Source organism: Candoia aspera, chromosome 4 (genome assembly GCF_035149785.1).
Source record: "Candoia aspera isolate rCanAsp1 chromosome 4, rCanAsp1.hap2, whole genome shotgun sequence".
NCBI classification, from domain to species: domain Eukaryota; kingdom Metazoa; phylum Chordata; class Lepidosauria; order Squamata; family Boidae; genus Candoia; species Candoia aspera.
In genome coordinates, this window is record NC_086156.1 from 89,111,874 (window position 1) to 89,183,962 (window position 72,089).

General features: G+C 39.8%; 4 protein-coding genes and 3 pseudogenes across 4 annotated transcripts; 5 read left to right on the forward strand and 2 right to left on the reverse strand.

Annotated features, from left to right (window-relative positions):
* Positions 1-5,399: 5,399 nt before the first annotated feature.
* LOC134496417 (olfactory receptor 10A7-like) lies at positions 5,400-6,359 on the reverse strand. The gene has a single exon (XM_063302146.1). The coding sequence runs from the start codon at positions 6,357-6,359 to the stop codon at positions 5,400-5,402; it is 960 nt and encodes a 319-aa protein (XP_063158216.1).
* Positions 6,360-14,919: 8,560 nt separating this feature from the next.
* On the reverse strand, positions 14,920-16,765 carry LOC134496418 (olfactory receptor 10A4-like). Its single transcript, XM_063302147.1, has 2 exons — positions 16,747-16,765; positions 14,920-15,863 (listed from the first exon to the last, which is right to left on the reverse strand). The coding sequence occupies exons 1-2, from the start codon at positions 16,763-16,765 to the stop codon at positions 14,920-14,922; spliced, it is 963 nt and encodes a 320-aa protein (XP_063158217.1).
* An 11,976-nt stretch (positions 16,766-28,741) lies between these two features.
* LOC134497284 (olfactory receptor 14J1-like) lies at positions 28,742-31,883 on the forward strand (the record flags this gene model as incomplete). The annotated part of the gene is made up of 2 exons (XM_063302950.1): positions 28,742-29,640; positions 31,841-31,883. Coding segments are annotated over exons 1-2 (942 nt in total), but the record flags the coding sequence as incomplete, so codon positions are not given.
* A 3,625-nt stretch (positions 31,884-35,508) lies between these two features.
* Positions 35,509-36,396, forward strand: LOC134496419 (olfactory receptor 14I1-like; annotated as a pseudogene).
* Positions 36,397-41,581: 5,185 nt separating this feature from the next.
* Positions 41,582-42,496, forward strand: LOC134497285 (olfactory receptor 14A16-like). Its single transcript, XM_063302951.1, has one exon. The coding sequence runs from the start codon at positions 41,582-41,584 to the stop codon at positions 42,494-42,496; it is 915 nt and encodes a 304-aa protein (XP_063159021.1).
* A 14,726-nt stretch (positions 42,497-57,222) lies between these two features.
* On the forward strand, positions 57,223-58,137 carry LOC134497286 (olfactory receptor 14A16-like; annotated as a pseudogene).
* Positions 58,138-71,965: 13,828 nt separating this feature from the next.
* LOC134497288 (olfactory receptor 14A16-like) overlaps positions 71,966-72,089 on the forward strand; it is a 927-nt pseudogene continuing 803 nt past the window's right edge.

Genomic DNA, 72,089 nt, shown 5'->3' on the forward strand with positions numbered 1-72,089 from the left:
TATGTCCAAGGAGCATAAATTTCCAGATTTCTAAGTCTGCAAGTATTGCACTGTTAATCACAGGAATTGCAAACCTGCAAAATTAAATGAATAACAACCTTCAAGATACAGTTTGGCAGGAATGAATTTATGAAACATGTTTAGGCCAACATGGGGCACAGGTTCTCTACAAAATAATTAGAAACTCCGAAAATATTAAACATGCCACAGTAGGCAAGGTTGGATATACATTATGAATACCATTTTCTTTTATTAATCTCCAGAAAACTCTCTTTCTAATCTTATTCCTTTGATATGAAAGTATGGCACCTTATTTGGTATCTTGGATAGTCTGAGGTTGATTCATACTTTAGAAGATTTTTCTATTTCAATCCCTGATATTATTTCATTGGTTGTATTCACTGGCAATTCTGGGACTTATAAATGCAATATATGAAATACACTACATTGAACAAAATTTATCTAGAAGTTCCACAATTCAGTGCATTCTATGAATTAATTGCTTACAAAATGTAGGTACATATGGATTATTACATTGAAATATTGTCATCTTTTATTGAACCTGTTTTGTAAAATGTTATATACATGCATATACACACACATTATACACACACACAGACAGAGTATATATACTAAATATACACACCCACATTTATAGACATTTATATACATCTGTATATCAAATCACATAGTTAGTTATACAGAAGGACACTGAGATTGATTGGGAGAGGGGGGGGCGGTGATAGGTTGCAATTTGTGGAGTCAATTGCATATGCCAGTTTTTCTGACACAAATCCTTCCTTCCTTCCTTCCTTCCTTCCTTCCTTCCTTCCTTCCTTCCTTCCTTCCTTCCTTCCTTCCTTCCTTCCTTCCTTCCTTTATCCCTGTTCTGTTTAATTAAAATAATAAAAGCAAAACTTTAAAGGCATTTTTTACTTCTGTTCCTGGACAATTCTAGATTTAAATGCAATCTTTGAAATGAATTTATTTATTTATTTGATTTGATTTCTATAGCCACCCATCTCAACAAGTGACTCTAAGCAGCTTACAACAATAAAACCATAAAACAATTAAAACAATTATAATTTAAAAAGTTAAAGTATAAAATAAATACAGAATAAATATATATTGGTGCCATGTGACCAATGCATAGATATTAATACAGCCAAGAGACGGGACCATCCACACGCTCGAGGCCCCAGGCCCGGGCACAAAGCCAGCTCTTTACGGCCTTATGAAAGGCCAACCGGGTCGGGGACACCCTAATTTCTGGAGGGAGGATGTTCCAGAGGGCAGGGGCTACAGAGGAGAAGGCACGCCTTCTAGTTCCCGCCAGCCGACACTCCCTGGCTGACGGGACCCGCAGCATCTAGTAGGTTTACTAGATTGAATTGGACGGGCAGAAACAACTGGGAGAAGGCGGTCCCTTAGGTGACCTGGCCCCAAGCCATGAAGGGCTTTAAAGGTGACAACCAGCACCTTGAATTGCACCCAGAAGCACACTGGCAACCAATGCAGCTCATGTAGCAGTGGTGTTACATGTGCCGAGGAGCCAACACTATTTACTATCTGTGCAGCTGCATTCTGTACCAGTTGAAGCTTCCGAATGCTCTTCAAGGGCAGCCCCATGTAGAGCGCATTACAGTAGTCCAGATAGGAGGTCACGAGGGCATGAGTGACTGTGAGCAAAGCCTCTCGGTCTAGGAATGGGCACAGCTGGCGCACAACCCGAAGGTGTGCAAAGGCCCTCCTAGCCACGGCTGCCACCTGCTCTTCAAGCAGGAGCCATGAGTCTATGAGGACCCCCAGATTGTGCACCAGGTCTGTCTGGGGCAGTGCAACCCCATCCAAGACCAGAGGTGGAAAAACCTTAGCACCAGGAGGCCCACAAACCCAAAGCCACCCAGTCTTGCTTGGGTTGAGTCGAAGCCCATTGCACCCCATCCAGGCCCTCACAGCCTCCAGGCACTGGGTCAGGACATCCACGACATCACTCAGGCAGTCTGGGGTAGAGATATACAGCTGAGTATCATCAGCATATTGATGGTATCTTACCCCAAACTGTCAGATCATGTCCCCCAATGGTCTCATGTAGATGTTAAATAGGAGAGGGGAGAGAACCAAGCCCTGAGGCACCCCACAAAATAGGGGGCACAGGCTGGACATTTTCCCCCCTATCAACACCGACTGGAACCAATCCCAGAGGAAGGAGGAGAACCAGCACAATACTATGCCGCCCACCCCCAACTCCCGAAGCCTGTCCAGAAGGATACCATGATCGATGGTATTGAAGGCCGCTGAGAGGTCAAGAAGAGCAAGGATGGCCGCACTGCCCCCGTCCCACTCCTGCCAGAGGTCATCTAAGAGTGCGATCAATGCCGTCTCAGTCCTGTAACCTGGCCTGAACCCTGACTGAAAATGGTCCAGATAATCCACTTCATCTAGGGTCCTCTGCAGCTGCCATGCGACCACTCTCTCCACAACCTTCCCCAAAAAGGGGAGGTTGGAGACTGGACAAAAACTTTCCAGTCTGGTTGGGTCAAGCAATGGCCCCTTGAGAAGAGGATGCACCACTGCCTCCTTAAGAGCCGGTGGGAGCACCCCCTCTCTCAAAGAGGAATTAACCAATGCCCAGACCCAATAACGTGCCTCCTCCTGGCCAGCCTTGACCAACCAGGAAGGGCATGGATCTAATACAGAGGTGGACGAACTAGTAGCTGTGAGGGCCCTGTCCACTTCCTCAGGTGCAACTGGATCAAACTCAGCACAGATAACCATGCCAGACATTGCCCCCGTATCCTCCACTGGCCCCGCCTTAAAGCTGGAGTCCAATGTAGAGCGAATGTGAGTGACTTTATCTGCTAGATGCGCAGCATATTACTCACAGCTACCCTGCAGGTGAAGCTCAGTATTATTCCCTCCAAGGAGGGACTGAGTCACCCAAAATAGGGCTGCCGGATGGCTATCTGCAGATGCAATAAAAGCGGAGAAATAACCATGTTTCACTGCCCTTACCACCACAAAGTAGGCTCTAATAGTGGCTCTAGCTTGTGTTCGGTCATCTTCGCTCCCTGTCTTCCGCCAGTGGTGCTCCAGGCATCTCTTAGCCCTCTTAAGCCTCCTCAGCTCCTCCGTGAACCATGGGGAGCTGCAGGAGCCATGGGCATGGAGAGACCACTCAGGCACAATCTCATCATTCCACACAGCCACCAAGGCCTCAGTCGGACCATGCAGCAGACTTCCCGGAACAACCTCGAGCTCCCTCTGAAACCCAATTGGGTCCATCAGTTGCCTGGGGCGGGCCAATCTAATCGGCCCAGTCTCCCTGCAGAGGGGGGTGGCGCCAGAGAACTGGAGGCTCACCAGGCAGTGATCTGACCATGACAGGGGAGAAACCAAGATCTCCCCCAATTTCAGAGCACTCTGCCACTGCTCCAACAGAAAAACCAGGTCAGGCGAATGACCACCATTATGCGTCAGGCCCTGGATTACTTGGGACAGGCCCTAGGAATTTAGCCATTTTGCCTGTCATAAAAGCTTCAACATATAGAAGATTTTGTTAATTGGTTTGAAAAGCAAATAGATCTTCACAACCTTTGCATAAGAACTAGATCTTAAAGGAGGTAGCCTTTTTTGTTTTTTCAGTGAAGTCCATTTTAATTAAAAAAACTAGATGAAACACTGCCTGAATGTTTTACTCATGTCTTCCATTTATAAAATGACTATACTATACTATTCTCTCTCTCTCTATACACACACACACACACACATATACACATACATATATATATACATACACTGTGTGTGTGTGTATCTTTAAACATGTATTCTAATAGTTTCTTCAAATATTACATGTCAGATTCTTGAATCAATTGTGTAGCTAATTCCAAGGGATTCATTACGCACTGGCTAGATATGACCATGCTTCTGAAAGGTGCACAAATAAACAGTGCACACACAAAGCACAACAATAGAGCCAATGTCCTACAGTGCTTAGAGGTTGGCCTAGCCTCCATCACAAATTTCTTGCTTACAGTGATGAGTTGTAGAAGATGGTGCAGTAGCTCGAGACCTGAAGGAAAGATGTGGGTGGAATATATGTAAATCCAACAAACAAAAAATTAAAGATGATATGAAAGTGACAAAGAAGAAGGAGGAGGAGAAGGAGAAGGAGAAGGAGAAGGAGAAGGAGAAATCTTTACAGAAAGTTTGAACTATTCTGGCTCTGCACACTTGAAGGTTCAGAACTAGTACAAATACAGCATCTCTTTGCTAGTCAACTTCTTAAAGTCTTCTACAAGAACCTGAAGAAAGAGTGCAACTACTTTGAGAAGCTGAATAATTAAAGATAATGCAACTCTTAAAGCAGTGCATAGGTCTGTTGTTCATGCTTATAGCATTTATAAGGGTTTGATTACAAAAGTTTCCACACCAGAACTGAGAAACTGTAGTTTCCTCAGTGCCATTCCAATAGACAAATGTATCCAAATCTCAGTCCCTTTTGTGTGTTTAGATATGACTCTAACACATTTAATTCATGCTTGATTTCTAGGAATTAATTGGAAACCATGTAACACTGTCTAATAAAACTATTATAAAATCACCAACACAATAACTAGCTCTGCAAAAAAAAAAAAAAAATCCAGAATTATTTCTGGTGAAAAATCATTCTGTTTATTGTCTTCATCACTATCTGCTTAATCACCACATTGACTTCTCTGTTTCTTGAGCTGTAGATAATGGCATTCAGCATAGGCATGATGGTAGTGTATATCAGAGCCGACACCTTGTTGCTATCACCATCTTTAATAGATTTGGGATGTAGATAATTTAAGCTACTACTGCCATAGAACAAAACAACAACCAGATTCTAAAGGAATTTGACATTCTGTTTTAGCTGAGACGTCAATGGAATTTGGGAGAGCTGAAAATCAGTTTCTAAATAAAAAGGAATAAGGTATAAAAATGCTTTGATACAATCTTTGATACAAAGCTTTGATACAAGGTGAGATATTCATCATGTCCCCCCATTTCCTTTTAACCCATGCATGAAGTGAATGAATGAATGAAGTCATAATGTGTCTTTTTTTCCCTGAGAATGTGTGGTATCAATGGCATATGTAATTTTTCCTAATGCTAATTTTGTACTACAGCCAATATTGTCACAGAAAAATCCCATGAATTCAATCTATTAGATAAATACACCATTCCCCCCTGTCCCAGTAGATGATTGCATTAAATTTCATCAAACTGTCATTTTCTAGATATGAATTTAATACATTCCAATAATGCTAGAATTCTGCAAATTATGTGGAAATCATATAAAACTTTTTATTGGTAATTCTATAGATATTACCAGTATAATAATTCATAATATGTAAAAAAAAAACCCTACCACATTATTTCTGATGGAAAAATATTCTGTTAGTTTTCTTGGTCATCATTCTTTTAATTGCCTCATTGACTTCCTTGTTTCTTAAGCTGTAGATAAGGGGGTTCAACATGGGCGTGATGGTAGTGTATATCAAAGCCAAGACTTTGTTGTTGTCCTCTGCATTAGTAGACTTGGGCTGCAAATAAATCAAGCTACCACTCCCATAGTACAAACTCACAACAATGAGATGAGAAGAGCAGGTAGAGAAGGCCTTTTGACGGCCTTCAGCTGATGTCATCTTTAAGATGCTGGAAATAATGAGCAAGTATGATACAAAAATAAGGAAAAAAGGAGTAAAAATTACAAGAGTGGTGGCAGTAAACAGCTGCATTTCATAGATAGAGGTGTCAGTGCATGAAAGTTTAATTAGGGGTGGAATATCACAGAAAAAATAATTAATGTGATGTGGTCCACAAAATGGTAAGGTGAAGATCCAAACTGTTTGGAGCATAGACACCAGGTTGCCAGCAAAGCATGACAAAACTGTCAGTGAAATGCAAACAGTTTTATTCATGATGATCACATATCTCAGTGGTTTGCATATGGCCACATAGCGGTCATAGGCCATAACTGCTAAAAGGAAGCATTCTGAAGCTCCCCAAAAGAGTAAGAAGAACATTTGTGTGGCACAACCAACATAGGTAATTCCCTTGTCCTTTGAAAGAAAATCTACCAGCATTCTGGGAAGAGTAACTGAAGAGTAGCAGATATCCAGAAAGGACAAAACTTGGAGAAAGAAATACATTGGTGCCTGAAGTGATGGGTCTACCATAATGAGGATGAAAATGAGCATATTCCCTGCCATAATCATTGTGTAAATGAACAGAAAAACAATGAACAGTGGCACTTTCAGGTCAGGGTGATTGGCTAAACCCAGGAGGACAAATCCATTTTCTTCTGTAACATTCATTGGCCTTGCTGGCATTTTTTGTTTCTATTGAAATAAATAATAATAATAATAATAATAATAATAATAATAATAATAATAATAATAATAATAATAATACATTGATAATTTTACATGCTTTTCTAAAAGAAATAGTTCTAATAAATTAATATCTACAACATTCCCCTAAATTTAGCTCCAGCCTGAATTGACAGTACTCTATTTAGACATAAGTTTCATTAAGTTGAATAAAGCTTATTTCCAGGTAAATGGATAGGGTTGCATATTTCATTTGTTATATTAGTTCCTGTTGATCTTAACCAAGAAACTTACTGTAAATGTGTTCTAAAGGCTGTGGATACATCAATGTTTAGCATCAAAAAAGAGTTTGGAATGAGGTCTTCACAACATTGTGGGTTAGAACTAAGATGGGTCCAGGTACTGTTTGGATTTGTACAAAATGCTTAATCAAATGCTACTGGTTCCATCTATCTGTGGTTTACTTCATTAAATGAAATGAGCTTCCTAAATATCTGGGTTGGTTTACTTTCATAGAGTAAAATGTGATGCATTTAAGGTATAAAGTCTTTAAAGATAAAGAAAGAAACAGTTTAAAAGGTTGTAGAAACTGTCCCAGGAAAATAAGTGATTTGTATGAACCAAATTTCAGAAATCCCAACTTTAATCTTCTCTGATAAATTATTCTTCTGAACTGTGCCTTCTGGGTATGTATTTGAGGTTCAGAAAAGCGGGACACACTTGTCTACATGAGGCATGGCAGCTTGACAAGTGAAAGTTGAATGTGCCATTTTTGATTCCTCTGAGACCAATGGCTTAGAAATGTGAAGGCAATTACTATAGCTATCACTCAGACCAAGCTAGCTTTTTAAAATATTAGGTTTATATATTATGCAGTTACCTAGAAACCACTTTGCATGACCTTAATGTGTTTGAATACTAGTTGAGGTTCAGTCTTATTCTGAGTGGTGTAGGCAGAAGCCTCACTAGTATCAATGGGTCTTACTTCAAGGAAATAAGAGCTGTCCTGTTAGTGAGCTTTCAGAAGAGGCTATGGACACATCCCTGTTTAGCTCTGAAAAACACTTTGGAATAAGATCTTCACAAATAATGCCATTTGTAAATTGAGTTAGTGTTTACAAAGTAGTTATGGAAGAGATCCTGATACCTTTAAGGAATTAATGTTACTATAATGGATACACAATTTTCTCAGCACCATCACTGCAATTTTGATACTGCCCTGATGCTTTAATTGTTATATTCAAGCAGCCTCATGCAAAATCATTAATATATGTTGTTTAAACAAAGTAGGTTATTTCTTATGTGGAGTGGGATGATTTTTTGTTTAACTTTTCTTAAACAATATGAACAAAATCTCCACAAGACTAAATGAATTTAACTTCCATGAGCTTCAGCTATAGATTTCTGAGGGTTTATTAAAGCTTTCCACTGATATCATTAGGACTTCCAAGTGCCTGATATTCTACCACAGAAAAACGTGCTATATTTTAGCTGACGTTTTAAATAAACTTCAACCAAACAATGAGGGTGTCACAGTAGGATCAACTGATCTTTCTCCTATCTTTGATTAAATTAATGTGTAAAGTTTCACTTACCAGCAAAAGGAAAGAAAGTAATCACCAGTGAAATTGAAATACATAATTGAAATAATCAGGACAGCAAAATAGCAAAGCCAAATGCCTTTTCAGTCTTATCATTCACAGGCCATGGAAAGATGTACAAATGGGGAAGGGAAAGAATTGTCTTTGTTCTATTGTGTTTCCACTGAAATAGAGCACAAAGACTGAAGCAGGAATTAAAGCTCTTTCCACTTCCACTTAGAAGTGTCCATTGACTCTGATCCCCAGCCTATCAGGTGGGCAGGCTGATCTCAGAGGCATTTTTCTGATTACTTCAAACCCCACCAGACCAGAACCATGTTGGAGCATTTTCTTTTTACAGAACGCAACAAACTAATCCATGAACTTTTGCTTAAGTGTTAAAGTGCATCTTTTAACTATTTGACTTATACAAATGCCAAGTCATAATAGTAATAAATTATAACCAGAGATGCATATATACTCATCACATCATTCCCTTTTGGGGTAAGCAATGTTATGCAAAGGAAGGGAACTTTTTTTTTGGCACACTTCTGACCAACTCTCACTTCCACAAAAGAGTTGATAGAAGTATGATTTTATGCACAGGCATTTTCATGTTTTTTATATTCCCCATAAAAGTCCACATAATTCCCATTATATACCATCATATACATGTCTTACAAATTCCAATATATTTCCCCAACTATTTCCATCTTTTGGAAACATCATATGTCAGTATGCATATTCACCTAGTTTTTCAGTACTTACACGTTACCTGAAATAATGGACTTACTTTTCATGTCAAACACAACTCTCTTGGTCTTTGACATGTTAATTTTTGAATCCCTACTCTGTGTTGCATCATACAACCTGCCTAATAATTCTGCAAATCATTTGGTTCTCAGCCAGCAACAGAGCATCATCTGAACACAGTACAAAATAGTACGTGCATTTCCAACAGAAAGACCTGTAATGGCTCCAGTAGCATTTTGTATTTAATTCCATGATTTTCCACAGTTATCATATTTATCAATAAGCCTACAAGTCAACATAGTGAATAGTTATTTATTTGTTTATTTAGCAAATTTATATGGCTGCCCATCTCACTGGATGTCACTCTGGGCAACATACTACTAACTAACAATTAAAACAATGTCACAACTATTAAAACACTTAAAATAAACATAAAATTAAATAAAAAGCAAGAATGTGGGAGAATAACAACCATCTAGGCACAATAAAACCATCTCCCAGGTTCCCCATGGGATCCCCAAAGTTTTTGTAAAAACCACATTTTCAGGACTTAAAAGGCTAAAAAGGATGTAGCTAACCTCACCTCAGGAGGAATGGTGTTCCAGAGGGTAGGAGCCACAGCAGAAAAGGCACATCATCTGGGTCTCATTAGATGGAACTCTTTAGCAGATGGGACCTGCAACATACCGCTCCTGCTGGACCTGATGGGATGGGTAGATGTGATCAGGAAGAGGCTGTCCCTCAAATAACCTGGACACATGCCATATAGGGATTTAAAGGTCAAAAACAGCACCTTGAATTGCATCCAGAAGCAGACCAGCAGCCAGTGAAGCTCATGGAACAGAGATGCAACGTGTGCCAGCCTAGAGGCATAGATAACTGTCCAAACAGCTTCACTCTGCACTAGCCTCCAGATACTTTTCAAGGACAGGCCCATGTGAAGCGCATTACAGTAATCCACTCTGGAGATGACCAGGGCATGAGTGACTGTGAGTAGAGCCTCATGGTCCAGGAAAGGGCACAACTGGCACTCAATATGAAGCTGTGCAAAGGCCCTCCTAGCCAAAACTGCCACCTGCTCCTTGAGCAGGAGTCGTGAGTCTGAAGGACCCCAAATTGGGCACTAGGGCTATCTGGGGTAGTGGAACCCCATCTAGTACCAAAGATGGTAAATTCCCAAATCCAGAAAGCCCCAAAACCCAGAGCCACTCAGTCTTGCCAGGGCTCAATTGAAGCTTGTTGTTCCCCATCCAGATCCCCACAGCCTCCTGGCACTGGGATAGGACATCAGCAGTATCACTTAAATTACCAGGGACAGTGATGTATAATTAGGTATAATCAGCATTCTGATACCTCACCCTATGATGACAAATGATCTCACCCAGAAGCTTCATGTAGATCTTAAATAGGAGTGGGGAAAGTCCAAACCCTGAGGCACTCCACATACTGTAGTAGTGGCCATAGGTGGGACCTCTCACTCCCAATCAACACGAACTGGTACCATTCCATCAGAAGGAAGAGAACCAGCCCAATATAATACCCAATATTCCATAATTCAATGTTTTTGTCCTGTTCAGACTATGCGGCAGCCAGACAGGGTTATTATCAAAAACAACTCTATATTGAGACAACTATTTACAAATATAAGTCCTTGTGATTAATGAGGTAGGCTGATTCCAATCAAGACCACACAGGCAACAATGGGAGCACAGGTGAGGTGGCAGGAGGAGGCTTTGGCAGAACTGCTAGGCAGGATTTGCTAACTGAAGCTGTGGAACTAGAAGAATCTAGAGCATGTGGCAAGACTGGAACTGGAGGCAAGTGTCCACGATATGAAACACCACCCGAACTGGGAAAATATGTGGAGGCTAGGCTAGACCGAACTGGAATCACTGGGCAAGCCTTGGCTCTGAAGGCAAGGCTGGACAGAACTGGATATTCCAGGCTAGACTGGGTACTGGAAGCAAGAACGTAATGGGCTGGAGACTCAAAACAAGGCTGAGAACTCGAAACAAGTCTGGACTGGACTGGAGATCCTGGGCTAGGCTGGAAGCTTGGCCCATGACTGGGCCAGACTGGCAACTTTGGACTAGACTGAGAGCTGGGAACACAACTGATCTGGACTACAGATCCTGGGCAGGACTGAGAACCTGGAGCTCAACAAGACAGGCCTGAAGTTCCTGAACAAGACTGGGCACCTAAGGCACGACTAGGCTGGACTGGAGATCCTGGGCAAGGCTGGAAGCTGGAAGCATGAGGAAACTGGACTGGAGATCCAAGGCGATGCTGGAGCTTGGAGCATGACAAAACTGGACTGGAGATTCTGGGCAAGGCTGTGAGCTAGAAGCAAGGCTGGGAATGCACTTGGAATGCACCGAATGGTGACAGCGAGGTCCAGAACTGGATGTGAGGCTAAGGTTACCAGAATTGGCTGGGAAAGGATCCTCTGTGACAGCATGTGCATGATGCAGGTCCAACACGATTGGAAATAGAGGCACTGATTCCCCTCCAGCTACAGATGAGGTTTCTGACACAGGTAAGGATCTGCGAGTTTGAAGGATCAGTTGTCTCTGGCAGCTTGGTCTTCGTGCATCTGCCTTTTATGCCAATCCCTTCTGTGCCTTTTCTCTCCAGCAGCCAATCAGGCTGCTTTCTGATTTGCACACTTTTCTGCACACCTTCCCTGCACGCTGATTGGAGGGTTCAAATCCCCTTCCAAAGACTGGCCAATCAGCATCTGTAACTGCTCCCGCACTGCTGACTCACTTCTGGGTTTCACTTTCCCAGTTTCTGCCTGGTACGTTTCTGTTTTCCCTTCTGACTCAGAAAGAGTTTCATTTTCTGAGTCAGAAGCTGGCTGAAACCTCACAGGTTTTGGTTTGTTTGTTTGTTTTATAATATCCTTAACCTTTTTTTTTTTTTTGCAAAATCATGTTGTATAAATATTTTTTTCTCATTCATAATTTATTTCACCAAATAAATTCCCCAAGTCTCCTTTTTCATACATCTTAATAATATAAACCACAAATTTCTGTGGCACTCTATTCAAAGCAGCTTCAAAATTCTCTTTCCTTGCACTCTATTCATTCTGAAGATAATTTATATTTCATTCCCCATCCCCCCAGGGCTTTGCTGACACAATTTTTTTTTTTCCCTTGGTATCCTATGTAGCCTCCAAGGATGCTCTTTCCTAGGTCAGAACCTCCCTCCTTCCCCAAGAATCAATTATTCTGGAGTGCAGCAGTGCCAAAATAAATAATAGGATAAAATAAAATAATATTAAATAAATAAATAAATGCTATGCCTGGCAACATGTCTGGGTTTTCTGGGTTGACTTCTGTAAACATTTTCTTTATTTATTCTTTTACTGGAGGCTAGGGTTGTGAAAGGTAATATACCAAGTATAATTTATATTTCCAGCAATATTTTTGGACTTATCTTAGACCAAAAGGCATTCTGAGAACTTCCCTTCCCTTCAGTGAGCTGTATTGTGCCCCAGTATTTAAGCCTTAGCCTCATTCTTAGAACTTTCTTGTTCAGTCCCACATTTGATCAATCCAAAGTTCTTCATATATTGTTACATTCCATTCAAACTAATCCAGCCTCACATTATCATCTTTAACCTCTGTTCTTCTTCCCAAAATCATATTAACAAAATAGGACAATAGGTTACATATCCCTCTATTTTTTTTCTCTGTATTTTCAATATAATTAATTTAATACTCAATCTTTTCTTAACATTCTTTGAGGCATCCAGTTAAAAAAAAATCACACACACCCCTCAGCATTTGTAGATATTGGGTACTTGATGAAATATTACCAAAACAAAAAAAGTAATGGCTCCTGGACCAATGTGAAAAATATAGGAATTGCTGAAGAACTATGCCTGTCTTTGACTAGGTATGATGGAATCTGGCCAAATTTCTTCTAAATAAAATAAAGTCAAAGAAGGAGAAAGTGGGGGTCCTCAGAAAGCAGGAGTTGGCCAGTTAAGTAGCAGGTAAGGACCTTTCTGGATGAGAGGAATCCTCCCCAAATTAAGAACAACTTTTTTTTATTGATTCCCATGAATGTTTGTAATTAAAATAAAACAAATCCAAGTGTAAGCACTGGCACATTCAAGTATCCATACAGTACAATGACAGTGGAGAGGCCAAGCTCTTTTTACTGTTTTAATGAAGCAAAATGACCAGTACAAGGAAAAAGCTGTGAATGGAGAATTCCTGCTCAAGCCTACATTTAAAACTACATTCACTTAATTACTTTTTACCCCTCTTCCCACTACAGTATGTCACCCCCCTTCCCAATCCAGGTGGTGTCTCTGTTGTATCTCCTTTCCCTGGCCTTGAGGTGTTAACACCAAAAATCTCTAGTCATAATAATGCAGTTCACAATCCAACCCAGCCCCCTTCCCATCTGGCAACATGGAGTCTATTACCACTGATAGGAAACTAGTGCAAGATGGTCTGATAAGGGATTCTGTGAACCTTTTGATAGGAGGGATCTGACACCAAGTTCCCATTTCAATGTGGCTCATTTCTGGGGTGAAATTATTTTGAAGGTGCAAGATACAAAGAAGGAGAGTTGTTTTTTTCTTCACATTCCTGATCTCACTGCAGGGGAAGATTGAAGACAATGTTTGACATCCAAATGTAATAGAACTAATTCAGTTTCAGTCTTTGAGAACCAGTATGATAAACTAGTTAGGGTTTGATCAGCATTTAATCCACTGCAAGCCATTAAAATTCACTTGGTCACTTTGGGTCAGTCACTCTTTATCAGGCCCATCTACCTCACAGGGTGGTGGCCGTGAAGAAAAAAAAAATGGAGGACTCATGGAAACTATCTTGAGTTCTTGGAGAAAAGAAGGGGATATAAGTTGAACAAATAAATGATAAAATATTTCAATGATTGCTTAAAAAATGCATATATTCACTGGATTCAAAAACAAATGGAAAGAAAAGAAATATAATACAGAGTTACAAAGAAAGTGAAAAAAGAAAGAAAAAGAAAGAAAAAACAATGAAAAGAACATATAGGGCATGTATTCGTGTTTACATATTCATTCATACAAGTTCCATTTTCACATTTCAGTAAACAGTAGACATACTTCAATATAATCATTATTCATATTGGTAGGCAATAGTATTAATTTTGTACAAGGACAAGTTGCTGAGTCCCTATATATTTATCTTTCCAACACAGAAGGATAAGTATTTTACTTCTAAGGATGACACAGACCAGCCACCTTCTGTCCAAATATCAGTTTCCATGTGATAGGAATATAATACAGTAAACAAACAAAAATGGGTACAATTGAACCTCTTTCTCAAATGAATCAAGATGTGCAATAACTTCCTTCGCATATACAGTATGGGACCCTGTTTAAATGAAGCATTCCTCTCAGATTCTACGTGATAATTTATTCACATTTTTTTCTAAATAAACCCAGTGAAGTCCAATAAACCCAAAACACTTTTTTGTTGAACAAAACATAATCTAAGATCAAATGAAGATTTTGATATTGATGGTAACACTTTCTCTCATTATCAAGGCAAAACAGGAGACTTTAATTCTTCATTCCGTTCAACAATTAAAGTTTGCATATCAAATTAATTCAAGACCATCAAAAACAGGGGCGGAATTTATTTATTTATTTATTTATTTTTGTATCATAAACTTTAATAATCCGTTGAAGTAGATTAGGTGTTTCTGAGTCTGAAAATGCTACAAATCCAAACTGGAATGTCAATAGTGGTTGTAATTGTAGATGCTGCACCTGAACCACACTAGGCAATTAACATTTATAAATTAAAATGGAAAATGTTAAAAATTCATAATTTCAATCTACTAATTAATCCAAAGTATAAATCTCTTCTAACATCCATTTTTTAATATATAACAGGGAGTTTTTTTATTAAAGTACTATCAAAATCTGGATTACTCCATAGCATCAAAGTAGCATGAGAAAAAAGACAAGAAAGTTTGTGACAATGTAACACCAAGAAGGACTAGTTTACTTTATTTTCATCCGGATGCAGTCCAACTAGCTAAAAAAGTAGTGTGTGATCATTCTTAATGGGTCCAAAAAGGAAAATTTCAAGTAAGATGAATAGTCCAAAATGTGGAACTCACCTGCACAATGAAGAGGTTTGGGACTGCATTCCTAGCCCACATTCTCAGAGGTAAGCCCCATCAAGTAAAAATGTTACATTGCTGAATGTCTTTTAAATGCAGAGTAAAAATCTTTTTTTCCAAAATCTACCTAATAGCTTCTTTAGTGCTTCTTTGACATCCTTATTTCTCAGGGTGTATATTAAGGGGTTGAGTAATGAAGGGAGGACTGTGTATAACAGGGAAAATAATTTACTAGGGTTTTTCTTTCCTTCAGTTTCTGGCATCAAGTATACAACTGTTATTGTCCCATAGAAAAAAGTGACAACAATCAGGTGAGAAGAACAGGTAGAAAAGGCCTTTTGTCTCCCAGTTCTAGAAGGAATTCTCAAAATGGTCTTCAGTATAAATATGTAAGACATAAAGGTCAAAATAAAAGGAGGAAAAGTGAATATATAAGCCAGGACTGAAATGGCATATTTTGCAAGGGTTGTATCACTGCAAGACAGTTTTATTAATGGCAAGGATTCACAAAAGAAATGATCAATTTCACTGGGGCCACAGAATGAAAGCTGTAACAATAGGACCAAGTATACAGATGTAAACACAGTACCATTGATCCAAGAGAAGGCAGCGAGCCGGATGCAGCATGCAATTCTCATTGCAGTTGCATAATGCAGCGGTTTACATATGGCTAAAAATCGATCATAAGACATCACAGAGAGGAGGCAGCATTCTGTGCTACCCAGGGAAGCAAAGAAATAGAACTGTGTAATACATCCTTTGAAAGAGATGGATTTTTCCCCTGTTAAGAGACTGTCCAGCATCTTAGGCAAGATTGTAGAGCTGTACATCATTTCCAGACAGGACAAATTCCCTAGGAAGAAGTACATGGGAGTATGCAAATGCTGATCAGCCAAAATCAGAAGAACAGTGAGAAAATTGGTCATCATGGTAAAAATGTAAAGTATTAAAAATAATATAAATAGGAACATCTGCATACCATGAAGCTCTCCAAATCCCAGAAGGATGAAATGGGTGATGATAGTCTGGTTACCTTGCATTGTATTTCACATTAGATGTATATAGGTCCAAAAAGTCAATTTACACATTTGTGGTAGAAAACAGCAGTAAAATTTGAAATTCTGAAGTATCCATCATAGTGTCACTCTACAGGTAATCAAGAAGCTAAGGTCATGCTGCACAAAAAATATCAACTTCCGTTGAAAACTACATGTTAAAAAAAAGTCTTATTTTACAAATTGCACACATTTAGTATTGTATTACTAAAATACACTTCAACATGTGAAAATTGTGGGTTAGAACTAAGATGGGTCCAGGTACTCTTTGGATCTGTACAAAATGCTTAATCAAATGCTACTGGTTCCATCTATCTGTGGTTTACTTCATAAAATCTCCAGAAGACTAAGTGAATTTAACTTCCTTGAGCTTCAGCTATGGATCTCTAGGGGTTTATTAAAGCTTTCCACTGATATCATTAGGACTTCCAAGTGCCTGATATTCTACCACAGAAGAACATGCTATATTTTAGCTGACATTTTAAATAAAGTTCAGCTTCCAGAAATGAGGGTGTCACAGTAGGATCAACTGATCTTTCTCCTATCTTTGATTAAATTAATGTGTAAAGGTTCACTTACCAGCAAAAAGAAAGAAAGTAATCACCAGTGAAATTGAAATACATAATTGAAATAATCAAGATAGCAAAATAGCAAAGCCAAATGCCTTTTCATTCACAGGCCATGGACAGATGTAAAAATGGGGAAGAAAAGAATTGTCTTTCTCCTATTGTGTTTCCATTGAAATAGAGCACAAAGACTAAAGTAGGAATTAAACCTCTTTCCTCTTATGATTGGAAGTGTCAGTTGACTCACATCCCCAGCCTCTCAGGTCTCAGAGGCATTTTTCTCATTACTTCAAACCCCACCAGACCAGAACCATGTTGGAGCATTTTCTTTTTACAGAATGCAACAACCTAATCCATTAACTTTTGCTTAAGTGTTAAAGTGTTTTCTTTAACTATTTAACTGATACAAATGCCAAGTTCTAAAAGTAATACATTATAACCAGAGATGTAGTCATACTCATCACAATATTCTCTTTTGGGGTAAGCAATGTTATGCAAAGCATGGCAACTGTTTTTGCACTCTTCTGACATAACCGTATCTCACTTCCAGAAGGAAGTTTGTTTATTTATTCATGTATTTATTTATTTAATTGATTTTTATCCCACCTTTATTATGTTTATAAATAACTCAAGGTGGCAAACATATCAACTATTCCTTCCTCCTCCTATTTTCCCCACAACAACGACCCTGTGAGGTGAGTTGGGCTGAGAGAGAGTGACTGGCCCAAGATCGCCCAGCCGGCTTTTATGTCCAAGGCAGGACTGGAACTCACAGACTCCTTGTTTCTAGCTCAGCACCTTAACCAAAGTTGACACAATTATGATTTTCTGCACAGGCATTTTTACTTCTTTTGATATTCTTCTCCATAACAGGCCACATAATTCCTTTTATTTTTTAGATTTTTTAAAATCCCCCCTTTATTATTTTTTATAAATAATTCAAGGTGGGGCACATACCTAATAATCCTTCCTCCTCTTATGTTCCCCACAGTAACAATGATGTGAGGTGTGTTCAGCTGAGAGACAGCAACTGGGCCATAGTTGCCCAGCCAGGTTTCATGCCTAAGGCAGAACTAGAACTCACAGTCTCCTGGATTCTAGCCTGGCGCCTTAACCACTAGACCAAACTGGCTCCCCATGATCTACCAGCACGTACACGTCTTACAAATTTACAAACTCTTCATAGTATTTAGCCTCCAAGCTCTTTACCAACATTGGTGCTTTTCTTTGTGTTCTATTTCCTCAGCATCCTTTTGGTATTGTGGCAACCAGAACTGAACACAGTATTCCAGGTGTGGTCTGACCAGTGCAGCATAGAGAAGTACTATCACTTCCTGTGATCTTGACACTTATTTATCTATCTATCTATCTATCTATCTATCTATCTATCTATCTATCTATTTATTTATTTATTTATTTATTTTATTATTCAAATTTTGAGGGACTCTGAGGGTTTACAATAAAATTTAAACCACAACAATAACATTAAAATCCAATAAATAAACAATTTACCAATATAACATAGAATGTAGATAAATAAAAAATCCAAGTGGCTCTAAGATGCGAATTTGGTGGGAGGGGCTCTAAGGTACAAGCCACTCACAATATGGCTACCCACCTTCCCACCCCAAGCGAGATGGCAGAGCCAAGTCTTCAGGGCCTTCCTAAAGGTCAGGAGTGATGGGGCCTGCCTCACCTCCGGGCGCAAGTTCCAAAGGGCGGGGGCCACTGCAGAGAAGGCCCTCTTCCTAGACCCCACCAGATGAAATTCTCTTACAGACGGGGTCCGTAACATGCTCTCTCTGCATGATCATGTGGGGTGGGCTGATGTTATGGGGATGAGACGGTCCCTCAGGTAACCTGGCCCATGTCAGCTAGGGCTTTAAAGGTGATAACCAACATCTTGGATTGGACCGGGAAGCAAACTGGCACCCAGTGCAGCTTTCACAGCAAAGGTGTTATATGCGCCAATCTAGGGGCACCAAGAAGAGCCCGCTTGGCTGCATTCTGGACCAGCTGAAGCTTCCGGATACTCTTCCAGGGTAGCCCCATATAAAGTGCATTACAGTAGTCTATATGAGATATTTGACTACTAATCAATTAAATGATTTCACCATTTATGCATTACTTGAAATAATTGAATTATTTTTCCCTGCCAAACATAACTTTTTTGGTTTTTATATGTTACCTCTTTTTGCATCATACAGCCTGCCTAATAATTGCTGCAGTTCTTTTGGTTCTCAGGCAAAAACCCAGCATCATCTGCATACAGCTTTCCAAAATACCTGTAAAGGCTCCATAAGCATTCATTGTTTAGTTCTATGATATGTCACATTTATTATGTTTATCAATAAATCTTCAAGTCCTATAGTCCCCAGTATTCCATAATTCAATGCAATTTATATTTCATATGCTTATCCTCTTTTTTGCAAAAAAATATTATATGCATTTTTCTCATCTATAATTTTTCACTTAATCATTTTCCCAAGAATCCTTTTTATACATCTTAATAATATAAGACCAAGCATTTCTGCACTCTCTTCCAAGCAATTTCAACATTCTCTTACCTTACCTATACTCTCTATTCATTCTGAAGGGAAATTAATTTATGTTCTAGTACTTTTTCAATATGAATTTCCTTTTCCTTCAGTCATTCTTTCACTGTAGTTTTTTTCAGTTCCTTTCATTTGATGATCGTCCCCCCCCCAAAAAAAACCACCCTTGATACTACCAAACAATTGTTGTTGTTGTTCAGTCATTAAATCGTGTCCAACTCTTCATGACCACCTGGGGATTTAAGTAGGGATTTTGGAGATCCAGGATTTTGTGCTAGATATTTGTTTTCTCAAGACTAAAGAAACATTGGCTTCCCACAGCACTGAGGCACTGTCATTTAACTCACATCAAGACCTCTGTTAAATCTGAGAGATGATTAATTGCTATTGCTACCTGGGGGCTGGGGGGAAAATTGATATTCCATTTTGAGTGGCAAGCTTCAGAGATCATTGAGGTTCCTGAGTTATTTTTTGTTTATCAGATATAAGGATGAGCTGTTTAGTGAAAAAAATGTTGGCAGATGCTGGGAAAGCCTTTAGCCCAGGAGAGGTCAAAAAGTCACACACCAAGCATTTCTATAAAAATAATTTATTTACAGAAAACAAAAACAAAAGCAAAACGTTTAAAGGACTTAGCTCCCTTTGGAGCAAGCCTTGCTTGCTACATATCGGCAGAGAGAAAAAAAGAGGAAGTGAGAAAACAAGTCCGGGCAGCTCCTCCCCTCCCCCCAGGCTATTTGCATGAAGCACGTGAGAGGAGACAATCTAATACAACCCCTTCACCTGGCCAAAATGATTTGATACAATAGCAGTCTTAATCTATTAGTAGGAAAACCTCAACACTCCCCTTTTTACACTACAGATTAAGATGCATAACCAATCTTCTCTGACACCTTTATATGTCTTTCCATTCACATTACTTTACCATTATCTCCCCTTTGGTTTAACAGAAAGTTACCATTCTTCTTCCTGTGTTTTTTTTTTTTTTTTTCAAACCTAGGTTGTTATAATTCCAAGGCTTTTTTAATGTGAAATGGCTTTTCATGCAGGCTTCAAAATCAAGCCTTTGTTTTTCTGTTGATGTGAATAGCAGCAAATCATCAACATAAATGCACAGATACATACAGCCTTGTTTGTCCTTCATATATACACAGGGATCTGCTTTTCCTTTTTCAAAACCAAAACTCTGCAGTTTTTCATCTACTTTTTGGTTCCAGGATCTAGCAGCTTGTTTTAATCCATAGATTGACTTCTGCAGTTCAGACTAGATTCTCCCCTTTTTCATAGCCAGGGGGTTGCTGCATGTATAATCTGTGGTCTAAATCACCATAGAGAAATGCAGTTTGAATGTCATAGTGGTTAACTGACATTCCCTTGAGTGCAGCAACTTTTAACTGTAATCTAATTGATTCACCTTTAGTAACTGGTGCAAAAGTCTTGTCAAAGTCTAAATCTTTCCTTTGAGTGAACCCTTTTGCAACCAACCTTGCTTTATATTTTTGGATTTTGCCATCAGCATCCCTTTTCAGTTTGAAAACCCACCTACAACCCAGACAGCGTTCATTGGGAGGTAGATTTACCAGTTTCCATGTTTTATTTTCTTTCAAGGATGCTAATTCCTGTTGCATGGCAGAATGCCAATTTTGTGCAATCTCTGGTGGTAAAGCATTCACTTGTTCTAAAGACTCAGGTTCTGTGAATATGTGAAAAGCCTTTACTGTTTCAGCCTGAAAACGTGATGGAGGAACGCCTTTATTACTCCTCTGAAATCTGCGAGGTAATACAGGGCTTAAATTTTGACTCCTATCACTTTCCTGAGAAGCATCTGTCTCATCAGACAGATCTTCAGTTTGCTTTTCTGGTTTAATGTCCTCATCAGGCAAAAGATCACCATCAGCAAGTCCTTGCTGTTCTCTTGTGGTGGTCAGTTCAACTGGAGAGCTAGAATTTAATCTCCCCCAGTTTTGTTCAGCAAAAGAAGCACTTTTGCTAATTATTAATTTCTCTCCCATTATGAACCTGTAGCTCCTCTGGCTTTGTTCATAGCCAACAAAGATGGCTTTCTTTGTTGTGGGGCCTCCTTTCCTTCTCTGCTGTTTTGGAATGTGAACCCATGCAGTGCTACCAAACACTCTAAGATGGTTTACCTTTGGTTTCACACCATAAAACAAATGGAATGGAGTGTCCTGAATCATAGAGTTATACAACCTGTTCTGAACATAAGTGGCAGTCGATATAGCCTCTCCCCAGAACTTAAAACATAATTGTGAATCTTTTAACATGCATTCCATCGCATTTTGCAAGGTTCTGCCCTTTCTTTCAGCAACACCATTTTGCTGAGGGGTGTACGGGTTAGAAAGAATTTGTTCTATCCCCTTTTCCACTAGGAACCTTCTGAATTTGTGAGAAAGGTATTCTCCTCCTCTATCACATTGGAGTGCAGATACAGGCCTAGGGAATTTTCCATTTGCCCATGTCACAAAACTTTTAAATTTCTCAAATGCCTCATCTTTATGTTTTAAGATGTAGATAAATGTGTATCTTGAGGAATCATCAATGATGGTCATTGCATACATTGCTTGTCCAAGACTTGGAGCAAAAGGACCAATAATGTCAGAGTGTACAATTTCCAAAGGTCTAGTTGTAACTCTGTCACTGTGCTTACTCACAGGAGCTTTCAGTGTTTTGCATTCTTTGCAAACTACACAGTCTAAGTATTTATCACAGGGTTTTATCTTTAGGTCAGCACACAGCTGTGGCATTTGTGCTATATACTTGAAATTAGCATGACCAAATCTCCTGTGCATTAGGTGTACACATTGGTCATTATATGGTGTGTTGCCAACTGCAGCCTTGCAGCTTGGCTTCCTTGCATTTTGCACAATGTACAAGGAGTCTTTTAACATACCAGTAGCACACAATTTCCCATTTTTACGTATCTCACAACCATTTTTCTTAAATGTTATGATATACCCTGTTGCAGCCAATTGTGCCACAGATAAAAGGTTTGATTGTAAATTTGGCACATACAACACACCTTTTACAGTTTCTCCTAAGCAGGATAAATACAAGTCACCTTGTCCCATAACTTTGGTCACAGACCCATCAGCCAAAGATACACTTTGTCTTTCAGTTTTAGACAGTGACACAAAAGAGCTTTTACAATTACATAAATGACAACTGGCCCCAGAATCTAACACCCATACATCAGAATTACCCTTCTCAGCAACCTGTGCAATTTGGGTTGTCTGAAGAGCCTCCTTCTGTGTTGCCCTTGTGTTCTTCTTCTCTGTCTTTCTACTCTTGGGTCTCATGGCACAGTCTCTTTGCAAATGTCCAGCTGAACCACAAGTGAAGCATCGCTGGCTGGCTAGTGCTGTGGCCTCAGGTTCCTTTCCCTTCTTTTCCCTCATTTTCTGGTCTTGCAGCTTTCCAGAAGAGATGGGGGGGGGATCTTTCCTCTCTCTTCTCCCATTCAGCGAGTAAGCGCTGTGTAACATACGATGGGGTGAGGTCTGCTTCAGGCATAGCCTCCAGGGTACAAATCAGCGTGTCCCATGTTTCATTTAGTGAGGACAGGAGGATATAGGATTTTGTGAGAGGTGTAAATTCCATTCCTCTCTCCTGCAACTCAACAAACAGCTGCTGAATATAATGCAGGTGCTCAGGAAGGCTATCTCCTTCTGCAAGGTAGGCTCTGTACAGCTTTTTCGTCAGAGTAACTTTACTCCCTGCTGTTGCCTTTACATATAAGTCTCTCAAAGCGTTCCAAAGTTGCTTTGCAGACTGCATGCCTCGCACGTGGACTAGCTGATTGTCCTCAACTCCCAGGATAATGGTGGCTCTAGCCCGCTCATCCTGTCCCAGCCATTCAGCACTGGGATTTTGGGGGTTTTGCTCACCAATTGGCAGCCAAAGATACTCTTTGCGAAGATACATCTCCATCTTCAGGGCCCAATTCAAATAGTTGGTCTCTGATAGGCACTCCAGAGGCATCGCTGAGGGCTGGGAGGTAGCCATGGCTTCTTCCTTCTTTTGCAAGTCACCTCAGCTAGCTTCTAAGTCCTGCAGACCGGCAGTTGCTGGAAAATCTCCAGGTGGCTCCAAAGAAAATCTTCACAGGTCTTTGCTACCTGCCTTTAAATTGTGCATGAGGTGTGGAGCTGATCTCTCTTTTCTCTCTGGGTTTTACTGGGCCCATAACCTGTTGGCAGATGCTGGGAAAGCCTTTAGCCCAGGAGAGGTCAGAAAAGTCACACACCAAGCATTTCTATAAAAATAATTTATTTACAGAAAACAAAAACAAAAGCAAAACATTTAAAGGACTTAGCTCCCTTTGGAGCAAGCCTTGCTTGCTACATATCGGCAGAGAGAAAAAAAGAGGAAGTGAGAAAACAAGTCCGGGCAGCTCCTCCCCTCCCCCCAGGCTATTTGCATGAAGCACGTGAGAGGAGACAATCTAATACAACCCCTTCACCTGGCCAAAATGATTTGATACAATAGCAGTCTTAATCTATTAGTAGGAAAACCTCAACAAAAAATAATTACCTTGGATCTGGATTGCTGGCCGTTGAAAGGGCAACGAAAAGGGGCACATCCCCAAACTCGATGTTGGGGCTCAGGAAAATCTTCTTCTTTGGAGGGATGAGCTATAGTACCATGGAGTTGTGTGCAGGTGGAATGTCACCTAATTAATCATTTATTTGCACATATTACCTTGATTACACTTGAAATAACAGGATTAATATAACACAAGTTCATTTTCTATATCACTAGGAGTTCCTTGGCCAACTTCATCTATCACTAACCTTCAGGAGAATCTAACGCACAAATTTGCTGCTTTGAAGATAAAACGCTAATACTGACCATGTACAGGAGGAAGCTCTTAAATATTATATAAACAGTAGATGCAATATTTATAAACATACCATCGTAGAATGAGGGCATTAATCATGACCTGAGTCCCTTTGAATGAACACTAGTAGAAAATATCTAACTTAGAGAATATCTCTTTGACAATGTTGTCATAACAAAGAGGGTTGGATGTTTATGCATAGGGACTTGTTCTGTTTTTTTCTGAAATATGTAAAATTGTCCCTTGCTGGGATAGATTATAGTCTGATCTATTTTAGTATTATTTTAGAATATCTAACAATGACTCCCTGGGACACTTCACTTACGCAGGAGCTGCCAGGGAGTGAAAATGAGATATATTTTATTTTCCTAACAGGATGCTGTGAATCCCACTTCTATGCTAAAGTTAATAAATGTTTTGCTTATATCATGTTGTCCTGACCTGGCCGGACACATGCAATACACCAGGAAGGCAGTTACAAAAAGAATGAACTTTACTGAGTAACTTATGTAACAAACACACAACCTGCAAGAAAATGTTACCATTAGCACACCGACACTACAAGAAACAAGCCCTTCCCAAACGTCCAACGAGCTTGCCTTAAATAGTGTTCCAAGTTCAAATAAGAATTATTGAAGCAGAGTCCAGAGGACCTAGGACTGACAGCCAGTCCAGAGTCAAGTCACAAGTTTTCTGACAGGAGCCAAGGCACATGAAGTCCGGGTAACAAACTGTTGTTCCTTACGAATGGTCTGGCCTTGCGGATCCCCTTAAATAGGGGCAGAACTGGATGGAGCTTAATTAGGAGGGTGGGGCCGCATTCTCGTGCCAAATCTTGCCGATGTCTGCTGTTCCTCTCTCCACTCTCCTCACTCTCGGGCTGGGAGGGGGTGGCAACGCCATATCCTCATCCTCACTGAACAGCGGCAACTGCCCCTGCTGCTTGTTGGTCAGCCCCACCTCCTCTGCCTGCCCAGGAGGCCATTTGTTCCGCACCTCCGTCGCTACTTGCTCTCCCTCCAAGGCTGACTCACAGCCCGACTGCTCTTCCTCATCTTTGTCCTCTAACTTAGACAGGGTCCTCATGACACATGTTCTGCCTCATGTCATGCTGGATGTATATGTATATGTATATGTATATGTATATGTATATGTATATGTATATGTATATGTATATGTATATGTATATGCATATGCATATGCATATGTATATCTATACGTATACGTATACGTATACGTATATGTATATGTATACGTATATGTATATGTATATGTATATGTATAAAATCAGTCTTCTTTTCACTTATTGGCAAAGCACATAATTGCATATTTCCGTCAGGGAGGCTGCATCATCTGCTTTCAACATCACCTTGCTTCTCTGAAATATGTATTTTTTGACAATTGCTGGACTGAACAATGAATTCTCTGTAGTTCCCAAAGAAGTATTTTCAAACCAGAGGGCTGGTCAAAAAACACACACACACACCTCTATAGAGCAATATATATTTAATGAACAAACTTTACACTCAAATAGTAAAGAAATTAGGCTATATTAATTAATTCCACATGGAATAAGATACAAAACTCTCTATTGGGAATGATTGAACAAAATATCTGACATTTCAGAATGAATCCAAAAAAAATCCAGATACACAAATATATACTTTTGAACAGAACTGAAATTGATTAATAAAACTTGAATATTTAACATATCCTGCAATGTGATTGATGGATGGATAGATGGATTTAGACTTAAAACGCTTTGGAAAATCTCTATATGCAGAAATATTATTGCAACTGTAGATGCTTAACAACACACATGTTAGAAGTTAAAGTCATTTTATTGTTGTGTGTTATGGTGCATAAGATTGATGGCTATATCCATCAATTAATCAATCAATCAAATGTAGCATTTAATTTATTTGTTAAAAAAATAATACTAATGAATTTTAGACAACCCTTTCATAATATTAGTATCATCAAGGTGTGGACACATTTCATAACTCACTTAGAGTTGTACAAATTCTATATATATCTTACCTGGTACAAGATAGTGAATAAAACACAACTATGGTGAGGCTTTCTCACTACCCTAAGCCATAGGAGATTTTCTTGGTTTGGGCATAGCATATGGTATAAATAGTAAATATAGCCCATGTTTAATTCACAGTGCATTGAGCTGAAGGGGGGAAGGAGGACACACTGTGTGAAAGTGAAGGGGGAACGAGGGTGTGGTGCATGCAAGTGTAGAGGGGAAGTAGGGTGCAGTGTGTGCGAGTGAAGAAAGGCTGGGAGGTGGAAGGGAGTGACTTCCCAATTTCCTTACTGGCTTCCCCTTTGACTTTGCTTGTGGGAAACAGGCAGGAAAGGTCACAGTTGGCAGTCACGTGACCACAGTACACTGCAACTGGTCATAAGCATGAGCCGCTTGCCAGGCATCAAGATTTTGTTCATTTTACCATGGTCAGAACTTTGAGGAACTATTGTGGTCAGAACTTTGAGGAACTATTGTGAGCCCCTTAGTCAGTCAGTCAGTCTCTCTCTCTCTCCATCTTTAGTGAGACACAGAAACATTACATCTCAGGAATTGCTACAAATTTAATCCTACCTGAACTGTTTTTAATATAGAATTAAACATCTGGATTTTTAAGCTTCAAAAAGTAATGTTTGATATAGCACTTGAAGCCACATAAACATGTAAGCATTCTCCAGTGTGAAATCTTTTTGTTGTTCCTTTCTAATTATTGCACAAACTTAACCAGAGATTGTACAAGAATAAAGACAAAAATGATAAAGATAAAAAGCATAATAAAAATAAAGCATAATAAAAACATTGTGAAGAGGAACTTTTGATAACACATTCTTCCCTTCCCATCCCTTTCATTTTTCCACAACCATTAACTGCCACTTAAATTGAACACTGAAGATTACTTCTTACTGTATATGATTTTTAATTAGTCTCCTAAGACTTAAGCATATTCTAAATATCTACATGTTTTACTGTGTAATGTGTCATATTTAACTGAGCCATTTGGTTATCAGCCAGTTGGAAAGTGTGGGATGGATGGTGGAAGAAAATAGATTAGCATGATTTTGAAATCATAAGGTTTTCACTGTCATTATTAAATGTCTATTTTTATGAAGATAAGATACTCAAGAAATTTGCTCAGTGGAGACAGTAACTGGTATAGATTGCACAATTTTTTTGTTAACAGGACAAAGGTAAAATCTCTTCAGCTGTTACTACCCAGATCTTAATTGGTTCCAGTATCTTCAAAGAAGCAGTGCAGCAACGCATGAATTACAGAAATGAGGGGGATTGACTGATTTGGAAAATCATATAACTTCTATTATTGAACATGTGTTAGGCATAAAGTATAAATTATTAGAGAAGCATGACTCAGAATCTGAACAAATCAAAGACTGTAATGATTAAATGGATGCAGTATTTGAATATAGCTATAGAGATGCAACAGTGAGCATATCAATAGAACAAGAATATCAAATTTATTTTGAACAACATATTCAGAGAGAATTGGCATAAGATGTTTTACTGTACATCACCTCAGTCTTAATAGCTGAAGTAAATAATTGTTTTTTCTAAAAAAATGTTGAAAATTTATTGAACAGGTGGATCATTTTTTTTTTAAATGTGGAGACAATGTTATGAAGCATAAAATTATTGGAAAGCAATCCATAGTAGATTGGGACATATGTTGAAACTTGTAATCCCCTTGTAACCTGAGATGTTGTGACTAAATTTAATTGAACATATATCCCTTAAAAATACACTGAATTAGCACTGTGAATGTAGGCTGTAAGGACTCTAGATGCTTTTTTATTGGAAGCATCTCTGATTCCCTCTTCAGAAGAAGGGCTAACTAAATTGTGGGTGGATGCCTCAGTAATAACAACCACAGCAACAACAATAGTGTTAATCATAATTTATTTAAAATATGTGCTCTATGTGCTACCAGTGGCTCTGGGCAGTTTACAATTGTTAAAAATATTTAAAGTTAGGAAACAACAATGACAACAGAATGAAGATGGCAGAAATGACAAAACAGAGGGAACAATAAAAAGAAAAAAAAAGGGCCTCAATCACACTCACTAAAGGCATGGATTATTACTGATGGAGTTGTATACCATCTGAAGAACATTTTGTACCATTTTTCCTTTAGGTTATAGCTTGATGTATATTTTATATATTTAGTCCATAATCCTTCCCATTGTTATATTGTAACTGTTTCTTTAAAGTTATACATCCATTTTAACATACAGCTTTTTGTTTGTTCTGTCTCTGTGTCATACTGAAGTAAAAATTTATGTATACACCCTAAGAGATGTATATCTTAATTAGATGTATAATTTACAATATTGATTTAATGAATGTTTACTATCAAAAGACTTTTTTAAAAGTGACTTGAACTGCGTTAATCAAGCATTCTTATCTTAAAGTTGAACAGGGACACAAAGGTTTTGATTAGAAAATAGATATGAAATAACTTATAATATTGTAACTTCTATTTGTATCATCTATTCCTTATTTCTTGCAAAAATATATAACTACAAAATGGAAGAATAGGTCTTCACTGTCAGAATGCTCGCAACCAGAAAACAGACATACAAAATTTCATTAGAAATGCAACTAGAAATGCATACAAAGATTTTTGGTACTAAAAATGCTGAAGGAAAAAAAAGTGCAATTCATATAATTTGATCAAATTGTGTTTGAAAAAAGTGCATTAAATGTGATTTAACAACGAAACAGTTGATATATTGAATTAGAATGAACGGTTTCCAGTTAACTGCAAGATTAGTCTCCAGTCAGTAATGTTTCTCTCTCTTCTTTTTTGTCCTGCAGATAAGAGTGAAGAAGGATGAACAATCTTATTTCTGTGTCTTCTTTCCTGCTTCTTGAATTCTCAGATGTCAGGGAACTTCAGATTCTGTACTTCTTCATCTTTCTAGCCTTATACATGATAACCCTAATTGGGAATCTTCTCATCATTGCTGCCATAGCTCTTGATTATCACCTTCATACCCCAATGTACTTCTTCCTCATGAACTTGGCCATGATGGATCTTGGCATTGTTTCTGTTATTATACCCAAATCAATGGCTAATTTCCTCATGAACAGCAGGTCCATATCTTATTCTGAGTGTGTGGCTCAGGTTTTTTTCTACGTTTTCGTTGGCACCTGTGATTTTGCCCTTCTAATAGTAATGGCTCATGATCGCCATGTTGCCATTTGCAATCCACTCCAGTATGATAGAATAATGCACAAGGGAGCTTGTATTTGGTTTGCAGCTGCAATGTGGATTTGTAGTCTGCTTAATGCCATGATGCAAACTGGTACCACCTTTGCAACCACCTTCTCTTCCAATAATATCAAGCAGTTCTTCTGTGAAATCCCACAGCTATTGAAACTTTCTTGTTGTAATTGTTACCTTGCTGAAGTTTGGCTCCTTATCAGTGTGGGCATTATTACAATTGTATCCTATGTCTTCGTCATTCTAACTTATGTGAAGATTTTTGCAGCAGTGCTCAGAATCCCCTCTGTCTCTGGTCAGAAGAAAGCCCTCTCTACTTGCCTACCCCACCTTGCTGTTATCTCTGTATTTATGTTCAGTGGATTATTTGTCTATGGAAGGACTTACATGGAGGATTCATGCAGCACAAATATAATTTTTGCAGTGATATATACCATAATTCCTCCTATGTTGAATCCATTCATCTATAGTATGAGAAATAAAGAAATCAAGGTTGCTATGAGGAAATGGTTACAACTTGGCTTTTTATCTAGACTTCTCTAATAATTATTTTCTACTAAACTGAATGTAAATGTTTTCCCCTACAATTATCATATTGTATAACAAATACTCCAGAATTCAAATCATTAATTTGTCTTCAATTTTCTGTAGTTTAATTCCCACCTCATCTTTATTGATCTCTGCTGATTTTGAATGCATAAGCAATTTTTATAGACAGTTATTTTTTTCTGACCTACACAGCTCTTTGACACATTCTCTTTTAATAATTTTATTAAAATTTTAAAATACAAAGTTAAAACACTAATACAAACTACAAGAAATATAAAAAGTTAAAGAAAAAGAAGTAAGAAGAGGTAGACAAAAGAAAGTGAGAAAAAAAGAAAAAAAAAAAGACAGATATATAAAAGATGTCTTCCCTCCAGACAAGTATAGACAATCACCATAACTTGACACCTTCTCTAGTAATTCAATAAAAAAGCAAAAAAGGACTTTTCTTCCCGTATCTCATTCCTTAACAATAATCAAATTATAAAAACTCATCTTTCAATCTTAATCATCAAAAGTCTATGAAGAGTAATATAGCTATTTTTAGTTGAATAATAATAATAATAATAATAATAAATCTATTTATATAAACCAAATTAACCCTCACTCCAAAAAGTAAAACACTGAAATCTCTCCCCAATATACAAATCCTTAAGACCTCATCGTTCAATCTGGGTCAAAGAAAAGTACCATTAACAACTACCAGAAACCACAACATATATATATTTAACCCTGGGCAAATAAATTTACTTTATAAATCTTCTGTTTACTTTTAAAAAGCTTGTTCTTTGATCCTATCAAGGAAGGACCCACAGACTGATTTTTTTTGTCTGTGTGTCATTTTCTCTTTTTCTGCTTTCAGGAAGAACTCCATTATTTCTCTTTATCTCCTCTCAAAAACATCTTCATTGATTTGAGATAGTCCTTTTGTAAATCCAAAGTAGAGAAGTTTTCCAAGTCAATCTTCAGGTTTATTATTTGCATGTCCTTTTTGATTATTAAGATATCAGCTGGTATCTTTTGTAAATCCATTTTAGCATCTTTTTCCAACTCATTATCATCTTCAGTTTGCAAATCCAAGTCAGCATCCTTTCCGGTATCTTCTTTATAACCTGGTATCTTTAAATTCATCTTCAAATCCACATTCAAATCAGCCTCAGTCTCTGTTTTATTCAATAAAAGCTCTTCCCCAGAAAATCTTAAAAGTAAATTCTGAGTACACTGTTCTCAGAGAGATTCGGATTCTTCTCTTATCCAGTGCTCCATTATTAAAGAATCACTTCTCCTTTAAATGTAATCTTTAGCTCTCTCTAGTTCCCTCTCTTCAGCAAAGGATCGTTACCTTGTCGTGGTGCTGGAGCTTGAGCACCTCAATGATGCCATGAGCTAAACCGTGAAGGGCCACCCAAGACGGAAAGGTCATGACAGAGAGGTCAGACTAAATGCGATCCCTGGGGAAGGTAATGGCAACCCACCCCAGTATTCTTGCCGTGAAAACTAAATGGATCAGTACAACCAGAGATATGTCGGTATACCATCGGAAGATGGGACCCCCAGGTGGGAAGATGGTCAAAATGCTACTGGGGAGGAACAGTGGATGAGCTCAACTAGCCCCAGACGTGATGACGCAGCTAGCTCAAAGCCAAAAGGACGGCTAGCGGCTGACGGTGCTGGTGGTGAACGGCGAATCTGATGTTCTAAGGATCAACACACCATTGGAACCTGGAATGTAAGATCTATGAGCCAGGGAAAATTGGATGTGGTTATTGGTGAGATGTCAAGATTAAAGATAGACATTCTGGGCGTCAGTGAACTGAAATGGACTGGAATGGGCCACTTCACATCAAATGACCACCAGATCGACTACTGTGGACAAGAGGACCACAGAAGAAATGGAGTAGCCTTCATAATTAATAGTAAAGTGGCTAAGCAGTGCTTGGATACAACCCAAAAAACGACAGAATGATCTCAATTCAAATTCAGGGCAAGCCATCTAACATCACAGTGATCCAAATATACGCCCCAACCACAAATGCTGAAGAAGCTGAAGTAGAGCAGTTCTATGAGGATCTGCAGCACCTACTGGACAACAAGCCTAAAAGAGATGTTATTTTCATCACAGGAGACTGGAATGCTAAGGTCAGCAGTCAAATGACACCTTGAATTACAGGTAAGTATGGCCTGGGAGAACAAAATGAAGCAGGGCATAGGCTGATAGAATTTTGCCAAGACAATTCACTCTGCATAACAAACACTCTCTTCCAACAACCTAAGAGACGGCTTTATACATGGACTTCACCAGATGGACAACACCGAAATCAGATTGATTACATCCTTTGCAGCCAAAGGTGGTGGATATCTGTACAGTCGGTAAAAACAACGCCTGGAGCAGACTGTAGTTCAGATCACGAACTTCTTCTTGCACAATTTAGGATCAGACTAAAGAGATTAGGGAAGACCCACAGATCAGCTAGATATGAGCTCACTAATATTCCTAAGGAATATGCAGTGGAGGTGAAGAATAGATTTAAGGGAGTGGACTTAGTAGATAGGGTCCCGGAAGAACTCTGGACAGAAGTTGGCAGCATTGTTCAGGAGGCGGCAACAAAATACATCCCAAAGAAAGAGAAAAGCAAGAAGGCAAAATGGCTGTCTGCTGAGACACTAGAAGTAGCCCCAGAAAGAAGGAAAGCAAAAGGCAACAGTGATAGGGGGAGATATGCCCAATTAAATGCAAAATTCCAGAGGTTAGCCAGAAGAGATAAGGAATTATTTTTGAACAAGCAATGCGCGGAAGTGTAAGAAGACAATGGAATAGGAAGGAGAAGATATATCTTCCAGAAAATTAGAAACATCGGAGGTAAATTCCAGGCAAAAATGGGCATGATCAAAACCAAAGATGGCAAGGACCTAACAGAAGAAGAAGAGATCAAGAAAAGGTGGCAAGAATATACAGAAGACCTGTATAGGAAGGATAACAATATTGGGGATAGCTTTGACGGTGTGGTCAGTGAGCTAGAGCCAGACATCCTGAAGATTGAGGTTGAATGGGCCTTAAGAAGCATTGCTAATAACAAGGCAGCAGTAGACGATGACATCCGAGCTGAACTGTTGAAAATCTTGCAAGATGATGCTGTCAAGGTAAGGCATGCTATATGCCAGCAAATTTGGAAAACACAAGAATGGCCATCAGATTGGAAAAAATCAACTTATATCCCCATACCAAAAATGGGGAACACTAAAGAATGTTCAAACTATCGAACAGTGGCACTCATTTCACATGCCAGTAAGGTAATGCTCAAGATCCTGCAAGGTAGACTTCAGCACTTCATGGAGCGAGAATTGCCAGATGTACAAGCTGGGTTTAGAAAAGGCAGAGGAACTAGGGACCAAATTGCCAATATCCGCTGGATAATGGAAAAAACCAGGGAGTTTCAGAAAAAACATCTATTTCTGTTTTATTGACTATTCTAAAGCCTTTGACTGTGTGGACCATAACAAATTGTGGCAAGTTCTTAGTGGTATGGGGATACCAAGTCATCTTGTATGCCTCCTAAAGAATCTGTATAACGACCAAGTAGCAACAGTAAGAACAGACCACGGAACAACGGACTGGTTTAAGATTGGGAAAGGAGTACGGCAGGGCTGTATACTCTCACCCTACCTATTCAACTTGTATGCAGAACACATCATGCGACAAGCTGGGCTTGAGGAATCCAAGGCTGGAGTTAAAATCTCTGGAAGAAACATTAACAATCTCAGATATGCAGATGATACCACTTTGATGGCTGAAAGCAAAGAGGAACTGAGGAGCCTTATGATGAAGGTGAAAGAAGAAAGTGCAAAAGCTGGTTTGCAGCTAAACCTCAAAAAAACCAAGATTATGGCAACCAGCTTGATTGATAACTGGCAAATAGAGGGAGAAAATGTAGAAGCAGTGAAAGACTTTGTATTCCTAGGTGCAAAGATTACTGCAGATGCTGACTGCTGTCAGGAAATCAGAAGACACTTAATCCTTGGGAGAAGAGCAATGACAAATCTCGATAAAATACTTAAGAGCAGAGACATCACACTGACAACAAAGGCCCGCATAGTTAAAGCAATGGTGTTCCCTGTAGTAACATATGGCTGCGAGAGCTGGACCATAAGGAAGGCTGAGCGAAGGAAGATTGATGCTTTTGAACTGTGGTGTTGGAGGAAAATTCTGAGAGTTCCTTGGACTGCAAGAAGATCAAACCAGTCCATCCTCCAGGAAATAAAGCCAGACTGCTCACTTGAGGGAATGATATTAAAGGCAAAACTGAAATACTTTGGCCACATAATGAGAAGACAGGACACCCTGGAGAAGATGCTGATGCTAGGGAGAGTGGAAGGCAAAAGGAAGAGTGGCCAACCAAGGGCAAGATGGATGGATGATATTCTATAGGTGACGGACCCGTCCCTGGGATAGCTGGGGGTGTTGATGACCGACAGGAAGCTCTGGCATGGGCTGGTCCATGAAGTCACGAAGAGTCGGAAGCGACTAAATGAATAAACAACAACAGTTCCCTCTAGCCAGATTTTCAATTCATTCTGTTGAGAGATTAAGCTGTTTTCTAATACTTTTTCAAGCAGGATTTGTGGGTTTTTTTCTTCTTAATGCAGTCATTTCACTTGTACTCTGAGTGTCTTTTACTTATTTCCTTTTTTTTTTCCCCAAGGTGCACTATCAACAATGGTTTGCCTTCCATTCAACATCTGATAACTTTGAATCCTTCTTAATCTTTCATTATAAAATAATCAAATAATTCATGCTTTTATATTTATATTTATTTCTTTGCCATATGCGTCTGTGTGTGTGCATGTGCATATGGCACAGAAAGGAGAGAGAGACTTACCCTTAAGTTATATATTCAGAACCAACAAATATATTCCATATACTCATTAGTCAGTATTCTCATGAATTCTTCAGTCTGAAAAGCCCAAGAGCATTTTGTAAATTTTAATTTCATTTTCCCCACCTATTCATTTCACCAGTAGAATAATGTTTGCCTTGATCATATCGACTCAGAATGCTGTGTGATTCTTCCCCATATTCATCTTTGATTTATCCCTTATCACCATTCATGGGAATTTAATATGCAACTATCATCAGTGTATGTCTTCCTAGTTTCATATACACCCACCACAACCTCGACAATAACAATACACACTTTCTTATTTATATTTAGCACTTTTATTCATAATTAAACATACAGCTTCACTTCTGTGCACATATTTATCAACCCCATTATCTTAGCCCATTTTTATTCAAATCTGTTATATCCTATCCCTTTCTCTTAATTTTATCAAAACATTTATTTTTTTTTCCTTTCCTTCCATTTCATGTGTTAGTTCACACTCTTTCCAATTCATTTATTAATTCAACACCAGAGAGCACAGGATACTGGCCTCCACCAGCTATTATGGCTTCGGTCCATTAAGGCTGTCACATAATAACTTTGAGGTTTAGATTACTTTACCTGTGCTATTTGCAGCATTTTCTGCTAATAGTGAGTACAGCACTGGTCAATTCTATACCCACTTGGCTAGCATCTGACAAAGGTAACCAGAGATGTTTTGCGCTAAGGTCATCTAGACCATACTATGCAAACCAACAGAGTACTCACAAGCCATTGATTAGGGCATACGTGCAGATATTGACACATACTGAGGATAAAATAATCCAATATTGATGAAGAACCTTCAGGTAAGTTAAATTAGTGTAACACGTTTAAATTGATTATTTAATTAGTATTAGTGGATTAATCTCTTTTTTAATTTCTTCTGTAGATCCTAGCAAAGATAACATGGATAATCTCACGTCCCCACCCACTTTTCTCCTACTAGAATTCTCAGATGTTTGAAAACTACAGATCTTTCACTTCATTGTCTTCCTAGTAATGTACCCGACAAGCCTTACTGGGAATCTTCTTATCACTGTGGTCATAGTTCTTGACCATCAACTTCACACACCAATGTATTTCTTCCCCATGAATCTGGCTGTAATGGATCTTGGCTCTATTTCTGTCTCTGTTCCCAAATCAGTAGCAAATCCTCTCCTGAATACCAGATCCATTTCTTATGCTGGCTGTGTGGCCCAAGTATTCTTTTTTGTTCTCTTTGAAGGATGAGATCTTGCCCTCCTGACAGTCATAGCACATAATCATTATGTTGCCATCTGCCATCCACTCCAATATGAAATGGTCACGAATAAAGTAGCCTGTATTCAAATGGCAGTCATTGCATGGATGATAAGCTTTTTTTATGCTGCAGTACATACAGGTGGCACTTTTACTTTCACCTTCTGTTCCAATATTGTGCAGCAGTTTTTCTGTGAAATTCCACAATTATTAAAACTTTCCTGTTCTAATTTGTATGTAGTTGAACTTTGGGGTATTGTAATAGGGAACACAATAGGAGAAGGATGCTTTCTCTTCATTATCATAACATCCATGCAGGTTTTTCTTACAATCCCTTCTGTCCATGGCAAGAAGAAAGCCCTCCCCACTTGCCTTCCACACCTCCTTGTTATTTCTGTATTTATATTCAGTGTTGTCTTTGCCTATGCAAAGCCTTCTGGTAAAGTTTCATTTAATACGGATATCGTTTTTGCAGTGATTTATGCTGTATTGTGTCCTGTATTGAATCCATTCATCTATAGCATGAGAAACCAAGAGTTCAAGAGAAACTCGTAGCTTTCACAAGTTCATCTAAGTCTTCTTTTACAATTACTCCATAAGAAATGAGTTATGTAAGCTACGTCTGGTTTATGTAATTCCGAAGAGACATCAGCAATTTACATTGTCTTAGAGTTAACCATTATAACAACTGGATCACTTCTGATAATGAAAATAAAAGTTCTTGGGGGGGGTGCTGGGGTGGTTGAAACAAAATGACAGCTTTTGTGAGTGTTCTTTTGTTTTCCAGCCACAATTCAGTATGGATATTGACATGACATTACCAGACTGTGCATATCCCAGCACCATAGCATCAGTCCAGCTGATTGCTGGCTTCTTTTGTTATTTTGAGAAAGTGAAAGGAATGCAACTGCTATTTCCAGTTGTGTATCTGAGTTTATTGTCAAATTAACATTTTCAATTGAGACCAGACTATGAAGTTGCTTGTAGCACCTATCATCAGGATGGTTAGTGGGGATGTCGAAAAAATCAAGATGGCAGTTCTGACTCTGATGGAAACCACACCTCTGTTTTACATGTGTCATGTGCATATAAAAAATGGCCAAGGCTTTGATCACAAAGTTGTGACCTTTTTGACCATGACCTCCTGCCTAAATGTCCTTGTTTACTATGAAGGATACCCACATGTGCTAATGAAATGTGGCTGCAGTTTAAGTAATATAGTTTTATTTCTAGAAGATATATACGCTATATGATCTTTCCTTGCCAATCTTTTGCCCCCCAAATTTGTCTTCCATATTCCACATTTCTACTTTCTCAAGGAACAAAGCAACTTGGAGGCAGTTTATTTAAAAACCCAATGGCTGGGAGAAATGGGTAAATAGATTGTCTACCTATCATTGCTAATAGAGAATGGAGAAGGAAAAAGGGTAATAATCTTATAAGAAATAAGGGATAATAATTTGAAGATGATTCCAAACCACACTTATTTTTCATCTATGCTTTTTTTTCCCAAAGATCAGAGCAGGGATTAGAGCAAGGACGAAAAAGTGATCACCTTCATTGGCCTTGAACATCTTTTGCTAGGATAGCTTCTTACATTCAGCATCCTCTTCTCAACCTCTTCTCCACAAAAGACACCTCGTATCTGCTTAAAGTTTGCACATATAGAAGTAATTCCTCTAATTTAAATTTAATAGAAGGTAAGTCAGTGGGTCATTCTGATAAATGGAATACACTTAATTAATCTGCATAACATATATTTCATGACATTATTTAATGCTTTTTCTTCCCTCGCCCCCCTTTTTTTTTGTTTGTTCTCAGATGGTGGTACCTTTTGGCATCCCTCCCATCACCGCTTCAGCCTATGATCACTATTGTTAATTCCCAAGAACGATGCATCAGATATACGGTTTCTGATCCTTATTTCCTCTTAAAATGGTGCAGTGTGCTAACAGCATCTTATTCCAGGAACAGTGTTCCTTTCTACAAGGTGACCTTAACAAAAACCTTTTCCATATAAAATGCTTCTGAGACATTTTATCCCCTTCCTTGACAGGCTGTGTAAAAGAGAACAATTTGATCTATTGTCGGGCTGCAATGAAGAGATGACAACTGATTTCTTCAAATAACTTTTATTTATTTTATAATTTATGTTTGAAATTCTTTCAGCTACCTCTGATTAGCTGAAATTTATTAAACTCTTTTTGTGCACTGCTCTTTTTTTATTATGTAAAACAGATTTGTATTTTCAGAAAGGATAATATGGATAAATTGATAGATAATTATGGAAGTTATACAGTGAATGCTCTGTGGCGGAGTGCTGGAAAGTGTTTGTCCTGAGATCAGAAAAAAACACACACCAGGCATTTCTATAAAAATAAGTGTATTTACAGAAAGTATAAAATATAAGCAGTTTCCATATCCAGAGTTGGATAGGCACAAAAGCTTCTTACATAAACAAATTTACAAGCTCATGTATTTGCACGCACAGAGCTGGGAGAGCTGCTGATCCTGCTGGGCTAAACAGAAACCTAAAAACTTCCTGGTGACAAGCTTCCCCCCAAGCAATGAGCAGCTTTAGCATATTTGGTGATCCTTTTCACACCCCAACCTGAGGAGAATTAAGTCTGACCATCTCACTCTGCCAGAGTGATTTGTTACCATGGTAACCTTACTCCTTGATAACAAGGTGAAATACCAACACGCTCAAGGTAACTTTAATAAAAGATTCCAAGCAGACAATATTGATTTCTTTTCATGATCATAAAAAAGAAGTCAAAATTTTGGAGCTTAATCCCAAAATCTCCACTATATTACTATTTATACATCTTTAAAAAAGAAAAGAAAAAAAAAAAACCCTAAAAATAATATAGGTAAATATTGATTTCTGATTTGCCCCTTTTGTAGTTCTCCAATCAATTTTCAGTACCAATTGGCATGAATTTTAGAAACCATACTCTGTGTTTGTGTTTACCTTGCTGTGTAATATATAATATACATGGAAGCCATTCTTGCTTAAACTGAGTTAAACTTCTGTTATGGATATATACAGTGACACCATTGCTGCATATTCTCCAAGTTTAAGTTCCTAATCAGAGACTGTCTGCACTGTCTTTTGCATAAGCATGTATCTTAATAAATTATGGAAGTTTTTTATTAATATGGAATTATACCTAGTTAAAAGTTTCATTTTGATCCTTAAGATTTTCTGAATGGTACTGTATTTGTCTTTCCAAAACATATACAGGACAGATTTTAGTTTAGATAGACTTATTATTGTCTTCATTAAACAATGAGATGCATAGACTGAGACTGTATGTAGAAATCTCATCAGTGAATACACCTTAGAATATATTTTCTTTGTAGGCATCTAATTTAAAGCTTAACTAAATATAAAATGTGCTAAAAATAAGATAATAAGGATTTTTACATTTTTCAGCAATTTGTACCCCCCACCACCATCACAACACTGAATCAGAATAGCAAGCATTTATTATGGGGGATTTCTATATGCATTCTAACCAACACCATAATGTCATATTGAAAATAGTAGTATCTCTCCCAGATGATGTTTATAGGGGTTAAAAACAAGATTTTTCACTTTGCTGGAATTTGAATGCCCCAAATTTCATGCAGGTATTGATCTGATGAACTCTTAATAAGAAGGTGAATTCATATCACCAAAGACATTTCTAGATCTATGTATACACAGGAAATAATGGATATTGACATTTCTGAAAATGCTATTGTGATTTTTTTTTTACTTTTTTTTTTCTGAATGTTGCTAGGTGAAATAGAGGGGAAATAGAATTCCACATGAAGAAACATGTTCTAGAACAAGCTTCAGGCCAATCTTCTCTTCCGGTCCATATTTCACCTCCCACAGTTTGGTCTGCTGGTATGATTGCAGCCCCACTTCTGTTAACATCATTCTCAGATACTATTGTGCAATGTGATAGCTGCTACTGGAGCATTCTGAGGTAGCTATAGAGTTCTTAATTGCTAATTATGTTAATTAAGTTTTATTTTGGTGCACAAGACTCCTGAGGGAAACAAAACAGATCTTCATAAACTTTCCAAATAGTGACCTCTTCAACTGCAGATAGATGTTCCACTACATGAAAATTAGTGGGACAGCAGTTTTCTTAGTGGAGAGAGATTTAACCATCTTAAAAACATATAACAGAAGAAGAAACCAATGGAGAAAAATAGTAAGTCAGTTATAAATTAAATGTTTAACCAAAAAGGCATTTCCCTCTTTTCTGGGGCAAATAGGTGTTTATTGAAATACATCTGACTTGTTATATCTCTCACTTGTCTTGATAACTTTTCTGCTGGGAAGATAATTTAATCAAATAATTACATAAGGTAGTATCATATAATGGAATAAGAAGGTCAGCTATTTTGGGAGAGATCACAAATGTTTTTTAAGATTAACTTTCAGAAATCTGGACCTCAGACAGTGGATTTAAAGGTATTATGAATCAGAATAATGAACAATAATTTGAAGAGAATTGAATGAATTATACATTTAACATGTTGGTACCATTTCCACATGGTGATTATAAAGAATAAAAGACAGTTATGATTTGAAGAAATTTAGACCAAACCTTCATGCATGAAAAATAATATTGAAATGAAAATAACTGAGTGGGTGAACGGATAACTAAAAGATAAATTGGCATCAGCAAAGTCATGTTTTTAAATGTTTAAGTATTATTGCTGAAAAGGTGGGTATATGGCATTCTACATTGTTCAAAGAAAAACTGAGATATCAACGTTCATTGGCTGTATCACATTTTCTGGCCAAAGCTTTGCATTAGATGAGAGACTGCTTTTTCAAACTGAGTTATCACATTCCTTTGGATTGTTCAAAAAGGGGATTTATTAATTTATTCTGTTTATGTCTGATTTCTTTAGATTAAAAAATGTTTTATTGTGGGATAATCATGGATAATAGCACCTAGTGAATATCAAAATAAGACTTATGTTGTAAGTCAAGTTCTAGCCTTGCTTCTTTTAACTATATAACATTAACTGAAAGTTTAGCAATCTAGTATTTATGGATTAATTTAAAGTCTCATTATGCTACTTTTTTAGACAACACACTGCTAGGGCAACAGAGAAAAAACATTTCCTTCTGAGTGTCACATAACACACACACACACACACACACAAAGTACAATGGGACCGTTTCTTCCCTCAAGATTTCCAAGGAAATATATATAACAATATATCTTTATATAAATTTTCTATTTTTACATTGCCTTCCTTCTAGAAGCACAAAGCACCATTATATATGACATCCTCCAATTTCAACACTACCAGAATCCTGTACAAGTGGTGAGAGATTGTGTTTGTCCAAATATACCCATTCATCTTCTGTGGCTGAAAATGGACTTGAATAGGGTTTTTCTAATCTCAGGCAATCCTTTTGAGCAGTACATGGAGTAACAGAACTGGGACAAGGAAGGAAGGAAGGAGAAATGAGTGGTTGGTGGTTGGTTCTTTAGTACAGAATGATAGAAATCGACAGATTTGTGCTTTAATACTGTATATGCCCATCCTACATCTATTTTTCCATGGACTGGTGCTCTGTTCATTCTGTCAATGCTTTACTTTTCTTTTTGTTTTCTCATCTCACCACATATCAAAATGCCGCTTCCCAAATTTCATCTAATTGCATCTCCCTCCTCTGCTTCCTTGCAGTTATGCCATGCAGCTTTGTCATCAATGAGACATGGATAACCAGACCAGGATGCCTTACTTTCTGCTCCTGGGATTCTCAGAAAGTCAGCGACTGCAGCTGCTACATTTCTTCTTGTTCTTTGTATTATACTTGGCAATTACAACAGCAAATCTTCTGATAATCTGTGCAGTAGCTTTTGACCGGCACCTGCACAGACCCATGTACTTCTTCCTAATGAACTTGGCTCTGCAGGACCTGGGCTCTGTTTCTGTAATTGTTCCCAAATCCATGGTGAATTCCCTCATAGATACCAGACACATTTCTTACTTTGGTTGTGTTGCTCAAGTCTTTCTGCTTGTCTCCTTTCTGGGTTCTAATGTATCCCTCCTGACAGTCATGGCATACGATCGATATGTTGCCATATGCAATCCACTGCACTACGAGATGGTGATGAACTGGAAAGCCTGCACCGAAATAATCATTCTGGTTTGGGTCACCAGTCTTCTCTATGGAATGTTGCATACCATTGGCACTTTTTCTATCAATTTTTGTTCTAATGTTGTCAACCAATTCTTCTGTGAAATTCCACAGTTGCTAAAGCTATCCTGCTCTGGCTTCAATCTAGTTGAAGTTGGAGTTCTTGTGGCCAGTGTCACTGCAGGACTAGGTTGTATATGTTTTATTACTGTATCTTATGCCATGATATTTAAGGCAGTGCAGAGAATCTCTTCTGAGAAAGGAAGGCAGAAAGCCTTATCAACTTGTATTCCCCACCTTTTAGTAGTGTCTATGCTTACATCAACAGGATGCCTTGCCTATCTGAGACCTCCTTCTAACACCCCATCTTTTATAGATTTTGGGTTGACTGTGCTGTATTCCCTTCTTCCACCCCTGTTCAATCCAATTATCTATAGCATGAGAAATACAAATATCAAATTTGTCCTTTCTAAACTGTGGAAATTCTGAAAATTGCTTTTAATGCTGCTTCTATTCGGTTCACCATAATTTTGCATGTTCCTGTCTTTTCCTTTCCTTCTCTGAATAAAGGAATCAGTTAGAAAGGGAGACATAGCTGGGATGGAGGCAAAGCCAAGAACTCAATCCTTAAGAATGGTAGAGCTCCAGCAGTTGCTCAGCAAAAACCCTGCATCCCTAATTACTGTCAATGCAATTTACAGATGCTAAATATTGATGTTTATTAGCCTCTGGCATGCCACAGTTATACAACTCCAGATCTTTAGTGAAGTATTCAGGGTAGAATGCTTTGTAGAAAACGGTTGTAATAGCAAGGAGATAGAAAGGATGTGACCAATTTTTCCCTGTGCTTTCCTGTATAAAATGGCTTCCCCTCTAATGGTTGTACTAATGTGGCTCGTTAAAGCTTTTGCTTTTCAAAAAGAGCATAGACCTCAAAAACTCTTCTCTCCTTAATGGTGATTTGCTCACAGACTTTGATATATCGCATCGTTGAGTCAGTCTTGACTCCTGTTGACTGCCTGGACAAGTCCCTGCAGTTTTCTTGGCAAGATTTTTCAGAAATGGTTTGCTACTGCCTCCTTCCTAGGGCTGAGAGAGAGGGACTGACCAAGAGACACCCAGCTGTCTTCCTGCCTTATGCAGGGATAAACTTGCAGTCTCCTGGTTTCTAGCTGGATGCCTTAACCATGACACCAAACTGGTTCGCACACAGTTTAGCTAAAGAGTATTATTTCTGTCCCTTAGAAATGCTTTGGCAAAACCAGACAGCTGGCAGGGTGGGCATGATCAGTGAGCTAGTGCTATCTCACAAAACCTTTTGATTACCACAAGAAATGAAAAAGGCGAAAACTACAATGATGGATAACTGTAATAGAACAGTAGATAAGCTTTCAGAAAACACAGAACTTCATGTAAATTGGAAGAGATAACACATCTTCCCTGGTCCAACACCTGGAGAAGGGAGGGTAGACAGACATACACCAAGGATGATAACTTATTCAAACGTGCCTGAGAATTATTCAATTTCATCTAAGCTAATGATATCATAGTGGGATGCCGTGGCACTGAGGGTTAAACCGCTGAGCTGAGCTTGCCGATCGAAAGGTCGGCGGTTCGAATCCGCGTGACAGGGTGAGCTCCCGTTGCTAGTCCCAACTCCTGCCAACCTAGCAGTTCGAAAACATGCCAATGTGAGTAGATTAATAGGTACCGCTTCGGCGGGCAGGTAATGGTGTTCCGTGTAGTCATGCTGGCCACATGACCATGGAAGTGTTTACGGACAAACGCCAGCTCTTCGGCTTTGAAACAGAGATGAGCACCGCCCCCTAGAGTCAGACATGACTGGACTTAATGTCAAGGGAAACCTTTACCTTTACCTACTGATATCATATACCAAAAGCCTTATCCAGGTTTTGTGTTATCTATGCCACCATCCTCCCAATATTTTTTTAAATTGTAAAAGATGGAAGACTTGCCAAATATTTTATGGCTCCAAGTGTCCTTGGAAAAGGTACCATATACTTGCTGGATTCATCTTGGCAATATCAGGACCTTCCTTTGGTGAGGGTGTGGGGCTTTCAGCTAAAGGGATATGAGATTTTCTGCTATACTGATACTTTTCTATTAAATGTTGCTTTTTCCTGCCTTTGTTATCTGTGGATATTTCTTGTCTACAGTATACTTTGCAGATCAAGTGATTCTTTTGTTCTGCTTCGGTCAATAAATTATTTCACCTTTTACCTTAGTTGTGTGGGTATTGCTTTCTAATCCATGAATCTCCTATTCACATTTTTGAGTGGAAAAAAGTAATGTACCTGTACTTCTTAAATCTTACTAATTCCATTCCATCTGGAAATGTCCATATGAGCCCTTGGGTTTTGCTGAAGGAATAATAGATAAAGATAAAGTAGAAAATAAATTTGTGGAAATGTCTATATTAATATTTTTTCCCCATGTATTCACAGGGTTCTTAAAGTGTTTAAAGACCTAAGAGAAGAAATTCCTTGGGATATTGTATTACCAGAGATCATATATCACATATATACCACTCAGTGTGGTTTATTGTTGAATAAAGTACAATTTACTCAAATCTCAGAACAAACTAAGTCATAAATCATGGTTATAAAATCTATTAACTAGGTTCACAATAATGTCCTGGCCCCAGAACAAAAGAAACAATATGATTTATCAACTTGGGTAAATAAGCAGTTCAAAGACATGCAAATGTGAGTAGATTAATAGGTACCGCTTCAGCAGGCAGGCAATGGCATTCCATTTAGTCATGCTGGCTACATGACCACGGAAGTGTCTATGGACAAACGCCAGCTCTTCAGCTTTGAAATGGAGATAAGCACCGGCCTCTAGAGTTGGACACAACTGGACTTAATGTCAAGGGAAACCTTTACCTTTGCTAAGTTACAAAGTAGCCCAAGTCACCATTATTTTATTTATAGTTAACTTTTAGAAGAAGTTTCTGGAGAAGAGTATCTTGCAGTTTTACTTGTGTAGTAAGTTTTTCATATATTGACACTGACCCAGGGGGCAAAAAGTTTTCCAAAAATAATAAAGATAGATTATTCCTTTATTTATAGAAAGTTAGTTGGGATATTGGACTGTGCACTTGGAAATGAGCCTGCTAATGCCCTGGTTGTCCTGTGATTGACCACTTTTCCAATTAACACCAGAAAAAAAAAATGCTTTGGAAACAAGCTGGTTCTTCATACCTGTTCTCTGCATGCTGTTTACTTGCCAAACATGAGACATAAACTAGCAAGCCTTCTGCTTTGACCATAATGAGTTGATTGTTACCTGCTTTCACCTCCAGCATAGCCCATGTCTTGCCAGAGCCTGTGCTACTGTGTAGCTCTTTGTACGGATTTTCCATTGTTTGTCTATATGCTTTTTTCCTCTTATTCAGTTATTCAATTTCCTTTTGGTTAATCTTTCCCAGACTGGGTTGAGTATTCCAAGGGGAAGGGGAGGGAGAATGCATTAGATTCCAACTCTCCAAATTCCATTTGGCATTTGGTCACTGCTCTGTGCCTGCAAGCACATTCTCTAGAAAACAGATAGCCATTACATACCTACAACTCTCGATTTATTTATTTATGCCTTCATTCATTCAATTATTTTGTTAGTTAGTTAGTTAAATATGACTGGCTTGACTCTATATCAGGTTTGCTTTTATATTTTTTTATAACTGAGAGGAGATTTCACCAGAATGCAGTCATAAGTTGATATAAGAGAATACGCAGATATGTTATATTCCAGACTGTTTTTGTATTTTTCAGAAATTTGTACTCACTTCCCCCACAGAAAACAAAAAAGATCACAACACTGAATCAGAATAACAAGCATTTTTATGAGGAATTTCTATATGCATTCTAACCAACAGCATCATGTTGTATTGAAAATAATGGTTTCTCTCCCACATGATGTTTATAAGGGTTAAAAATAGAAGGTTTTTCACTTTGTAGGAATTTAAACTCCCCAAAGGTAAGGACTCTTCTCCTGAAGCTGCAGGCTTAGAGGATCGGTTGTCTCCAGCAGCTCGCTCTCTGCGCAGCTGCCTTTTATCCCAATCTTTGGTGCACTTGGAGTCTCCTGTAGCCAATCAGGCTGCCTTCTCCTTTGCGTGCCTTTAAGCCCATCTCTGGTGCATGCTGATTGGCGTATTCAAATCCCCCTCCCAATCTTGACCAATCAGCATTGTGGATTCTTCCTGCTCTGCTGAGTCATGCTGGATTTCGTTTCTCCAATTCCAGCCCGGTAAGTTTCCAATTCCTCCTCTGACTCAGAAATAGTTTCAATTTCCAAGTCAGAGGCAAGCTTGGTTCTGACACTATCCCCTTGCTTCAGGATTCCCCCTCCCTCATAGATTTGGGGCTTGGTTTCAGGGGCTAATGTGAATGACATTGAGCTGCTTTTCTTGGTGCATGGACATCAGAAGCCGATTCCCAAGAGTTCTCCTCAGGTGGTTTTCTCCTGAGAATTCGGAGTTCCTAAGGGGGGCAGTTTGGCTCTTTGATCTCTCTGTGAAAAAAGGCTTGCGTTTATTGTGGAAATATGTGAATGCTTTGGTCTATTTTGAAGTGGGGTAAGGGTTTGAGAATGTTTATCTGGATTGCTTCTGTAAGGATTAGGATTTCGATTAATAAGGTAAATAATAAATGCTTGGCTTAAGGTTTAATATGATTAAGAATGTTATATTGGTAATAGTATTAATTATAAGGGCAGGAAAGTTATATGCTTTTTAGTTTGATTCGTATTACAGTGGACAGAAATGTATAGAATAGTGGTAGGAAGGAAATAAATAAGTGTTGTTTTGTGGGGGAAGTTGTTTGGAAAGTTTATATATTTTCTTTTTCTTTTAATATAAGGGGAGGGAGCAATTGTATTTAGTGATTTTTATAGTGTGGCAATGGAATGATTGATAGAAATGTGGTTTTGGTTTAAGATAGAGTAAGGGATTAATTATGGAAAATTGTTGTATATTCAGCATGTGTCAGAGACAGGCTGAAAAGCGTGTGAAAGAAAAGGCAGCCCGATTGGCTACAAGGGACTCCAAGCGTGCCAAAGAACAGAATAAAAGGCAGCCATGCAGAGAGCGAGCTGCCGGAGACAACCAATCCTCCAGGCCTGCAGCTTCAGGAGAAGAGTCCTTACTGGCATCGGAGTCAGCGTCTGTGGCCGAAGAGGAACCAGTGCTTGAGCTCCACTCTGAAAACGAATCGAATCCTGCATCTGCTGCCAACGAGGAATCAGTGTCAGCCATGCCCAGCAGCCTTGGCCTTGCTTCCAGCTGTGAAACTCCGCAATCTCCTCAGCAGCATGAGCAAGCCTTGATGTTCCAGCACCACCATTTACCTTCAGTCCTGCGTACCATGCTTCGCATGCTCCATTGTGTTCAGGAATTTCACACCTCTCATGTTCAGGATCTGGTTGCCAGCTTAGTCCAGGGCTTCCAGCCTAGTCCAGCCTAGCTCCAAGTTCCAAGCTCCAAGCCTTGCTCCAGGTCTCCAGTCCAGAGAATCCAGCTGTCATGTTCGCCGTTTCAATGTCTTTGATACATCGTAACATTTCGCATGTCATTAGCTGGATGAGTGTTTCATCTTTCACGGAAGGATGAGAGGGGTTTATCTCTTGGCTGTGCTTTTGGAATGTATTTGGGTTATCTCTTGTGTTCAAGGTTACTTTCCCAGGCTAGCAGTTCTGATGGTTGCCAGCACCTGGGACGGGCGGTGCTGCTGGTAGGGAGGCGGGGTACGTTTGCACCGAGGGGTTAAAGTTTGTATTTGGCACGCTTTTGTTCATTCTCAGCTTTCTCTGTATTTGTCTTAAGTTCCCTAATAAATCAGATTTCATTTAGCAACCTCTTGTGAGTCTGAGTATTTGGGCTGGGAAATCATTACATAAAGCTGAGAATCTTAAGATCCAAAATCCGCTGGCCCCTTTCCAGGAGAAGGCAAGTTTGTCCAACCCTGTGAGGGAGAGCGCCAGCGATGACAGAACCTGATATCGTACTGATGGAAAGTGGGGAGTTGAGTGAAGGGGAACCGGACTCGACCGTGATGCACCCCGACAGACCACCCCAACTGGGGGAGCTCTCAGCGATCCTGGAAGAGGCGAGTTCTGGGTTGGAGGGCGAAGCCGGAGGCATGAAAACCGCGCCGGAAACTACCGTAACCACCCCTGGTGAGCTGGTCACCTGGGATGAAACCTGAGAGGATGTCTCGGTCATGGGGGGCCCATCCTGGAGACAGAGGTACCCGCTGCCCCTACAGTGATCCAGGTGCAGCCGAAGGAGGGTTCTCCCACTCTGGACCGTATCCGGGTCTTAGAGTCGAAAATGGACTCGTTAGAAACGATCCTGAAACAGATGAGTCTGGACCTGAGTTTGTTGAAAGAAACACGGGAAGGGTCAAGCCAACGGCATTCGACCCCTTCGTCCCATGGGCAGTCCCCGGAGCGGAGAAGGGCGGCACATCCGCGGGAGGGGGAACAGGCTGTCCGAGTGGAATCAGTGTCGCCGCCCGTACGGTCGCCACCAGCTCCTGAGCTGCGGCCGGCCAGGGAAGTGGAACCCACCGAGCCCTCGGTGGCGGGGCGCAGTCCGTCGGCGGGCGGGCTGAGAGACTTCCCTGTCAAGTTTGATGGGGATCCGACAAAACTCTCATTTTTCCTGACCAATGCTAAGGCATACATGGAGGAATGGGGGTCGCTTTTTCGATCGGAAAAAGCCAAGATCATCACCATTGCTACCAAACTGAAAGGGAGGGCGGCAGACTGGTATGTCCAGATGTGCCAGTCGGAAGCGCCCGAACTGGAGAAATTCAATGAGTTCCTTTGGGCTCTAAGGCAGCACTTGGAGGATCCCTTGGCGAAAGAGAGGGCGAAGCGTGCCTTGAAGGAACTCAAGCAGGGATCGAGATCCGTGGCTGATTATGCACTGGAGTTTAAGGCGCTGTCCGGAAAGGTGGATGACTGGTCCCAAGCCACCATCATCGAGCTGTTCAAGGATGGGCTGAATACAGAGGTGCTGCGCTGGTCCTTGGGGCGGGACGACCCGTATACTTTGTACGAGTGGATCCAGCTCGCGGGAAGGGCTGAACATGCCCATGAGGTGTTCGCCCAGCGGAGGTCAGCGAAATCGGGGCGAGAGCACTGGGGGACGACCTGGGCAAAGATCCTGGGAAGAGGAGCGAGAGAAGCGGTATGCGAAGGGACAGTGTCTGCGATGTGGTAAGGAGGGGCATCGAGTGGCGGTGTGCCCGAAGGCGAAGGGTGAAGAACGACCGGGGAAGCCGACGGCGAAGTCCCCTTCCCTGCCGAGGAAACAGAAAGCCGCGGTGGCCGAAAGTGAGGGAGACAGTGTGCCGTTCTACGAAGACGAGGGGGAGCCAGAACTACTGCAGCCGGCGGGAAACGGCACCCACCTGCTTTAAAGGGCGCTGCAGGGCAGGTGGTGGAAGAAGGGCGCGAGCCTACCTCGGTGAGTGGCAGTTACTGTATTCTCACGGTGAAGTTAAAGTTGGGCTCCCGATCCAAGACCATAGAAGTATGGGCTATGATTGATTCGGGGTGTTCCAGGTGTTTGATGCACCCCGATGTGGTAGCGGCTCTGGAGCTACCCACATTCCCCTTGCAACGACCCATCGCCTTTACACAGTTGGATGGGTCCATGGCAGGTGGCAAACCGGTCACCCATTTCACGGGACTAGTGGCTTTGCAGCTGGGCAGCCATCGGGAAGGGTTATCCTTTGTGGTGGCTCCGGTGGGGGGTCCCTTGGTGGTTTTGGGAGTGCCCTGGTTGGTCCAGCAGAATCCTCAGATAAACTGGGTTTATCGGACTATCACCTTTAAGGATGGATTTTATCAAGCACCGGAGGGGAGGGATACCCCAGAGGAGGTGGTAGGGGTAGCGGCAGCTGCGACTCCGCATTGCCCGGCCCCTCCTCTGGAAGGCCTGCTGGTTGATTACCAGATGTTTGCTGATGTGTTTGGAGAAAAGGAAGCGGATCAACTGCCCCCTCATCGGAAAATGGATTGTGCCATTGAGCTGGTGCCCAACACTCAATTGCCTAAGCCAAAAATCTACTCCATGACGCAAAAGGAATTAACTTTGCTTAGGGACTTTGTGGACAAAAACTTGGCTCGTGGGTTTATCGAGCCAGCTAATTCACTGGTGGGGGCACCGGTCCTCTTCCGCCCGAAGAAGGATGGGACATTAAGACTCTATACCGATTTCCATGGGCTAAATGCAGTCTCAATTTCCAATAAATATCCTTTGCCATTGATCAAAGACATGTTGTCACATCTGGCCAAAGGAAAAATCTTCTCCAAACTTGATTTGAGAGAAGCCTATTACCGTGTACGAATCAAGGAGGGCGATGAGTGGAAAACGGCATTCAATTGCCCATTGGGTGCATTCCAGTATAAGGTGTTGCCTTTTGGTCTGGCTGGGGCCCCTGGGGTGTTTATGCAATGGATCAATGAGGTACTCCAAGAACATCTGTTTAAAGGGGTATTGGTGTATTTGGATGATGTATTGATTTATACTGAAACTATGGAGGAACATGTATCTTTGGTGAAAAGGGAGCTTGGCAAGCTCAGGAAAGCAGAATTGTATGCCAAACTATCTAAATGTGCCTTTCACCAGATGCAGATTGACTATTTGGGGTATAGAATTTCAGATAAGGGCATTGAAATGGACCCTGCCAAGGTCCAGACTATCGTGGATTGGGAAAGCCCCCTCACCCGCAGGCAACTTCAAAGTTTCCTGGGGTTCAGTAATTACTACAGATTATTCATAAGGGGGTTCGCTGAAATTGCCTTGCCACTAACGGAATTACTTCGAACCATAGGACTTGGGGATACTCGAAGAGTAAAGAATCCAGGGGCGCTGCTGCAGTGGACGCCAGCCTGTCAAGCGGCGTTCGAGCAGCTCAAAGCGGCTTTTACCAAGGAGCCAATTTTACAACACCCTGACCCCTCTAAACCTTTTGTGGTTCAGGCTGATGCCTCCGATTATTCCATTGGGGCATTATTAATGCAAGCTGATGGGGCAGGATGCCTCAAGCCATGTGCCTACCTGTCCCGCAAGTTCTCTGAGACTGAAAGGTGTTGGCATGTGTGGGAGAAGGAGGCATTCGCAGTGAAAGCTGCATTAGAAGCTTGGCGGCATTTGTTAGAGGGGGCAAATCATCCTTTTGAGGTGTGGACGGACCATAAGAACTTGGAAGCTCTCAGTACCCCTCGCAAATTGAGCCCAAAACAAGTCCGTTGGGCTCAATTCTTCAATCGATTTAATTTTCAATTGAAGTTTATTCCGGGGAAAAAGAATTTCCTGGCTGACGTGTTGTCACGACAACCCCAGGACTCCGGTGCAGCGCCAGAAGTGGTCAGCACTCTGTGGACGGCACCCCAACTGGGTATGCAGGCGGTGACGTGCAGCCAAATGCGAGCACAACAGCCAACCGCCGCGGGCCCCGGACAGCTGACTGCTCTGTCAATTCCTTCCCAGTTGCAACAAAAGTTTCTAAAAGAGTTGAAAACTGATACTTGGTTGCTCGCAAATAAAGACAATATTACTTTTGACCGGGGTTTTGCTTGGAAATCTAACCGTCTCTACATCCCTGAGAACTTAAGAAAAGATGTGTTGCTCCGTGCACACGATGACAAGGTAGCGGGACATTTTGGGTTTGTGAAAACTTTGCACCTTGTTCGGAGGCAGTTCTGGTGGCCCACCCTACGCAAGGATGTCAAGGAGTATGTCGCCTCCTGTTCTGTCTGCGCTATGTCAAAGCGTAAGGCGGGTAAACCTCAGGGGCTGCTGCAGCCTGTGGCTGCCCCAGCTTGCCCTTGGGATGAAATTTCCATGGACTTTATTGTTGAGTTACCACCCAGTCAGCGCAAAACAGTGATTTGGGTGGTCAAAGACTATTTCTCTAAGCAAGGCCATTTCATCCCATGCATGTCAATTCCTTCTGCACGCCAGTTGGCCCGCCTGTTCTTAGTACATGTGTACAGGCTACACGGATGTCCCTCTCGCTTGATTTTGGACAGGGGCACACAATTCACTTCACAATTTTGGCGGGCGTTCCTCAAACTTCTGGGAACGAAGCAAGCCCTGTCCACGGCGTGGCATCCCCAGACTGACGGAGCCACAAAGGCTTTAAATTCTACGCTAGAGCAATACCTACAGGCTTTTGTGAATTACCAGCAAGACAACTGGGTGGAACTCCTCCCTTTTGCTGAAGTTGCCTACAACAATGTGGTTCATGAAAGCACCGGTCAAACCCCGTTTCGTGTCGCACAGGGCAGGGACTTTGTACCCATCCCGGATCTACCGCAACCTTCAGGTGGGTCAACCTCGCCAGGGGATTGGTCGACAAAACTAGCAGACTCTTGGCCGGTGATTCAAAAAGCATTGGCTGACGCCCAATTGGATTACAAACATTATGCTGATCAGAAGCGTGCCCCTCATCCTGCCTTTCAAATCGGTGACCTAGTCTATCTATCGACTAAGTTTATTAAGTCCTCGCAACCTTCCAAGAAATTGGCACCTAAATTTGTGGGTCCTTTCCCCATTACCACTCAAATTAACCCTGTAACTTTTAAACTTGACTTGCCACATAATCTTAAACGCTTACATCCTGTTTTTCATTGCAGCTTGCTCAAACCAAGTAATCGTTCTGACCGATGGCATGATCAACCTCCACCTCCAACCCCCATCATGATTGACGGTCAACAACACTTTGAAGTTAAAGAAATTTTAGATTCTAGACGCTTGCGCAATACTCTGCAGTATTTAGTTCATTGGAAGCATTTCCCTCATCCGGAATGGGTCGCTGCCTCTGATGTAGCTTCTCCTGTCCTGGTTGCCCGCTTCCATTCTGCTTACCCCGCTAAACCCGGTCCCTAGGATTGTTTTTGGGGAGGCGGTATGTCATGTTCACCGTTTCAATGTCTTTGATACATCGTAACGTTTCGCATGTCATTAGCTGGATGAGTGTTTCATCTTTCACGGAAGGATGAGAGGGGTTTATCTCTTGGCTGTGCTTTTGGAATGTATTTGGGTTATGTCTTGTGTTCAAGGTTACTTTCCCAGGCTAGCGGTACTAACGGTTGCCAGCACCTGGGACGGGTGGGTCTGCTGGTAGGGAGGCGGGGTACGTTTGCACCGAGGGGTTTAAGTTTGTATTTGGTGCACTTTTGTTCATTCTCAGCTTTCTCTGTATTTGTCTTAAGTTCCCTAATAAATCAGATTTCATTTAGCAACCTCTTGTGAGTCTGAGTATTTGGGCTGGGCAATCATTACACCAGCCTAGTCCAGGGCTGCCAGCCGAATCCAGCCCTCCTCTTGTTTCAAGCCTTGTCTTCAAGTCTTCAGTTCAGAGTACCCATCCTAGTCCAGAACCCCCAGCTGAGTCTAACCTTGCTTTGAGTTTGAGTCCTGTTCCAAGTCTTCAGTTCATCCCTGTCTGTTGTTTGTAGTCCTGTTTCCAGGTCCAGTGAGTCAGAGATTAAGTGTCGGTGCCATTCCAGTACTGTTCCAGTTTGAGAACTGTTGCCTCCAGCCCTCGTGTTCCAGTCAGATCCAGTTGGCCCAGTTAGGCTTGCTTGACCAAATCTTGCATATCAAGGACTTAATTATTGTAAATAGTTATTTAATACAGAATATTCTTTGAGAACCTGTCTGGTGCTTAGTCTGAACAGGACAGAGCCCAACTGCCCCCCTTAAGAACTCCGAATTCTCAGCAGAAACCACCTGTAGATAACAACCCCTTCCTTCCTATAACATTCCAATAGAAAGACGATTCCATTTATGGTTTGCAATTCAGTTGGTCCCTTTAATTTCTTCAAGTTGACTGCCCGGTCAACTGGCAATTCAGCAAAAGCCTCAACCTCACTGTTAGTAGAGACATTTCTATCACTAAATTCTTCAGTTTAATCCATGACATCCCCAACCAGATGACACATTTTAGAACTAATCTATTCTGCAATGTCCCAAATATCTTGCATAATAACTTGACAAGAATCCAAAAGGATCTGTTTGAGGTCTCAATAGAACTCTGAGAAAGTCTGCTTGAAATCTCCCATGTCTCATGGGTACTTAAGCAGCAAAAGTAGAAGATAATGGAAAGTTTTCAGAACATATTTACAGAAGAGAGAGTCTTGCAGCAGGCAGTTTCCCAGAGATAGTAGCTACAGAAAGCTGAAGGTTCAAAACTGCAGATTCAACACATAGGAAAATATTAAAACCTTTAAATTCAGTAAAAAAGTAATAACAGAGACACAAATATTTACTCCCAGTCCTCCTTAATATTTAGAAAGGAAACAAGTGGAAACTTAAAAAGATTTTTAAAAATAATAATCCCAAAAATAACAATAAGCACCAAGAGAGATCTCTTCTCCTTGCTGTAGAAAGCCTCTCTTAAGGTACATAAACTTAAAAAAAAATGGGTGATTTAGAAACGGGGTAGCTGGTCTTAGGGTCTCTTAAGGCTACAATGTGGCTTGGAAATGGTGGCATCCCAGCCCCCCGGTGCTGTTACCAGATTAGCATGAACACTGTTTGCGATGCTCTGGTTGCAAGTCAACTGTGCTGGAAGGCAGATAGGATAATTCTGAGCATTTTCTTTGTCCAGGAAAACACTCCAGGTCATCAGGAAAGACCTGCATCAGCCCAAAAGACTGCTGTGTTGACAGTTCTGCCCACAGAGCCGACGGACACAGCTTTTGAGACAGGCATATCCCCACTGGAAGTCCAGGACAGCTTTTTTCAAACTTGGCAACGTTAACATGTGTGGACTTCAACTCACAGAATTCCCCAGCCAGCAGGCTCCCTGTTTTCTTCCACCTTTACCACACCCAAACCTGATTTATTTTTGTAAGCTTCAGAGATAATTCCGCTTCTTCCTAAAGTAGCTTTCCCATTTATTTATTCATTCATTCATTCATTCATTTCTGTGGATGCCCATCTCAAATTCATGACTCTGGGTGGTTAACAGTGTTGAAAGAAAATATAAAAGCAGAAAAAGCAAAAAAAAAATAAAACCAATGAGCACAAATTGAAACAGGAGCCAAGGTAAAAACAGACCAACAATCACAAGTTCACATAGCCAATGTACAGGCTGGTATTAGAATATTCCCAAATACTAATGGCTAATCACATCCATAAGAACTCAGGTGCTGATTTTTTTTTTCTAGTTTTGATTGTATATGTTAGGCTATGTAATTGCCTCCTAAGGGAAACAAAACGATTAATAAGTTTGCTGAACATAAAGTGAACTTTTTCCACTGAAGACAGACCTGAACAATAGGTTGATTTCATCTACTACAGGACCAATATTTAAGAGTCTAAGAGGCATCAATCGGAAGATACAGTAATTTTATGAAGAAAAATAGTAAGTACAGCATAGTAAATATTTTGGACATTTGCCAGAAAACAATTCCCTCTTATTGAAATCAATTGGCATTTATTTAAATACGCATTCCATGACTGTACATTAGTTTTGCTTCTATAATTTTCACACTGAGAAAGGGATTTAATCAAATGATCCTATAGCCTAGTGGTCTACAAGCGCAGACTATGTATTGGGAAGGAAGGCAACAAGGAGACATTTATTTTCAGACATTTGGACCTGAAATGATAGATTAAAAGTATTATGAATCAGGAAAAGGAGAATCCCTGGGCAGCAGCTATATATTCATCCTAAACAAGAATTCAAGTGATTATTAAACATGAAGGTATCTCTCCAGCATGCTGGTTGTACAGATTAATAATAGAGATAGCTACAGTTTTCAGAAATTTAGAAATCAGTGTTCAATATTGAAGGAAAATTGATTCAGGAAAATGATCATTAGTAAGTGAATTAGCATGGTCAAACTCATGTTTAGGTTCATTTGCACATAAAAGGTAAAGGATGGTGAATTTTTAAATTATTACTGGTGATAAAAACACTACACTGTTAAAAGGATGCTGATCTTGTGTTCATTTCATATTCAGAGAAAGAGAGAATGTCTTTATTTGGTTGGGTTAGGGTTTAAAGTTTGTTGTTGTTTAACTAGGCATGTATATCAAAATATGTAACTGTGCAACTTACATTGAAAAGAGTTAGGGTTAGGGTCAGGGTTAGGGTTAGGGGCTTTTGAAAGGGAAATTGAATCCAAGTCCTGCTCAGGTGAGGAAGCCACGTTAAAGTATCTTTGACAGATGGCGGTCCAGACAGTGCTTGAAACCATTGACTGAAAATGCAAATGAATCATTGTCATCCTTGGCAATCGGTCCTCATATCAAACTGCTCTTACTTCTGAAATCTTTTCTAAATGTTCAGTATAAGGGAATCTTAACTGGAGAATTTTTACCAGAATATAAAAACATCCTCCTTAGTTCTCATTTCTCTTGATGAAAATATGTTTTCTTGATGTAATCTAATCTTACCTACCACCTGGTGAAAATGAATTGGGAATTATCTTTTATTTTGTAAAATTCTAAAGTAACATTCATGTACTTTAATGTACTATTATATAGACATTTGTCAACTAATATTTATTTTTTAAAGCATTATGTTATTTTTTTTGAGCCACAACATTTACAGATTCTGTCTCTCTGTGCTTGTTTCTGTGTGTCTGCCTCTGTTTCTCTGTGTTTGTGTGTTACATAAATTCAGGCAACTGGAAATCTGTTCCCTCCAGCTTTGAAAGTAAATGACATGACAATTAATTATATTATTACTCTGCTAGATTTGTATCCTGCTTTTCCTTCAGGAGCTCTCTCTGTATGGCAGCCCTCTCTCCAATTTTCCATGACGGTATCAATTCTGTAGGAGTGGCAAGAGATACTTACTGGCCCAAAATCTCCAAGGAACTTCAGTGGAGATGGGCTTGATGAGGTCTTCTGAGTCCTAGGAAAAAATTCTAACCAGTGCAAAAAGGGAAAGAATGGAGTGGAAGGAGAAAAATGTTGTGGTTGATGGTTTGGTCTTTAGTCAATAATGGATGGAAATATATGGATACTGCTGTGATTGGACACAGGAATTTACAGCATCCATTCTTTGAATTTTGTGATTCTCTATTCATTCTTTACATGTTCTCTGTCTGTTTTTCCATTCTGTTCTCAATTTGTATCAAGCTATAAGTTCACTGTTTTTATCTAATTGTATCTCCCACCTCAGTTTATAAATTAAATTAAATGAAGTCATAAGTTAAGCATGGATAATCAAACCACAGTGCCTTACTTTTTGCTCCTGGAATTCTCAAAAAATCGGCATCTGCAGCTCTTACATTTCTTCTTGTTCCTTGTGTTATATCTGGCAACCATAACAGCAAATTTTCTCATAATCTCTGCAGTAGCTTTAGATAATCGACTGCATAGTCCCATGTACCTGTTTCTGATGAATTTGGCTGTGCAGGACCTGGGCTCAGTTTCTGTCATTGTCCCAAAATCTATGGTGAATTCCCTCATGGACACCAGGCAGATCTCTTACTTTGGTTGTGTGGCTCAAGTCTTTCTCTACATTTCCATTGCAGCTTGTGATTTCTCAGTCCTCACAGTCATGGCTTATGATCGGTATGTTGCCATTTGCAATCCACTGCACTATGAGATGGTGATGAATTGGAAAGCCTGCACTGAAATAACAGTTTGGGTGTGGGTCATCAGTTTTCTTTATGGGGCGCTGCATACCAGCAGCACCTTTTCAGTCTCTTTTTGTTCAAATGTGGTAAACCAGTTTTTTTGTGAAATTCCACATTTACTAAATCTATCCTGCTCCAGCTTCAATTCAGCTGAAGCTGGAGGTCTTGTGGCCTGTGCCATTGCAGGACTAGGTTGTTTTACTTTTATTATTGTATCTTATGGCATGATCTTCAAGGCAGTCCTATGAATCCCTTCTGAACAAGGAAGACAAAAAGCCTTGTCAACTTGTATTCCCCACCTTTTAGTAGTGTCTATGTTTTTATTAACTGGATTCTTTGCCTACCTGAGACCTTCCTCTAACTCCCCATCTTATTCAGAATTTGGGTTGACTGTGCTGTATTCCCTTCTTCCACCCCTGTTCAATCCAATCATCTATAGCATGAGAAATAAGAATATCAGATTTGTCCTTTCTAAACTTTGGAGAGTCTGAAAATTTATTTTAATGTTGTTTCTCTTCTGTTCACCACCATTTTGAATTTTCCTGTATAAGATGGCTTCCCCTCTACTGCTTGCATGTAGTATGGCTAGTTAAAGCTTTAGCTTTTGCAAAAGTACACAGGCCTTTTTAAATCTTGTCTCCTTAAAGGTCATTTGCTCACACACTTTGATATATTGCACCTTCAAGTAAGTCTTCAGTCCTGGTCACTGCATGGACAAGTCCCTGCAGTTGTCTTTGCAAGATTTTTCAGAAGTGGTTTGCCATTGCCTCCTTCCTTGGTCTGAGAGAGAGGGACAGGTCAAGAGTCACCCAGCTGGCTTTGTTGAAGTAATAAACTTGCAGGAATAATCCTTAAGTCTCCCGGTTTCTACCCTGATGCTTAACCACTACACCAAACTGCTACACATCTTCCCTCGTCCAACACCTGGAGAAGCGAGGTTAAACAGATGTACACCAAGGATGATATCTTATTGAAATATGCTTGAGAATTATTGAGTTTCACCCAAGCTACAATAAGGTATACCAAAAGCTGTATCCAGGTTTTGTGTTATTTATGCCACTATCCTCCCAATACTTTTTTAAAAGTGTAAAAATGAAAGACTTGCCAAATAATTTGCAGTTCAGTGTGTGTCCTTTGCAAAAGTGCCATATACTTACTGGATTCATCTTGGCAACCTCAGGACCTTCTGTTGATGATATTGAGGGGCTTTCAGCTAAAGCGATATGAGATTTTCTCCTATATTGAATCTCCTGTACTGAATGTCGCTATATTGTTTTCCTGCCCATCGTGTCTGGGCCTATTTCTTGTCTGCATTATAGTCTGAAGTTCAAGTTATTCTTTTGCCCTGCTGCTTTCAATAAACTCTTTCACCTTTTACCTTATTTGTGTGGGTATTGCTTTCTAATCCATGAACCTCCTAGTCACAACTCTGTGTGGCAAAAATGAAAGAGCCCATACCCCTTAAAGGTAGGTAAAGGTAAAGGTTTCCCTTGACGTAAAGTCCAGTCGAATCCGACTCTAGGGGGCGGTGCTCATCTCCGTTTCTAAGCCTTGGAGCCGGCGTTGTCATAGACACTTCCGGGTCATGTGGCCAGCATGACTCACGGAACGCCGTTACCTTCCCGCCGAAGCGGTACCTATTGATCTACTCACATTTGCATGTTTTCGAACTGCTAGGTGAGCAGGAGCTGGGACTAGCAACGGGAGCTCACCCCGCCGCGCGGTTTCGAGCCGCCGACCTTCCGATTGACAGCTCAGCGGTTTAACCCGCAGCGCCACTGCGTCCCCTTAAAGAGTCATTCTATTTGCACTTCCATCTTGAGATGTCCATATAAGCCCTTGGCATTTGCTGGAGGAAGGCAGCCTTCTATCAAGGTAAAGTAGAAATTTAATTTGTGCAGATGTCTGTATTAAAATTTCCCCCCTATGCAATCACAGGGTTTGGTTTACTTTTAAAGAATTAAATTAATTTTGAAACAAAGATAAAAATTACAAAAAAGAAAAAAAAAGAAATTACAAAAAGAAAAAAAAAGGAAAATTAAAAAAGTGTGAAACAGAAGAAAAAATAATTTTGAAGATTTCATAAAGAAGTGACTTCTGAATTTCAAAGGCAAGAATATAAGGCGATTTCCATAATCAATGCCTCACTCTATATCAAACCAAGATTATATTATTTCTATAAATCCTTCCATTAGCACATATACAGATCACTAATGCAATTGCTCCTTCCACTTATATATAAAAAAGAATATATATATAAATTCTAAATCAACTTCCCTCCCCCATAAAACATTTATTTAGTTATTTCCGTCCTACCACTATTCTATATTTTTCTGTCCACTATAATAAAAATCAAATTATAAAAAAAACATATAAGTTGTCTACTTTTATAATTAATAATACTACAGCAATCTTAACCCTGTTGTTGTTGTTGTTTATTCGTTTAGTTGCTTCCGACTCTTTGTGACTTCATGGACCAGCCCACGCCAGAGCTTCCTGTCGGTCGTCAACACCCCCAGCTCCCTCAGGGACGATTCCGTCACCTCTAGAATATCATCCATCCACCTTGCCCTTGGTCGGCCCCTCTTCCTTTTGCCTTCCACTCTCCCTAGCATCAGCATCTTCTCCAGGGTGTCCTGTCTTCTCATTATGTGGCCAAAGTATTTCAGTTTGGCCTTTAATATCATTCCCTCAAGTGAGCAGTCTGGCTTTACTTCCTGGAGGATGGACTGGTTTGATCTTCTTGCAGTCCAAGGCACTCTCAGAATTTTCCTCCAACACTACAGTTCAAAAGCATCTATCTTCCTTCGCTCAGCCTTCTTTATGGTCCAGCTCTCGCAGCCATATGTTACTACGGGGAACACCATTGCTTTAACTATGCGGGCCTTTGTTGTCAGTGTGATGTCTCTGCTCTTAACTATTTTATCGAGATTTTTCATTGCTCTTCTTCCAAGGATTAAGCGTCTTCTGATTTCCTGACTGCAGTCAGCATCTGCAGTAATCTTTGCACCTAGGAATACAAAGTCTTTCACTGCTTCTACATTTTCTCCCTCTATTTGCCAATTATCAATCAAGCTGGTTGCCATAATCTTGATTTTTTTGAGGTTTAGCTGCAAACCAGCTTTTGCACTTTCTTCTTTCACCTTCATCATAAGGCTCCTCAGTTCCTCTTCGCTTTCAGCCATCAAAGTGGTATCATCTGCATATCTGAGATTGTTAATGTTTCTTCCAGAGATTTTAACTCCAGCCTTGGATTCCTCAAGGCCAGCTTGTCGCATGATGTGTTCTGCGTACAAGTTGAATAGGTAGGGTGAGAGGATACAGCCCTGCCGTACTCCTTTCCCAATCTTAAACCAGTCTGTTGTTCCGTGGTCTGTTCTTACTGTTGCTACTTGGTCGTTATACAGATTGTTCAGGAGGCAGACAAGATTACTTGGTATCCCCATACCACTAAGAACTTGCCACAATTTGTTATGGTCCACACAGTCAAAGGCTTTAGAATAGTCAATAAAAGAGAAATAGATGTTTTTCTGAAACTCCCTGGCTTTTTCCATTATCCAGCGGATATTGGCAATTTGGTCTCTAGTTCCTCTGCCTTTTCTAAACCCAGCTTGTACATCTGGCAATTCTCGCTCCATGAACTGCTGAAGTCTACCTTGCAGGATCTTGAGCATTACCTTACTGGCATGTGAAATGAGTGCCACTGTTCGATAGTTTGAACATTCTTTAGTGTTTCCCTTTTTTGGTATGGGGATATAAGTTGATTTTTTCCAGTCTGATAGCCATTCTTGTGTTTTCCAAATTTGCTGGCATATAGCATGCATTACCTTGACAGCATCATCTTGCAAGATTTTGAACAGTTCAGCTGGGATGCCATCGTCTCCTGTTGCCTTGTTATTAGCAATGCTTCTTAAGGCCCATTCGACCTCACTCTTCAGGATGTCTGGCTCTAGCTCACTGACCACACCATCAAATCTATCCCCGATATTGTTATCCTTCCTATACAGGTCTTCTGTATATTCTTGCCACCTTTTCTTGATCTCTTTTTCTTCTGTTAGGTCCTTGCCATCTTTGTTTTTGATCATACCCATTTTTGCCTGGAATTTACCTCCAATGTTTCTAATTTTCTGGAAGAGGTCTCTTGTCCTTCCTATTCTATTGTCTTCTTCCACTTCCGCGCATTGCTTGTTTAAAAATAATTCCTTATCTCTTCTGGCTAACCTCTGGAATTTTGCATTTAATTGGGCATATCTCCCCCTATCACTGTTGCCTTTTGCTTTCCTTCTTTCTTGGGCTACTTCTAGTGTCTCAGCAGACAGCCATTTTGCCTTCTTGGTTTTCTCTTTCTTTGGGATGTATTTTGTTGCTGCCTCCTGAACAATGCTGCCATCTTCTGTCCAGAGTTCTTCCGGGACCCTATCTACTAAGTCCAGTCCCTTAAATCTATTCTTCACCTCCACTGCATATTCCTTAGGAATATTAGTGAGCTCATATCTAGCTGATCTGTGGGTCTTCCCTAATCTCTTTAGTCTGATCCTAAATTGTGTAAGAAGAAGTTCGTGATCTGAACTACAGTCAGCTCCAGGCCTTGTTTTTACCGACTGTATAGATGACTGCCACCTTTGGCTGCAAAGGATGTAATCAATCTGATTTCGGTGTTGTCCATCTGGTGAAGTCCATGTATAAAGCCGTCTCTTAGGTTGCTGGAAGAGACTGTTTGTTATGCAGAGTGAATTGTCTTGGCAAAATTCTATCAGCCTATGTCCTGCTTCATTTTGTTCTCCCAGGCCATACTTACCTGTAATTCGAGGTGTCATTTGACTGCCCACCTTAGCATTCCAGTCTCCTGTGATGAAAATAACATCTCTTTGAGGCGTGTTGTCCAGAAGGTGCTGCAGATCCTCATAGAACTGCTCTACTTCAGCTTCTTCAGCATTTGTTGTTGGGGCGTATATTTGGATCACTGTGATGTTAGATGGCTTGCCCTGAATTCGAATTGAGATCATTCTGTCGTTTTTTGGGTTGTATCCAAGCACTGCTTTAGCCACTTTACTATTAATTATGAAGGCTACTCCATTTCTTCTGTGGTCCCTTTTGTCCACAGTAGTAGATCTGGTGGTCATTTGATGTGAAGTGGCCCATTCCAGTCCATTTCAGTTCACTGACGCCCAGAATGTCTATCTTTAATCTTGACATCTCACCAATAACCACATCCAAATTGCCCTGGCTCATAGATCTTACATTCCAGGTTCCAATGGTGTGTTGATCCTTAGAACATCGGATTCGCCGTTCACCACCAGCACCGACGGCCGCTAGCCGTCCTTTCAGCTTTGAACTAGCTGCGTCATCACGTCTGGGGCTAGTTGAGCTCATCCTCTGTTCCTCCCCAGTAGCATTTTGACCATCTTCTGACCTGGGGGTCTCACCTTCCGATGGTATACCGACATATCTCTGGTTGTACTGATCCATTTAGTTTTCACGGCAAGAATACTGGGGTGGGTTGCCATTACCTTCCCCAGGGATCGCATTTAGTCTGACCTCTCTGTCATGACCTTCCCGTCTTTGGTGGCCCTTCACAGTTTAGCTCATGGCATCATTGAGGTGCTCAAGCTCCAGCACCACGAAAAGGTAACGATCCTTTGCTGAAGATCTTAACCCTATTAAACCTAAAAACCAAGCAATTATTATTATTAGTTGGTTTATAAAACTCTTCAAAACCTATTAAGCAGCCCAAAAGACCCAATAGCCCAAGAAGAAAAAAACAAGAGTTATCTACAACATACAGTGTAAGGACTATAACAGCCACTATGTAGGACACGACAGGTAGAGGACTGGCAGAGCACATCCACAAACACCAGTTAGCAGTCAGAAGACATAATGAGAACTCCTTAATCTCACAACACATGGACAGACTCAACCATAGTTTCAACTGGGAAACTGTGAGCATCCTAAACCAAGCCAAATCCAAAAATTCCAGCAAATTCCTGGAAGCCTGGCACTCAGACAAAGCAGCCATCAACAGACACATAGAGGTAAACAACATTTACATACCATTCAAAAGAGACAATAGAAAAGCCAAAAGACCAGTACACTCCCTTGTCAGCAATCAACACCCAGATATGCAAAAATCAACACTAGGATTAACACCAGATGAACCATCAAACAGCACAATACACCCTAATCAAGGAACTATTAATGCAGGCAGTCAACCAAACAGCAAACAACAGCCCAATCAAGGGACTCCCAAGGAGAGAACAACACCCCTATCAACACAAGCAGGGCAAACCATGGTATATAAACTGAGAGCAAGGCCCACTCCCTCTTCACACTGAAGATGTTGCCTAGTCTGGCAATGAAATGTCTACAAGAAAACAACAAGGCTCAGAGAGCACCAGGGACTCCACAGTTCAACCCTGAGCTACAAATATTTGCTTCTACTGGTAAGGATTGTAACAGCAAGGAGGAATAAACAATATGGCCTATTTTTCCCTGTGCTTTTCTCTATAAAATGGCTTCCCCTTTTTTATCAATATATCCTACATCATGAGTTTCAAGGCACTGTGGGAAATGCCTTCTAGACTAGGAAGGCAGAAGGCATTTTTCCACTTGTGTTCCCCACTTTACAGTTCTTTTCATATTTTACTTAAGTGTGTGCCTGGCTTGAGACCTCCTTTAATACCCAACTTTACTTTGATTTAACATGAACTTTCCTATATTCATTTCTTCTACACCTGCTCAATCCAATCATCCATACCTTCAGAAATAGGAATATGAATTCATATCCTCAGATGCTCCCCAAGGGGATAAACCCTTTCCCAAAGATCAGAAACATTACTCTTTTTTTGGTTAGAAAATCTTTAGTTAGGAGAATTGCATTGGGCCCTGGGAAATGAATCTGGTAATGTCCTTAGAAAAAAGGGTTTTTGCAGAACCTGGCTATTTCTTCAAAACAATGAAGTGAGTGTCATGCCAGTGCTATGCAAATTCTTCTAGATATATATTATGCAGTTGAACACATAGAAGTCTTGTAGTGTACCTATCTTTTCCATGCACTAAAGAAGTGATGGGAGAAAAGGCAAAAAAGGAAAAGCCACACACTTGCACAAAGATGCCACGTAAAGAAGCAATAACTCAAATTTATCTTTAAGAGAAGGAAAGTCAACTTTTCATCATGATAGCTGATATGTGTTCAATCATGAATTTTCAATGCACCTTCATCTCCGGTACAGAGCTGCTGTGGCTTATTTTGTCTTAAAATAGTGCAATGGGATATCCTATTAGCTGTTAGCAATTTGTGGGGTGTTTTTCTCCAACATGATGCACCAGGAAGATTCACTTAAAAGATATTTCAATATGCAACTATATGTTTGACCTCTATTCAAGACTATTATATTAGGAATAGAGTGAAGACACATTTGGATCAGTACTGGATTTACTATTATTATTATTATTCTTAAAAGAGCAAGCTTGGAGAAATCACCTTTAATTTGGTGCACATGAGCCTTGAGAGACCCCAAAATATTCAATATATGCCTCCAAACTTATTCCTCTCAGACTTGAATCAAACCTTCATCACCCAGGCAATTTCCTCACCATTGAAACTGTCAGCCCTCTCTGTGTATCAGCTAAACCTGTCAACGGATCTCCTGAATGCTCTGTGTCCCCAAGGTGCCCCTTTCTCCTTGTGACTGCTGGAAGAGGAATCCTAACTGGACCAAATTCAGAATGGAAAAAAAAAAAAAAAACCCTCACACTTCCCCTAGTTCACCTTGTGCTAACGCACAACTAGTTGTTCTCCTAGGACATCATTTTTCAAACTTGGCAACTTTAACATGTGTGGACTTCAATTCACAGAATTCCCCAGCCAGAAGGCTCCCTCTTTTCTTCTACTTTTGCCACAACCAATCCTGATTTATTTTTGTAACCTTTGGAGATAATTCTGCTTCTTCCTAAAGTAGTTTTACCACTTACTTACTTACTTACTTACTTACTTACTTACTTACTTACTTAAAGTTATGTGGCTGCCCATCTCAATTTCATGACTCTTGGTGGCTACCAGTGTTAAAGAAAATATAAAAACAGAAAAAGCAGAAAACAGCCAACATAGAAACAGGAGCCAGGGTAAAAACAGACCCACCAATCACAAGTCCACATAGTCAATGTACAAGCTGGTATTAGAATATTCCCAAATGCACCAGCTCCTAATGGTTAATCACATCCATAAGAACTCGGGTGTTGATTTTTTTTTCTTCTTGTTTTTCTTGTATATTTTATGTTATGTAATTGCCTCTTGAGAGAAATAAAACAATTAACAAGCCTGCTGAATAAAGTCAACCTTTTCTACTGAAGATAGACCTGAACAATCGCATCTACCACAGGACCAATATTTAACAGTCTAAGAAGCATCGATCAGAAGACACAATAATTCTATGAATACAAATAATATGTATAGCAAAGTGAGTATATTGGACATTTGACAGAAAATTAATTCCCCTCTTATTGAGATAAATTGGCATTTATTTAAATAGGTATTACATGACTATACATTAGTTTTGCTTGATAATTTTCACACTGAGAAAAGGATTTAATTAAACAATATTATAACCTGGTGCTCTACAAGAAGAGGATGCATCTTGGGAAGGGAGATAAGAAGGAGAAATTCATTTTCAAACATTTGGACTTGAAAAGATAGACTAAAACTATTATGAATCAGGAAAAAGAGAATCCCTGGGCAGCAGCTGTATATTCATCCTAAACAAGAATTCAAGTGGTTACTAAACATGAAGGTATCTCTCCAGCATGCTGATTGTACAGAATAGTAATAGATAGCTACAGTTTTCAGAAATTTAGAAATCAGTGTTCAATATTGAAAGAAAATTGATTCAAGAAACTGATCATTAGTAAGTGAATTAGCATGGTCAAACTCAGTTTTAGGTTCATTTGCACTAAAGAATAAATGATGATTTTTTTAAAAAAAATGTATTATTGGTGATAAATGTTGACACTAGACTTTGAAAAGGATGCTGATCTTGTGTTCATTTCATATTCAGAGAAAGAAAGAATGTTTTTATTTGGTTGGGTTAGGGTTAGGGTTAGGGTTAGGGTTAGGGTTAGGGTTAGGGTTAGGGTTAGGGGCTTTTGAAAGGGAAATTGAATCCAAGTCCTGCTCAGGTGAGGAATCCACGTTACAGTATCCTTGACACATTACTGTTCAGCCACTGCTTGAAAACATTGACTGAAGACAAATCATCGTCATCCTGGTATCAATACCAAACTGCTGTTAATTTTGAAATCTTTTCTAATGTTCAGTATAAGGAAATGTTAACCGGAGAATTTTGACCAGAATAAGAAAACATCCTCCTCAGTTCTCATTTCTCTTGATAAAAATATGCTTTCCTCATGTACTGTCATTTCATGTACCACCTGGTGAATAGGAAACAGGAATTATGTTTTAATTTGTAAAATTCTAATTTACCATTCATGTACTTTAATGTACCATTATACAGACATTTGTCAGCTAGTAATTAGTTCTTTAAAGCATTATTTTTTCAGCCACAACATTCACAGATTCTGTTATTGTTGTCTGAGTGTCTGTCTCAATTTCTTTGTATATGTGTTACATAAATTAAGGCAATTGGAAGTCTGTTCCCTCAAGCTTTGGAAGTAAAAAACATAACAATTAATTATATTATTTCTGTGCTAGATTTGTATCCTGCCTTTCCTTCAGGAGCTCTGGCTATATGGGAGCCTTGTCTCCAATGTCCAAGGAACTTCCAGTGAAGATGGACTTGCCAAGTTCTTCAGAGTCCTGGGCAAATATTCTAACCAGGGCAACAAGGAACAGAATGGAGTGGAAGAAGAAGAAAAGTTGTGATTGAGGGTTAGGTCTTAAGTCAATGATCTATTGAAATATATGGATAGTGCTGTGACTGGACACAGGAAAGTACCACATTCATCCTTTGAATTTTTTCATTCTGTTTTCCTTGTTTGCATGTTTTCCCTCTATTTTTCTACTCTGTTCTCAGTTTGTATCAAGCTATAAGTTCACTGTTTTTATGTAATTGTATCTCCAAACTCTTTTTATTAATTAAATTAAATTAAATTAAATTTAGTCATAAATTAAGGATGGATGTTCAAAACACAGTACCTTACTTTTTGCTCCTGGAATTCTCAATAAATCAGCATCTACAGCTTTTACATTTCTTCTTGTTCCTTGTGTTATGTATCAAAATTATAAAGGTAAATCTTGTCATCATCTCTGCAGTCCTCACTTTCTACTCCTTGAAATCTCAGAAACTCGACAGCTGCAGTTCTACACTTCTTGTTCTTTGCATTATATTTGGTTGTGTTGCTCATGGATTTTTTTTTGTTGATGTTTTTTAATCTCCTTTACAGGTTCTGATTTATTCCTCCTCACAGTTATGGAATACAATCAATATGTTGCCATTTACAACCCACTGCAATATTAGACATTAATTAATTGGAAATCCTGCACTGAAAGTGTGATTCTGGTTTGGGTAGCCAGCTGTCATGTTCCCTGTTGCAAGGCATACATGCATCACCACAGGGAACATGCCTTTCAGGAAGGAGGAAGGGATAACCCTAATGCTTTAAGCACTCAAGCACTAAAAGCAATCACAGGACAAAGGAGGCACACCTTTGCCTGGACCAGAGGAGCCATCAACAGATCAGTGGAACTTCCACACATTACCACAGGGGATGCACCTGCACCGGACAAGGAGAGGAAACAGAGGAGACCAGCGGTAATCACCTAATCGCCCATCATCAGACCGGGATCGTTTCCAGATGGCCCATCAAGGATCTGGATCCAGGTTGTGGGACAATAGGGGGTGGAGGGGGACAAGGTCCTCCACGTGGGTATAAACGAGGTACCCCGCAACCACGCCCGCATTCCTGGCTTTTTGCGTATATGTACTTCGTATGCAATAAATGGAAATCCTTAGCCCGAAACTAAGTGAATCTGTCCCTTATTGGGTAACGAGACAACCGTTACATAAAGCCGGGAATCGAAAAAAAAAAATTGCACCGGCACTAATCCAGATCCGATCTGTGTGGGACCCAACTTGGCGATGGACAGAATCAACCGACAGAGCGGCGATGACCCAAGGACCGGCGACAGGTCACCCGGCTCCACGGAATGAGTGATCGGCAGGACCCATAAATCCCGACACCACGAAGTCCGGGTAGGTTCGGGATCGAGTTCGGAGGAGGAGACCGGGAGGAGCGGGACCCTTGAAGCCACGAGAGTGTCGCAAGGCGAGTGGGTCACCCTGGACAAGATGGGGAGATCCCTGCCTGGAGCATTCAGGGCATCAAAAGAGGTGAAAGAGCAGCGGTTCACGACAACCCCAGGAGCAGAGGGAAGGTGGCGGAGTGGACGGCCCGTGGACAGCTCCCCAGCTGATGAGTGGCTCAGCATGGTGGAATCGAGGCTGGAGTCGATAGAGCATATCAAGCTGGAGCATGATAGAATTTCTGTGAAATTCCACATTTACTAAATCTATCCTGCTCCAGCTTCAATTCAGCTGAAGCTGGAGTTCTTGTGGCCTGTGCCATTGCAGCACTAGGTTGTTTTACTTTTATTATTGTATCTTATGGCATGATCTTCAAGGCAGTCCTAGGAATCCCTTCTGAACAAGGAAGACAAAAAGCCTTGTCAACTTGTATTCCCCACCTTTTAGTGGTGTCTATGTTTTTATTAACTGCATGCTTTGCCTACCTGAAACCTTCCTCTGACTCCCCATCTTATTCAGAATTTGGGTTGACTGTGCTGTATTCCCTTCTTCCACCCCTGTTCAATCCAATCATCTATAGCATGAGAAATAAGAATATCAGATTTGTCCTTTCTAAACTGTGGAGAGTCTGAAAATTTCTTTTAATGTTGTTTCTCTCCTGTTCACCACCATGTTGCATTTTCCTGTATAAAATGGCTTCCCCTCTTATGCTTGCATGTAATATGGCTAAAAATAAGGTAATAAGGATTTTTACATTTTTCAGAAATTTGTACCCCCCTCCCCCCATCACAACACTGAATCAGAATAACAAGCATTTATCATGGGGAATTTCTATATGCATTCTAACCAACACCATAATGTCATATTGAAAATAGTAGTATCTCTCCCAGATGATGTTTATAGGGGTTAAAAACAAGGTTTTTCACTTTGCTGGAATTTAAACTCCCCAAATTTCATGCAGGTATTGATTTGATGAACTGTTAATAAGAAGGTGAATTCATATCACCAAAGACATTTCTAGATCTATGTATACACAAGAAATAATGGATATTGACATTTTTGAAAATGCAATTGTGATTTTTTTTTTGTTTTTACTTTTTTTCCCCTGAATTTTGCTAGTTGAAATAGAGGGGAAATAGAATTCCACATGAAGAAACCTGTTCTAGAACAAGCTTCAGGCCAATCTTCCCTTCCGGTCCATATTTCACCTCCCACAGTTTGGTCTGCTGGTATGATTGCAGCCCCACTTCTGTTAACATCTTTCTGAGATACTATTGTGCAATGTGATAGCTGCTACTGGAGCATTCTGAGGTAGCTATAGAGTTGTTAATTGCTAATTATGTTAATAAGCAAACAGAATTAAGTTTTATTTTGGTGCACAAGACTCCTGAGGGAAACAAAACAGATCTTCATAAACTTTCCAAATAGTGACCTCTTCAACTGCAGATAGATGTTCCACTACATGAAAATTAGTGGGACAGCAGTTTTCTTAGTGGAGAGAGATTTAACCATCTTAAAAACATATAACAGAAGAAAAAAACAATGGAGAAAAATAGTAAGTCAGTTCTAAATTGAATGTTTAACCAAAAAGACATTTCCCTCTTTTCTGGGGCAAACAGGTGTTTATTGAAATACATCTGACTTGTTATATCTCTCACTTGTCTTGATAACTTTTCTGCTGGGAAGATAATTTAATCAAATAATTACATAAGGTAGTATCATATAATGGAATAAGAAGGTCAGCTATTTTGGGAGAGACCACAAAAGTTTTTTAAGTTTAACTTTCAGGAATCTGGACCTCAGACAGTGGATTTAAAGGCATTATGACTCAGAATAATGAACAATAATTTGAAGAGAATTGAATGAATTATAGATTTAACATGTTGGTACCATTTCCACATGGTGATTATAAAGAATAAAAGACAGTTATGATTTGATGAAATTTAGACCAAACCTTCATGCATGAAAAAGAATATTGAAATGGAAATAACTGAGTGGGTGAATGGATAACTAAAAGATAAATTGGCATCAGCAAAGTCATGCATTTAAATATTTAAGTATTATTGTTGAAAAGGTGGGTATTTGGCATTCTACATTGTTCAAAGAAAAACTGAGATATCAACGTTCATTGGCTATATCACATTTTCTGGCCAAAGGAGTGCATTAGATGAGAGACTGCTTTTTCAAACTGAGCGATCACATTCCTTTGGATTGTTCAAAAAGGGGATTTATTAATTTATTATGTTTATGTCTGATTTCTTTAGATTAAAAAAATGTTTTATAGTGGGATAATCATGGATAATAGCACCTAGTGAATATCAAAATAAGACTTATGTTGTAAGTAAAGTTCTAGCCCTGCTTCTTTTAACTATATAACATTAACTGCAAGTTTAGCAATCTAGTATTTATGTATTAATTTAAAGGCTCATTATACTACTTTTTTAGACAAAACACTGCTAGGGCAACTGAGAAAAAAACATTTCCATCTGACTGTCGCATCACACACACACACACACAAAGTACAATGGGACAGTTTGTGCCCTCAAGATTTCCAAGAAAATATATATAACAATATATCTTTATATAAATTTTCTAGATTTACATTGCCTTCCTTCTAGAAGCACAAAGCACCATTATATATGACATCCTCCAATTTCAACACTACCAGAATCCTGTACAAGTGGTGAGAGATTGTGTTTGTCCAAATATACCCATTAATCTTCTGTGGCTGAAAATGGACTTGAATAGGGTTTTTCTAATCTCAGGCAATCCTTTTGAGCAGTACATGGAGTAACAGAACTGGGACAAGGAAGGAAGGAGAAATGAGTGGTTTGTGGTTGGTTCTTTAGTACAGAATGATAGAAATCGACAGATTTGTGCTTTGATACTGTATATGCCCATCCTACATCTATTTTTCCATGGACTGGTGCTCTGTTCATTCTGTCCATGCTTTACTTTTCTTTTTGTTTTCTCATCTCACCACATATCAAAATGCCGCTTCCCAAATTTCATCTAATTGCATCTCCCTCCTCTGTTTCCTTGCAGTTATGCCATGCAGCTTTGTCATAAATGAGACATGGATAACCAAACCAGGATGCCTTACTTTCTGCTCTTGGGATTCTCAGAAAGTCAGCGACTGCAGCTGCTACATTTCTTCTTGTTCTTTGTATTATACCTGGCAATTACAA

Bases quoted from the DNA above. Each gene is read 5' to 3' on its own strand.
- LOC134496417 (XM_063302146.1), bottom strand. From the start codon at position 6,359: ATGCCAGCAAGGCCAATGAATGTTACAGAAGAAAATGGATTTGTCCTC.
- LOC134497285 (XM_063302951.1), top strand. From the start codon at position 41,582: ATGGATAACCAGACCAGGATGCCTTACTTTCTGCTCCTGGGATTCTCA.